Source organism: Bufo bufo, chromosome 4 (assembly GCF_905171765.1).
Source record: "Bufo bufo chromosome 4, aBufBuf1.1, whole genome shotgun sequence".
NCBI lineage: Eukaryota > Metazoa > Chordata > Amphibia > Anura > Bufonidae > Bufo > Bufo bufo.
The window spans coordinates 576,722,862-576,794,950 of NC_053392.1; the positions used below are offsets into that span (position 1 = coordinate 576,722,862).

The 72,089-nt window shown below is 43.2% G+C and overlaps 1 protein-coding gene across 2 annotated transcripts; it reads left to right on the top strand.

Moving 5' to 3' along the window:
• The first annotated feature begins 20,381 nt into the window (after positions 1-20,381).
• KCNG3 (potassium voltage-gated channel modifier subfamily G member 3) lies at positions 20,382-47,213 on the top strand. 2 transcript variants are annotated; one of them, XM_040427577.1, is made up of 2 exons: positions 20,382-21,423; positions 46,095-47,213. In XM_040427577.1, exons 1-2 carry the CDS (start codon positions 20,792-20,794, stop codon positions 46,738-46,740), a joined length of 1,278 nt encoding a protein of 425 aa, XP_040283511.1. In that variant the 5' UTR covers positions 20,382-20,791; the 3' UTR covers positions 46,741-47,213. The 2 variants fall into 2 exon arrangements, with proteins under 2 accessions (XP_040283511.1, XP_040283512.1); XM_040427578.1 differs by having other exon boundaries at positions 20,382-21,393.
• Positions 47,214-72,089: the final 24,876 nt, after the last annotated feature.

Here is a 72,089-nt window from a genome sequence, read left to right on the forward strand (position 1 = left end):
CCGCCATACTTTCACACAATTTCATTTGATTAAACAGAGATCTGTCCCTGGTAACAGGGACTCACAAGACGGATGAGAGGAGGTGGGGGCGTATCAGAGCTAGCTGAGTTCATGAGCTTGATAAAACAACTGCTTCCAACACTACTTCTGAATTCACAGGAGCTTCCTGTGTCTGTAAGTAGGATTTATCCCTCCTTGCTCCTTATCTGTTCTGTGAGCTCTGCAGCCAAAAACAAATATAGTGTGAAATAAGTGAAAGGATACAATGTGCTCCCAAAGAAAAATGTTCTACCATTATTGTCTTCATGGTTACAGACTACAAACAAATCCTGTGTAGTCAGCTCATGCAGTGACATCATACTCTGTTCTGTCTGTCATTTACATCTTGCTAACCTATTAAATGTATGTTACTAGTGTTGAGCCAAGCGAAGCATTTGAAGTGTAATTCGGTCCGAAGTTTAGGAAAATTTCGATTTGCAATGAATCCAAATTTTCTTCACGCTTTGCGGTAATTAATCAGTTGTTCCTAAAATGGCGGCTGCACGTGCTACAAAGTGAACGTTAGAAGCCTGGGAACATGAGATCACCCATAATGCTGTGCAGCCAGCCAATCCACAGGTAGCCATTCCGTGTTATGTCACAGTCCTATAAAACCCTCATCCTGCACAGCCTCCGCCATTGTCATGTGAGCTACAGGAACAGTGTTGCTGAAAATGATTAATAGAAGAATATTGGAGAGTGCAGGAAGAGTGCAGCAAGACTGCAGGGAGACTTATTCTGAGTTTTATTAATTAATTCCTACATTTACTTATTCCTACATTAGCCATAAATGTAATACAATACCAATAAGATGGAAGCCTTTATTATTTTGGTGCCAGCGTGCCAACCAATACCATCCTGTCTACACCCCTTAGGAGGGCCAGGTCTAAAAGATGACTATCCTCATTGTTTGCTGGCTTTACTTCTTCCAAATTATCCTTCAAAGTCTCCATGTCCTAGAAAAGCCAGCATTGATATTAGATGATGCGGAAAAGGAGGAAAATCAGATGGCAGAAGAAGGGCTCCCACCTGTAGGGCAGGAGAGCGCTGGGGTGTAATGACCAATGACCGGCGTCACGCTAAGGGAGGGAAATGGGAAGGCACTGTCCAAGGGAGAGGGAAAGGTGGTGACCCCTGACTCACCTTGCGGCTGGCACCTGACTGCCCTGACGTCCCTAGACTGGTTCCTCACCCGTACGCCGATCACTTGCCTAAACCCTGGCTTTCCCTAAGATGAGCCCTATGTAGTGAACGGGGCGGTGGGATCACTAGTCCGCACCACTGACACTAAGAGGAAAACACCAAGGAGAGGACAGACAATACAGACAAACATATAATCCCAGGTGGGCGACAACAGCAGACCACGAAGGCCCAACAGGGATCTGGAGGGTAACGTTCTGGAACAACAACCAGGGAACACAGCTACACAGCTCCAGTGGGTCAGTATAGAAGTCCAGGAGGAAGCTCTATATCTGGCAACCAGAGAAGTGAGAGATGGGAATATAAGGAGGTTGGGATTGCTGGACAAGAAACAGCTGAGGAGGAGAAGCTACAGATCCCTGAGTGAGCCAAAAAGGATTGCAAGGCAAACCCAGAAAGCTACCATTAATAAACAGCACTGTCTTTAGACATAGAGCGCGCAGCCACCCGCTGCGACTTCCTGACCCCGGGTATAACGGAGTCAGGCGTGGCTCTTGACACCCTCGTTACATGGGGTGGAGAAATGGGCATGTCAGAGCTGATTAATATTCTGTGTTTACTGTCAAATAACCTGCAGGAGATTGCAGGTAGAGATGGCCTTGCGGTTCGCCCGGCGGTCGTTTCGCGGCAAGTTTTGCTTGTTCGCCAAACATATTGCATATTTGCATAGCTCCGAACTTTGACCCATGACACATCCATCAGGTGGTACAGGACAGCCAATTGAGATGTTTCAGCACATGGACACACCCCCTACCCTATAAATAAACCCGATCTGGCAGCCATTTTACATTCAGTTTTTTTGCCAGTGTAGGGCGAGGTTGCTGTGTGGAGCAGGGACAGGCTGTTAGTGACACCAAACGCTAGCTAATAGGGCCACAAAAGTTCTTTCAAGGACTGGTATAGGTGTGCTATCGATAGGTGTGATATACCGAGGGGTGTGATATACTTATAATATACTTTCTAACATAGAAAGTATATTATAGTGCATTTGTATTGTGCAGCAGTTGTGTGCAGTTCTGCTGAGATACCACAGCAAAATAGAGGGACAAACTCTATTAGAGTAATTAATTGCAACTGGTGTGATATACCTATTGCCCCCAAAAAAACTGATTAAGGGGTGCAATATACCTGCTTCCACAAAATACAGAATGAGGGGTGTGATACACCGTCCACCAAATATAGATTGAGGCCTGCGATACACCAGCTTCCACCAAATATTGATTAAGGGGTTTGCTATACCAGCTTCCAGCAAATACTCATTATTGGGTTCTATATACCTGTTTCCACAAAATATTGATACAGGGTATTGATACACTGACTTCCACCAAATATTGATTGAGGCCTGTGATACACCGGCTTCCACCAAATATTGATTATGGGGTTTTATTTATCAGCTTCCAGCAAATACTCATTATTGGGTTCTATATACCTGTTTCCACAAAATACTGATAGAAGGTATTGATATACCGGCTTCCACCCAATATTGATTGAGGCCTGCGATACACCAGCTTCCCACAAATATTGATTAAGGGGTTTGATTTACCAGCTTCCAGCAAATACTCATTATTGAGTTCTATGCTCTTTGATCAAACTGTATACCAATGCCTCCTTTTAATGTATAGCATAAGGTTATATTTATTAAATAATTGTGCTGAGAAGCCATGTTTTATTATGCTGAAAAACAGTTGTCATATCAAAAGCATAGCATTGAGGATGTGCGATCTAGATTCACTCTCACATGTTGAAAGCTATTGGAATAACTAATTGCAACTGGTGCGATATACCTGTTGCCCCCCCCCCCCAAAAAAAAAAAAAACTGATTGAGGGGTGTGATATACCTATAATATACATTCTAACATAGAAAGTATATTATAGTGCATTTGTATTGTGCAGCAGTTGTGTGCAGTTTTGCTGAGATACTGCAGCTAGATAGAGGGACAAACGCTATTCGAATAACTAATTGCAACTGGTGTGATATACCTAATGCCCCCCAAAAAACTGATTAAGGGGTGCGATATACCTGCTTCCACAAAATACTAAATGAGGGGTGTGATACACCAGCTTCCACAAAATATTGATTGAGGGGTGTGATACACCGGCTTCCACCAAATATAGATTGAGGCCTGCGATACACCAGCCTCCACCAAATATTGATTTAGGAATTTGATATACCAGCTTCCAGCAAATACTCATTATTGGGTTCTATATACCTGTTTTCACAAAATATTGATACAGGGTATTGATATATTGGTTTCCACCAAATATTGATTGAGGCCTGCGATACACCGGCTTCCACCAAATATTGATTGAGGCCTGCGATACACCGGCTTCCACCAAATATTGATTAATTGGTTTGATATAACAGCTTCCAGCAAATACTCATTATTGGGTTCTATATACCTGTTTCCACAAAATACTGATAGAGGGGAATGATATACCGGATTCCACAAAATATTGATTGAGGCCTGCAAAATACCTGCTTCCACAAATACTGCTCTTCTATAGGGACTTTGTCACAGGGTCATTTTGAAAATGACAGGCAGAGGAAGAGGCAGGCCATTCCGCAGGGGTGGTTGAGGTCGGGCAGGTGCACCAGGCCGGAGCCTAAGTGGGAAGTTGGAGAAGGTGCGTGCGATTACGTCAAAGGAAGCACCAGAGTTGGTTGAGTGGCTCACTCATCCTTCTCGTTCTGCACCCTCCTCATCCTTTGAATCAGCACCCTCTTCACCACCACCACCACCACCACCACCACCATAGCCCCTCCACTCGAGTCAAAGGGATTATTTTCCCATCCATTCCCAGACCTTACCGATGCGCAGCCATTCTTGGCATCGGAAGAGGAGGTAGCAATGGCCGCTCCCCAACGGTCTGACAACAGTACCCAGATCAGCCCAAGGAGGGTCGTCCCCGCTGTTGCTGCCTACTCCGAGATCTCTAATGTCAGTGGTGGTGAAGGTGACGATGGACGTCATGTGGGTACCCACAAGAGAGGAAGAGGAGGGGAGTTCAGCGGGAGAGACGGAAGAAGGAGGAGAAGCAGGCAGAACTGGCAGTGCACAGGAGGCAAAAAGCAGACTGCAAATGTATCTGGAGCGAGCCATCCACCATGCACGGTCACATCTGGCGCTCCCAGGACGCCGGCACATGACTCCGCAGTGTGGGCTTTTTTTAACGTGTCAGCTGCTGATAATAGTGTTGCCATCTGCAGCCTGTGCTGTCAACGTATAAGTCGCGGTAAGCCCTACACTCACCTAGGGACGACAGCCTTAAGAAGGCACCTGGCCTCCCGTCACCGAGCCCAGTGGGAGCAACACCATCAGAACCCACAAAGCCAAACTCCCGGTGCTCCACATCCTGCCTCTTCTCCTTCTCCTCTCTCCTACCATTTGTCCTCCACTCCACCTTCCACTGTGCCATCGTCGCGTTCATCTGGCAAAAGGCAGGCTTCTGTAGCCCAAATGTTCGAACGTAAAAAGTTGATGACGTCGGATAACATTCTTGCCCAACAGCTGACCGCCGGCTTGTCGGAACTTCTAGCCCACCAACTACTGCCATATAAAATGGTGGACTCAGAGGCCTTTACAAAATTTGTGACCATTGGCACACCGCAATGGAAGGTCCCCGGAAGGAAATATTTCTCCCAGAATGGCATCCCAGAGCTATATTGCCATGTTCAGCGGCAAGTGTATGTATCTCTGGCACACAGTGTCGGTGCCAAGATACATCTAATCACAGACACATGGTCTAGCAAACACGGGCAGGGAAGGTACATAACTTTTACTGCCCACTGGGTGAACCTTCTGACAGCTGTCAAGCAGGCAACCCATGGCACCCGTGTGGATTTGGTGTTACCGCCACGGATTGCATGCAGGCCTGCCTCTTCTTATCCTCCTTCTCCATCCTCTGTCTCCTCCTCGGCTGACTCTTCCTTTTCCACTGCTACCGCCTCTTCCGCTGCACCACCCCATCTTTCCAGAACCTATTAGACGTGCCAGGTGAGACGTTGCCATGCTGTGCTGCATCTGTTGTGCCAGGAAGCCAAGAGCCACACCGGTCCTGCACTCCTTTCAGCTCTGCGTTCACAGGCTGATCAGTGGCTAACCCTGCTCAATTTGACAGTTGGTAAAGTGGTGTGCAACAAAGGTGCCAATCTGCTGAGCGTGCTAAAACAGGGCAAAATGACACATGTCCTGAACTTAGTCGTGCAGCGATTCGTTGCCAAATACCTCGGGGTCCACGACGTCTTGCAGCAGGCTACGAAAATCTCTGGCCACTTTAGAAGATCTTACACGGCCATGGCTCGCCTTGCTGATGTTCAGCGGCGACACCACTTGCCCGTCAGATGTCTGATTTGTGACTGTACGATGCACTGAAATTCCACCTTGTATATGCTTGATAGGCTGCTCCAGCAGAAACATGCCATTAACAACTACCTGTACGAACTCTGCGGCAGGATAGGTTCTTGGGAGCTTGGTTTTTTTTCACCGCGCCAGTGGCTGCTCATACGTCACGTATGCAGACTTCTGCGGCCATTTGATGACATCACCAAACTGGTCAGACGCAGCCAGGACGCCATCAGTGACTTCGTACCGTACACCTTCTTTCTGGAGCGCGCATTGCATCGTGTCATTGATCAAGCTGTCGAGGAGCAGGAGCAGAAAGATGAGGAAGTAGCAATGCTGAATGAATTCCCAGGGGGGGCTACTCCATCTGAGACAAGTCAGCAGGAGTCTGAAGAGGAGTCAGAGGAGGATAGTGCTGAGGAGGAGCAAGAAGAGCAGACTTTAAACTTTTCCGGGATCCCTGGTGTTGTCCATGGATGGGGGAGGAGACCGAGGACGACATTCTCCTGGGCAATGAGCCGGAGCCAGGGCACTCCACCGCTTCCAATTGGGGGCCTTTATGCTCCAGTGTTTGAAGAGAGATCCCCATATAAAAATCATAAAGGGCAAGGACCAGTACTGGGTGGCAACAAACTTAGACCCCCGGTACAAACACAAAATGGTGGACATGTTACCAGCATCACAGAGAGTTGTCAGAATGCAGAATTTCCAGGCCTTGTTTCAAGAGATGCTGCATTCTGCTGTTGCGGGCGCTGGCAGAGGAATTTCCCCCCACAGAGAAACAGTTGCGGGTACCAATTCTACAACGCATGCAAGAAGAGGGCGGTTTGAAGATGTGTTGGTCACTTTGGATATGGGATCATTCTTGCAGCCAACCCATCGACAGCCGCCCTCCGGATCCAGCCTCAGGGAACGCCTAGACCGACAGGTGTTTGACTACATCGGGTTAATGGCCGATGTGGACTCTCTGAGAAGCGAGGAACCCCTGGACTACTGAGTGTTCAGGCTTGACCTGTGGCCAGAGCTTGCAAAATTTGCCATGGAACTTTTGGCTTGCCCCTCGTCGAGTGTCCTGTCCGAAAGGATGTTCAGCGCAGAAGGGGGGATCATGACTGATAAGCTCGCCTAGTTCACGACAGTGTGGACTACCTCACCATTTCTAAAAATGAATGAGGCATGGATTTCGGAGTAATTCAACACCTGCGACGACCACGTTTAATTGAATTTCCTCATGCCAGCTCTCACATATCCGCCACCACTCAGAACAAATAATGGTCCCTGTCTTATGTAAATGCAGCGGCATAAAAGGCCTTTTCTGTCCGTTCAATGCCTAATGTTTGGGGCCACGGAGGAATTCAACACCTGTGACGACCACGTGTTATCGAGTTTCAACTATTATCATTAGTTGTTTTTTTTCAAGAGGGGGATTTCGTTAGCCATGTTTTTAATCCAATTTTATATTTTTAGTTCTTTTAAATATGTGTATTTGACATGTATTTGTACTGGCATGCAGTAAAATTGATATCCAATGATCGTCTAATATACCACCAGCCACATAATCACTTGTTCTTTTCTGTACGTTGAATGAATAATTTTTGGGGCCTGTACTGCACTGGCCTGCATTAAAATTGTTATCCAATAACCGTCTAATATAGCTCCAGCCACATAATCACTTGATGTTTTATGTATGGTGAATGCATAATTTTTGGGGCCTGTAATCTAACTGGCCAACAGTAAAATTTTTATACGGTGACCGCCTAATGTACCTCCAGCTACATTATCACTTGATCTTTTCTGTTCGGTGAATTAATAATTTTTGGGGCCCCTAGTCCACTGGCCTGCAGTAAAATTGATATCCACTGAGGAAGGGGAAAGGAGATCCCCGAAACGTGTTTGATGCTTTTCAAAGACATTCCCAACAAGAGACCCCCACTGGAAGTTCGTCTATTAATATCCGGATACATATAAAAGAATCGGAGCGCTCCAAAGATAAAGATCCGAAATTTCAGCTACTCAAACTGGTCAGTACAAGTATAAGTTTGCCTCTCGCGATATTACACCCTGATCGTATGACCAGATCCGAGATTTGTGGATAACGATCGTGAGAGACCAGTGACGAACGAACCAGGTGGGACGCTAAACATCGATAACCACTGGAATATGAATAAATACCGTGAGTAATAATCAAAAGGATCGAATATTGGGACTGCAGGATAATCGACATTCACCTGTGAGTAAAAACTTTGTGTCCGATCGGATACTTTATCGAATATTTATATCAGACAATTCCGAATATTTAAAAAAGTGCCTTGCATGGATTCTCATGTTATATTGCATATAAGAAAGAAATGCCAATACTATTATAAGGAATAGACTGACACTTTTGGCTTGCGATATTTTGCACATTCAGGACGCATGGTCCCCTTCTTTTTGGACTTTTTTTGAGTTTTATTGAAGATTTTAGGTACTTTTAGGGATTGATATTGTCATTGTATGTCCGCTGCAGCGACCATTTAGTATTTTAACATTGTATTGTAATGTTGTATTTTAATATATTGTGCCAATTAAATATTGTGTAACAACACCACCATTATTGCTCTATTTCCATGCGAGTGAGTGCCAGTCTCATAATATATATTTATCCATTACGCTTTTGTTGATTTGAGTGAATCAATTTGAGACTAGAGCACCCAATCCAGAATTGTAAGGGGAGTGAGCGGTTTGTCTATACTACTTTTTAAAATTGATATCCAATGACCGTCTAATATACCTCCAGCCACATAATTACTTGATGTTTTCTGTCAGGTGAATGCATAATGTTTGGGGCCTGTACTCCACTGGCCTGCAGTAAAATTAATATCCATTGACCGTCTAATGTACCTCCAGCCACAATATCAATTGTTCTTTTCTGTACGGTGAATGAATAATTTTTGAGACCTGTAGTCCACTGGCCTGCAGTAAAATTGATATCTCTTGACCGTCTAATATACCTCCAGCCACATAATCACTTGATTTTTTCTGTCCGGTGAATGCCTAATGTTTGGGGCCTGTACTCCAGTGGTCTAAAATAAATTTTTTCTAGGCTCCAGCAGGGCACATTTTTGACAGTTTCCCTTTAAGACTCTTCCCTGCCTCTGATTAAAATACATATTTTTTGTGGGAATTTTTGCCATTGATCCCCCTCTGGTATGTCACTGTCCATGTTGTGGGATGATTTGTGCACTTCTAGCAAATATTTGGTGGCTGCAAATATTACCTGAAGGTTTTTCAGGTTCGCCTGCCATTAAAGTGAATAGGACCCACCGCGAACTTGCGGTTCGCGAACATTTGATCGCATTCGCGCTATCGTGTTCGCGAATCGTCCCGGACGATGTTCGTCCATCACCAATTGCAGGCCAGAACAGCAATAATATGCATATTGTCCCCCCACCTAACCAGCCAAACCCCATACCAGCAACAGCCCCTGTTTAAAGTTGCCGCACAGACATTAACAATGAAGAAGGACTATACAGTGCGGTCTTCATTATTAAATGAAAAACAGCTGCAGGCTAATTGGCCATGCATTTCTTCACCGCAACATGGCTGCAACCTGCCCGTAGCACGGCCACTACAAGGCAGAGTTGTCTGGTTATATCTGTTTATAGCGTTTTGTGATTAATTAATTTGTCAGGAATCAAATTTTTGGGGTAACTTTGGCGAAGTTGTTGAATCAAATTTTTCTAAATGTTGCTCATCTTTATATGTTACTAATAAACAGAGGACGGATGGAAGGGACTAAGATGTCACAGCTGAGTCAGACTACACAGGGTTTCTTTGTAGTCTGTAACCATGGATACATATAGGTCTGCACAAAAACTGTAACCACAAAATAGTAAAAGATATTTAACCCATACTATTTGCAAAGTTGTTTCATTTTATAATTTTGGATTTCTTAGAGCAACAACATATAGGGGGTCATTTATTAAGACCGACGTTTTAGACACCGATCTTAACAAACCCCTGCAGTGGCAGTGGATCCGCTGGAGTATTGAAGAGGTGCCAGCCTCTTCATGGCTTTGGCGGATCCACCGTCACTTCTAACTGTAAGACAGCTTCTGAGCCATCTTATATTTAGACCTTTTTCTACGCCTAAAACAAGCGTAAAAACAGGCCTGCCGACCTGTCCCCCTTCCCGCCCATGCCATGCCCATTTTTTTTATACCTGCCGTGAACGGGGAAAAGTCCTAGATTGCAGCACAACTAACCGTTGCACCGCAATCTGCACCTGAAATATTTCAGCGTATTTCAGCTTCATAAATGACCCCCATACTGCATATACCAAGTATATAAAATTTTAATTAGGAATGTTCAATTAGAGTTTTAAACTTATTCCCGAGTCACAGGAGAGGAGAGTGGAAAGGTGGAAGTCCGACCCTTGGGACACCCTGCATGAATGGAGTGATGGTCGATCATGCAAGCCGCTGCTCCATTCTTCTCTATGGATTGTAAAAAAAATGTTTTGCAATTTCTGGCTTTTCCATAGAGCTGAATGAAGTCGTGGCACACATGCTAAACCTGCATTCATACGGGGAGATACAGGACAACCATTCTAGTGACTAGTGGGGGTCCAACCACAGGGTTCTGTGGATAAGGATACATTTTAGCACAACCCATTTATAATGTAAGAGTAGCTCAGTAATAACTTGCAGGCATAACCTATGTTGCAGACCATAATCTGTTGTATACCATGCCCTTGAGAAAAGTGTTCTGATAATAGAGGGTCATGGGAAATGTAAAATGTCATGTATTTGCCACCCTGTGGTTAAATTACCAGTTTGACTTGTGTTACATTTCCTTTTGGGCAGACAACTATGTTATTCACCAAGTTCTGCATGAACAGATATAGGATAGGCTACATAGGGTAGGTGTCAACAGTGGCCAGTGATAGGTATAGGTCTGCAAATATGATAACTGTAGGGGGGGATGTATGGCTTTGAGCAATAATTAGCAGTCTTTGAAGAGAAACAGATGTTCCTCTGCATAGTGACTGATATATGTAATATATCAGTCACTATTCACAATGCAGATATTTCTGTGAGCAGACGAGATTTCTAATATTTTATTAGTAATTATAATTTAGAATATGTCTGATCATGAAAAACCATTTTCTAGCTTACTGGATGTCAGTTTTTTGCGGGTAGGATGATGGTGGTCATATTCATAGGTATAGTGCACTCCCATGTTGCTGAATACATTAGTGCTTTGCTTGACTAAAGAATATACGCAAGAAGGTTCTTAACAGGTTTTTGATTCGTTTCGGTACTAAACCTAATCTATTTTCTGTACCAGGCGTATTCAGAAAATCTCTAATTAAAATCAATAGTTGGAGACTTCTACAGAATGCGCTTACCAGAATTGGTAGTCTGCAGTAGAAGAAATAAGGCTGTGATTTCCATTTGACTTTGGTCTTTCAGACACTTTTATGGTTTTATGTCATCTTCTAATATCTGGCGTCTTCATTGCTGCTAGGCTGGCAGCAAAATAAATAAAATATCACTTAAAATAAATGCATGAGCAAAAACCAGAGCGAAATCCTGTAACTTGTATCTCTGAACTTAAAAGATAGCTCATCAGGTTCCTTCTTGATTAGAAAAGACGGTGGGGGAGTGTCACGGCCATGCCAATGACCGTGACTCCTTTACCGTATCCAGTTGCCTGCGGTTTAGTATGGGTGTTCAACCACGGGTGAGGGCCGCTTGTCTGTGGCCTCACTTGTGGTTGCCGCGGGCAACCAGTGTTGTATTTTGCAGCAGAGCAGCCTGAGCGTCGCTAGGCAGCTTGCTGCCCTGGCATGCGGTCACACCTAGCAATCTTTATGTTAGGTGTGTGTATGTTATGCACGTTGTATGTATTGTGTGCACTTCCCATTTATGTGTCTTTCCCTTCTGTGGTACTGGAAGGGTTAACTTCCTTCCCAGTGTGTGTGTGATGTCACTGGGTGTGTCCAACCCTTGGGTGTGGCCACTTGGGCCTATATAGACCCTCTCTCTAGCAGGGCTCAGTAGGTTGCTTCAGTCTTGCTAGCTGAAGCAGCCGCCTGTGTTTTCCATCCGCCTGTGAGAGCCACCACTGTGGTCATAGGTTTAATGTCTCATTAAGTTTATGTTTAGCTAAGTCTGTGTTATGTTTTCCTGTATGACTCTGTGCTGCCATGTATCTGGGTTCCGGTGTGTGGATGAGTGTATGCTGACGTCTGTCTGCTATTTGTGGACTTCAGCTTTCCTGCACACGGATCCAGTCAGCAGGGCTGTGGCAGGTGGCTGGAACTAGTGCAGCACCTGCCATATACATAGGCTGTTTATGTTTCCCCTTTTCCAGCAGCTTGGCCGTTGAGACTCCTGCTCCTCCGTGCTTTGGAGGAGTGGGTTGTCTTACTCAGCTCCTAGCTTAGGGCCATCTTGAGGGCTAGCAGGGACTTCTAGGTTCCGGGGCATGAGCCCTCCTACCATCAAGGTTGGCTCATGTAGCTAGGAGCCAGGGTCAGGTTAGGGATGCTTTTAGGAGGTGACCTGCTCCCTAATCCTGTCTTCTTGGTCAAGCAGCCGTAACATCTCCTGGCTTCACACGGCTGAGGATTTCCCCCATCCTCAGTCGTGACAGGGAGATTTTCTACTCAATAAAAAAAAGCAAAAAAGTCCTACTTGCCTTGAAGCTCGTTTATTGTTTTAGACATTTGCTGTCCCTCTGTTGGCAAGAGGCGTGGTCTAGTGGGAAAGAGGAGGGGCTTAGCAAGAAAGGGGCTAGGCTTAAGATGTGACAATGTGCACCAAAATTGACACAAAAGTTATTGCATAGCTAGACAAAACTGTCTACCCATGAACCAAATTTATCATCCACCATTGTCACCCAGCAATTCTTGGGCCACATACAGTTTAAGCATGAGTCCACTTACAGGGGGGAAAAAACTGCTGCAAATATGCATCAAAATCGGTCTTACATGGAAATTTTGCAGTAGATTTTGATAAGGATTCACTGTGGATTTTAGCCATACTACACTGAAAGGGGTGGATGGTGAAAATTTACAACAGAAATTGACATGTTGCAGATCTTAAAGGCTATGGACACCTTTGGGTACAGTTTTTAATTTTTTTTAATCATTGCATTCTACTAATTTGGGGCTAAAATAATTTTTTCAATTGGGCTTTATTAACATTTTTCGACAGTTTTTCCTGTACAGCTTTAAGTCTGCACAATGCTACTTCCTCCTTCTCAGTGAATCTGTCAGACAGCTGCACTGATGGCTCAACGTATACAGTGGGGAAAATAAGTATTTGATACACTGGCGATTTTGCAAGTTTTCCCACCAAGTATGCCACACAAACAAGGGTCAAAAATAAATAACATAAGAAGGCACTAACATATACAGCAATGGGTGTAAGTGAATAATCAAACTATATGGTTCACCCTCCTGACATGAGAACATTCCTTTTTCATATTACATTACAGACCCAGTTGATGGCACCTCCAGAAAACCCCGACATGTGTTTCACGTTCACCTCCTTGATTATTCACTTACACCCATTCCTGTATATATTATTGCCTTCTTATGTTATTTATATTTGACCCTTGTTTGTGTGGCATACTCGTGTTTTTCATTGCCAACTTACTCTTGTATTTGTTGTGTTGTTGTATTTTATCAACTTTAATAAAGATATATTTTGGCATACCTATGTGCAGAATTTTGCATACATAGTGCTTGGGTTCTCCCGTATAGGTGTCATTGTATGTTAGCACCTGTGATTTATTTTTTCATAATTGTGGACCCTCATTTAGGTCCTGACTTTTTTCTCATTGGTATTTAAGTTTTCCCACCTACAAAGAATGGAGAGGTCTGTAATGTTTATCGTAGGTACACTTCAACTGTGAGAGACAGAATCTAAAAAAACAATCCAGAAAATCACATTGTATGATTTGTTAATAATTAATTTGCATTTTATTGCATGAAATAAGTTTCTGAGCTGTTAGAAAAGTACAGATAAGGGCTACATATCAAGCCATCACAGCAGCTCTCTGACAGATTCACCGAGATGGGGGAAGTAACATTCTGCTGATGTAGTGAAAGTGAAAGCTGTAAAGCAAAAACAGTTGAAAAGTTTTTAACAAAGACCAATTGCAAAAAATTATTTTTAGCCCAAAATTTTCAGAATACAATAATATTAAATTGACCTCAAAGTTAACCTTAGCCATGTAAATCCACACCACATGTTAATCTCCATGTGCAAAAAGCATTGTCCGCCATTAATTTTACCTAAAATTTGCAGCAATAGTCTTATAACATTATAAACTGTGGTTTGCTATTCAATGCTTGCAATGTTATGTCATGGTTGCACTGTACACTAGCAGATGGGATATGGCTGGCAATGGTTAGTATTTGGAATGGGACTTACCATACCATTATCCCATTCCTCCCCTTTTGGCAGGAATGGGCTGGCCTTCTTCTTACCAGGAGAGGAAGTCGTAGCTAGGACTGTGAAGAGTGAGCAAGCATGTCCTATTTCTCCAGCTCCTAGGATTTAGGGACCATAGGACTAGCTCATCGATGAGACCACTAACCCGGAGAGAATAAAGTATTTAAAAACTACCGATATCTTCAAAACGACAGTGTTTTTAGTCCGCAGAGGGGCCATCAACCATAGAGATCCAAACCCTGCTGCTGTTGAGGGACTACAGCTCAGACACCCAGCATCGAGGCCAGACCAACTTAAAGATTGCATTACAGAGTGGAAACCCATAGCCACAAGTGCCTGCTTACAGTTGCTAGCCAAAAGTCCAAGAAAGAGTCATCAGCAAGAGAGCACATCAGGGGTGCCATTAACTACTACTTTGCCAGCCACCATACCTCATCATCTGAGGAGAGAAACTGCACTTTGTCCAAACCACTGCTGGATGTACTACAAGAAAACCACTTTTCTACTGCACCAATTCCCAGGGAGCAACAGCCTGAGGGAGTACACGTGACACAACATTTCATCAGGGCCACTACCACTACCATCCTCTGCATCAGCTCCTCAGAGACTCGCTGCATTTGCATGAGGCTTTGTATTTTGGATACAATTATTTTGTTATATTCCTACATTTCAGAGATTGGAGATTGTTAGTGTCTCATGCTATATGGAAGTGCATGTGTAAATTCTATCGATTGCATTAAGACTAAACACAAAATGGCATGCTGATAACACTGAACTAAATATGGACTCAATTAGGAAATAATACCCTTGTGCATGACCCATAGACTGCATAGAAGAGGACATGAAAGAAAATTCTCTGTAAATGTTACAGATGATGAGAAACATCCTGACAGATCAGGTGAAGGAAGTTATCAGTCAGGTCAAGTACTTGTCTGAAGACGTCTGTCTGACAGACCAAGCTATCACAGCCTATATAATCATCAACAAGATGAAGATAAATGTGTGACAAAATACATAATATCACCAAAAACCAAGGACACACATGTAATACAATGACATATTTTATTGAATTACATCAATTATAAACAACATATAAATAAATAAATAAATAAGTATGTAGCAGCAATGCAGTCAGCGCTGCGAAAAGCAGCTCCCCAGCAGGTACACAAGGATAATAGATCCCCCCTGGGAGTAACTTATATGTCCATCAATATAATACATAGAAGAGCATAAAAAAAAACAATACAGGAATACACTACAAATTACAAGTAAGGTACAAAAGCTACAATTACATTAACCCAATAGGCAAGATAAGTGACAACAAGGAAATAACACTTACCTAATAATCTAACCTAAGTGAAGCATAATGGCAACAAATACCTGGTGTAGTAATGTAGAATAGGGAGATCAAACCCGGACCTGCAGGGAGCGCACCCCGATGCGCGCTTCGCTCCGCTTTCTCAAGGGTAGATTCAATCCTTAAAGGGACACTTCCATCAAATTTTCTTTAATCACATAACAAAAATCTATATGTGAATACTATACGTATTGTTTAATGGGTGAATAGTCTTCTGGATATCATTTTTTAAAATCACTCCTCGTATTTAGGTTCCCATCTAATTTCTTGGCTTGACTATTAGTATGTAGTGTTGAGCGAGCACCAAAGTGCTTGTGTGCTCGGGCCAAACACATTGGTATGTTTGTGTGTTCTACCGAGCACCCGAGCACAATGGAAGTCAATGGGAGACAACCAGGCACCCCCTGCTCAGAAGAGAAGAGAGTGTCTGGTTCATAATAAAAGGTTAGAAATTGGTGTCCGCCTGGCGATGTGGAGTCAAACGGATCCGTCCTGACTTACAATGTAAGTCAATGGGGACGGATCCGTTTTCACTGACACAATATGTTGCCGTTGAAAACGGATCCGTCCCCCATTCACTTTCAATGTGCAGATACCAGACGGATCCGCACCTAACGCAGGTGTGAAAGTAGCCTTAGTCAGCATACATATTCACTGAGTTATTACCCAACTTTCCCAATGTCAGATTTTATCACTGAGTTATTACCCAGCTTTCCCAGTGTCAGATTTTATCACTGAGTTATTACCCAGCTTTCCTAGTGTCAGATATCTTCCTAGTGTAGATCGTGAATATTATATTCGCAAATTTTTATTGCGAATTTTCCATGCAAAAGGCTACACTAATAAGCTTGTCATAAGACTCATAGTCTAATATTCTTGTCAGAAGACTATAAAACCAATAGATGGCGATATTGAGCTATGAACAGCGCCATTTATTGGTTTCATAGTCTTCTGACAAAACTATTAGTCTGTTGTCATAAGACTGTGAAACCAATAGATGGCGCTGTTCATAACTCAATAGGACTCTATTGGTTTTCATAGTCTTATGACAGCTGAAAAACAAGGCAGATTCTGCTCATTTGCATGTCTTTCCCATAAGCCCATGTTTATGCAAATACGTTTACATGACAAAACTGTATAGAAAGGTTAATGAATTGTTGCCCTAATGATATTGATCTAGGTGTTCAGGTCCACCCAAGCCATCCAACAGATGCAAAATAACTTTGAGGTTTACTGGTTCTCAGTCAGATGAGAGCTGGTTTGGAATACCTCATAGTGCACAAGGCTGCCATTGTAAGGTATGCTGGCTGTTATCTGTCTCATGGATAGATTGACGGCTTGCACATACCTGTCCTTTGGCATTTAGCCTTTGTGTGGTTGTCTATTGTATGTCGTAGATAATAGGAGCCCAAGACGCATCCAGGCATCCTCTTTAATGCTGTTTCCAAACCATTTTGATGGGGTTTCCATCAATTTCTAACCATTTTTTTGTGAACCCTACACCCTCTCTTCTTCAGAGCAGGGGGTGCCTGGTTTGATGCTCTGGTCTCCCATTGACTTTCATTGTGTTAAATTGTACTCGAGCACCCGAAGTATTTGGCCGAGCACTCGGATCTGCCGAGCATAGCAATGCTCGAGCCGAACAGCAGTTTAGCCGAGCATGCTCACTCATCACTATTAGTATGATAAACAGTCTCACTTAAAGGGGTTGTCCGGATTCAGAGCTGAACCCGGACATACCATAATTTCACCCAGGCAGCCCCCCTGATGTTATCATCGGAGCATCTCATGCTCCGATGCACTCCCTTGCCCTGCACTAGATCGCGCAGTGCAAGGGCTCTTTTGTTTACAATAACACACAGCTGGGCGGAAGCTTCCGCCCGGCAGTGTGTTCGGTGACATCACCGGCTCTGATGGGCGGGCTTTAGCGATGCCCTAGGTGTCACACTCTGCAGAGACGAGGCGGCTGAGAGAAGTTGTCCAGACCGAGTGGAGAAGATGATGAGAGAGAAGATTTACAGAGAAGATGATGACAGAGAGGAGACGTCACCTGGAGGCCTTGGATGTGACAGGTAAGTGCTGCTGTATAGCAAGTGCGGGGGGGGGGGACATATTTATTGGGGCTTGTGCCCCGGACTTTTTGAGACCCTAGCAACGCCCCTGCTGCATAGTACCAAATATTAGGCATGTGGTTATAATGTTATGACTAATTTGTGCATGTGGGCTCTTTAAATAAGAATTTTGTTAAACATAATGTAGTGATAGAATGTGGACTGGAGTTAAAATTGTCCAAATACCAAACAGGGGATGACCCTAATTTATTTTTTCCCCTAGACCCAATTTCCAATAAAATTTGGCACTGTGATAGATAGATAGATAGATAGATAGATAGATAGATAGATAGATAGATAGATAGATATGCAGCAAGCCCCGGAGGAGCCAGTGCAGAGGATGGAACTGGTAGCGGCCCTGATAAAGTGCTGTGTCACAGTGTACTTAATAAGGCCTTTGCTCCCTCGGGATCGGTGCTGTGGAAATGTAGTATTGAAGAATATGGCCACACAAAGTCTTTTTTTTACTAAGTGCAAAGAATTTCAAATACATTCAATAGCAGCAGAATTTGAGCACAATCTTCTCTGGTACCAGTACTGGTTATGGAAGCAGGCTGGATGGCTGCAATTTAGCATTTAGGTGGTACTGGCCTAGTAATGTTCTGGGTGATGGGTTTCTTAGCCGTAGTCCCTCATCTCACAGCAGTGTCTTTAAATGTTCGATTTATCTGTTCACTCTACTGTATGTTTTCTAAAGGATTCACTTGAGGCTTAAGATAAGGTTGATTTCTCTAGAGAATCTGGAGCAGGATCCGGAACCCAGACGTGTGCTTTCTCTCCAGTCTGTAGCTACAGATGAGCTCCCCCCACTGGCAGGAAGCAGGACCAGCCCATTATTACCAAAAGGGGAGGAAAAGGGTGATTAGCCCTATTCGTAGAAACCTTTGCCTGCCACCCATAACCTTACTGGTAGTTGCGACCAAATCAAGTACATACAATACAAAATACAATACTTAAAGGGGTTGTCCCACGAAGAATATTCGTGGGACAGCTTAAACCAGCACCTGGATCTGAATACTTTTGTAATTGCATGTAATAAGAAATTTAGCATAGGATCTGTGTAGCGCCACCTGCTGATAGTTTTTTCTTATTTCTTTGACCTGCACACTGAGAAGGCTGCACATGCTCAGTTTCATCCTTCAACTGCCTCTTGAGCTGTGATAGGGAGAGCTGAGACACGCCCCCCTTTACTGCAGCAGAAAAGACACTCCCCTAAATCTAGCAGATTAATAAATAGGGAGATCTCTGGATCCATGTGAGGTACAGGGCTGGTTCTAGCTTTGTTAGAAAGGTCATGTACTATATATTGTCTGGTTTTTATTTTTTACATTCGTCATGGGATAACCCCTTTAACAAAATAAAAACAAAAACTATATACAGGGAAACAGCAAATAAATAGATCTACCTAATATCTATCTACTGTATCTAGAAAAAAAAAATTAAGCAGCACTGTAATGTCCAAGTATATGTGGTGCACCAGCAGCTGCAAACGTCTCCACCGTCCAGAAAATGTAAAAAATACTGCAGCACTTCCAAAAAGTTCAATGATAATGTCCTTTATTCACCCATGTGACATTTCATGTCTCTATCTATCTATCTATCTATCTATTATCTATCTATCTATCTATCTATCTATCTATCTATCTATCTATCTATCTATCTATTATCTATCTATCTATCTATCTATCTATTATCTATTGATCTATCTATCTATCTATCTATTTATCTATCTATCTATCTATCTATCTATCTATCTATCTATCTAATCAATCTATTTATAGTACCCCAGACCTGGGGGTACTACGAATGTATATAGTTATGTTTTATATTGTTATACATTTTATATTATGTTTGGCCGTTACTACAACTTTAAGGAATGCATCGCAAAAGGTAGGCAAATAACAGGGCTAACCACCCTGTTTCTCCCCTCTTGGTAGGAGTGGGCTGGTCCGGCTTCTTGCCAAAAGGGGGAGTTCCTGTAATCTACAGAGTTTGGAGGCAACAACCTTCAGAGCTCCTGCTCCTATGAAGGATTCTCCTGAGTAAACAACTATTATCCTAAAGTAAATCCTTGAGAAGGCAGACAACAGTGACCAGCTGAAACCAGCATTAAAAGACACTACTGTGAGGTGAGGGACTACAACTATGACACCCATCACTTAGAATACTAGTTGGCCAGTACAATCCAAGTGCTAAATTGCAACCATCCAACATGTCTTCATAATCCTTTCTGGTACCAGAAAATTGCACTTAGAATCTGCTGCTATTGAATGTACCTGAAGTTACACTTTGCATTTAGTAAAAAGAGACTGTCTACATTTACTTCTGGCCTTATCTTTCAAAACTACATTTCCACTGCACCGACCCCCAGGGTGCAAAGGCCTGAGGGAGTACACTGTAACACAACAGTTAACCAGCGCCACTACCACTCCCATCCTCTGCATCAGCTTTTACTGGGCTTACTGCATATCTACCTCATATCTCTTTGGAGTGGTGTCATATACTGTTTTTCTGGATAGATATTTTATATTTATCTAGTCTGATATGGAAAAAAAAGAAAGAAAGATAATAGATTCTGTAGACATGAATATTAGTGTCAGGGACGAGTCTCTGTACCTGGGTTGCTGATAGCGGTGTTATAAGTGGCAGGGACATTCCCTTTGCTCTCAGCTCCTTTGCAATGTATTGTGTAGTCCTCAGTGCAGATCAGCAGGCGGATCATTGTACAGTATACATACATTACATTCACTAAGCTTTCTGTAGACACAAGACTGCTCCCCCCCCCCCCCCCCCCCCCCTCCTCCTCCTCCTCCTCCTGGTCCTCCTCCCTCTGAGTGCTTCTCACATTGAGTAAAGTTCAATAGACACTGGAGATCAGGAGGCAGCAGAGCTGGTGGCTCTCAGCACTTCTCCCTCCCTTCCTCTTATATTTCCTATTCTTCAGTCACTGAGGAGTTACTTCTTGATACAACTGTGAGTGGAAGATCTTATGTTGTGTATATGTGAAGAACAAGAAGACTTCGAGAATGTGGCTAATTCACAGGACCCTTTGGGTCAAGAATTGCTTATGAACTTTTTCCTTGGTGCCTTGAGATATTCTACTCCTCTTGTGAAACATGTTGTGTAGTGTATCAATGATCTGTTTGGATCCTCCAGGGGAGACAGGCTGGAAGCAATCAGGAGGTGCAAGCAGAGCTAAAACTTTAAGGTGAGGACTAGCACAACTCCAGGCTTGTCCTTCACCTGCTCCTGGGTGGTACTGAAGGAGAGCGCCCAAACAGTGTCGCCTCAGCAATGAACTTTTCAAGGGATCCCTTTATCCTTAATGTCGGGGGTGCCAGGTATTCTTTTTCCCAGGATGTGATTAAGGATTTTCCACTGAGGAGGGTGAGCAGGCTGCACGGCTGTTCCTCTGAGAAGGATGTCTTAGAGGTTTGTGATGATTATGACCAGGAGAGAAATGAGTATTTCTTTGACAGGCATTCCGAGGCATTTGGGTTTATCATGATGTATGTCAAGTACGGCAAACTAAGGTTTGTACCCCAAATGTGTGAGCTTTCCTTCTACAATGAGATGATCTACTGGGGGCTGGAATGTTCTCAACTGGAATATTGTTGTCAAAGAAGGCTGGATGACCGTATGTCCGACACCTACACCTACATGTCTGATGAGGCCAATCCTGATGAGAAAACAGACAACGAGGACATCCAGGCTCCAGGGGAAAAGAAGTGGTTGGAGCGCATGAGGAGGACTTTTGAGGAACCCACCTCATCCTTGGCAGCCCAAATCTTGGCTGTGATATCTATTCTTTTTGTCATTGTCTCCATGGTGGTCTTATGTGCTAGCACCTTACCTGACTGGAAGACAGCAGAGAATAGGAGCATGGAAGAGCACAGGTATACAGCAAGTCTATGGGAACCTTCGGGGTACGAGAAGTCATTATCACTACTATCAGTGTCCGTCTGTCTTTGGGGGGGATCTTATTGTACTGTCATGTTACCCTTGGTAACCACTAACAATATAGTTCCCAACCTGTTGCTGTCTAGCTGTTCCGAAGCTATGACTCTCAGCATGTTGGTCTGCAACACCCGAGTCCTTTAATTGCATGCTAGGAGTTGTAGTTTTGCAACAGTCGGAGAGCCACTGGTTGAAGACATTACCCTAAAAGTGAGGGCGCAATGTGTAGATTTGCTACAGAGATAATCAATTCCATTTATCTGAATGCTAGCTACTTTTGCAGCAACCACATGGATTTCTGCAAGCTTCATTCACATGAATGGGACAGTGGCAGGAATTTACCTTAAGGGTATGGTCTGACATAGCAGCTGGGTGGTGGGTAAAAAATCATGGGAACCTGTAAGTCTGGATGGTTTTCAAATTGACCATTATTAATTGATTATTGATAGCGGGCGATCGGTTTTGCCATTTTGGGGTGTCCGTATCTGGTGTGGCAGGGGCACGGTAACCACCAGATTAGCGCTAATTTCCGGTCTGCACCTGTACTTGCTGTGGTGCAGCTTGGGAATTGGCGCTAATGTGCACGTGGATACAGCTGATCAGATTTGCAGGTCCGCGTGTTTTTTTCCGGCCACACCATGGCCCCGTCCCGGACAGCTATGTTGCACCATACCCTAGCACAAAAAAAACATTATCCAGATAGGAATCACCCGCTACGCAAGAAGTTACCGAGGGATTAGAACATATATAAACACTTGTAGACTAATCCTGATAGACCTCATTATCTGAGCGCTTCCTCCAAACCTGTGAGCACTGGGAGGGAGACCCAGCCGATTAACCCTTAGTCTGCATACTGCTGCAAACACAATAGACACAGGGCAACAGTTACAGAAGTGCATGATGCCTAGATACATTAACCAATTATATACCAGTACCTCTCCTTACTGACGTGTGCCCTATTTTTAGGGTCATAAAGTGTCATGTGAGTACGGCGACTCATCGTATGCAGCGCCTTACAATGTGAAATTGTACAGTATGTATTGAGTCCGTCCCTATTTTACATGCAGATTCTGTACATTTAGGGTCCCTAAACACATAAATTTGCATTGGCATTTTTTGGGCTGTAAAACACCAGAATATGCTTATTTCCCCCCCCCCCCCCCCCCCCCACACACCTTTTGGGACATTTTTTAGCAAGCAGTAGGACACATCTACGAAGACTAGTTTTGTGCGCCGGTCTTAGTCTCCCCCTTGCGCTGCCATAAGATTTGTCTAATTTATGATGGGGCGCATGCCGCGTCATAAATTAGGCACTTCTATGGCAGTCCTTGGGCCTGGCGAAAAAAATTAATAAATACTCCAGTCCCTGGATGGAGCTGTTTTTCATCAACATTTATGCCTGGAAATGAATGTTGGTAAATTTGCTGGGGCTGGAGTCCCTGCCCCAGCCTGGCCCCCGGCACGCCCCCCGCTCCACCTCTATCTCGTCCAACTGCCGAACACGGCCTGAAACTGGCCGTGCAACTAAATATTGTTGCACGGCCGGTTAAAAAAAGGGACTTGTGACTTAGTCCAAAAAATAGTCGCAAGTCCCGTAGTAAATGGCCTCCAGCGTATTTTCCCGTTAGCATTTTCTTCATGGTGTTCTTCCCCTATAGATGAGATGGAGTAAGAAACAACACAAAAAGAGCGAATAAAGAAAAATGTCAGGAGCAAAAAATAAATGCTTGTGTGCGCTGGGTTTTATATTTTCCATAAACCTTTAGCTGACATGTGGAATTGCCACTATTACAGCAAAAGATGCACCAAAATTCTCCAGTGCAAAAAACGACATTAAAAATGCAAAGGTGCAGAAAAGCGCCAACAAGAACCCACCCTTAGCATGCATTCACTAGTAGTGTGCCACGTTACCAATCACAATAGGGTTTTGCACGGTTTTCCAATGACGTTTATTGCTCCAATGGCTTCAGTAGTTGAAACATAGGCACTTGCTGCAGCATGGTTTTACCTGCTGTGATGGGTCACGTGGCACATGACGATGCACCCCTAGGCCACCTGTACATGGGTGCGGGTTACCCAACAGAATTTCCAAGCGGATTTTCATTTAGAATTCTCTGTGTTCACGCATCAATTCCGCGTATGTTACTTGCACATTTTGATGCGGATTTGCCCCAGTCACACCTTTGCATTGCTAAAGATGAAATCAAGACCAAAAAAACTAAAAACCCACAGAAACAAATGACACGCTGTGGATTTCCACGTGGTCAATTTCCGCGTGGAAAATATAGGCAAAGTGTGACTGAAAGAACGATCATACAGTATTTTATAAGACCGATGGTTCCTTTATTAATCCAAGAATAAAATATACAGCAGTACAGAAGGACTAGCCGACATCAGGAAGACCTACGCGTTTCGAACACTACATGCGTTCTTAGTCATGGAAAATGCAAAGTGTACATGAGATTTAGCAAGTCCGATTCACTTTGCTGCCTTTGTATTAGGGGGCATTCACATGGCCATAAGTGTTTTGTGGTCCCCAAACTGTAGGTCAACAAAGCACAGATACCTGCCGCATGCCTGCTGCATCACGCACGGAACTATTGACTTCAATGGGTCTGTGGTCCGCATGTTGCGGCCAAGTATAGGACATATGCTTCCGTCCACACAGACATGTCGCAAAAGATAGCACATGTCCGTGGATCACGGACACATTAAAGTCATTGGGTCTGCCTCGTGGTACGGTGTGTGCCGGTATCTGTGTTTTGCGGATCCATGAACCATGAACCGCAAAACACGGCAATGTGAATGCACTCTTATATCATAGTTTTTTTCTCCACGAAAATCCTTGTGGAAAAAAACGCATGTAATCTGCAATGTGTGCAGGTAGTCTTAGACATGCAAATTTAATTACAGGGGTTATCCTATGACTAATGTAAAAAATGTAAATCAGACATCATATAGGACATGATAATCTCTTTCTAACAAAGCTAGAACCAGCCCTGTACCTCACATGGGTCCAGAGATCTCCCCATTCATTGCTCTGCTAGATTTATATCAAGCTGACATGCAATTACAAAAGAATTCAGGTCCAGGTACTGGTTTGAAAACTGTAAAAAAAATTCGTGGGACAACCCCTTTAAATTAAAACTGCAATATATCTAATCACATCTTATATAGCATCCAATGCACCTATAATAGAATCCTATGGGGAAATAACTGCACGCAATTACTGTACAGTGCCGTTGGCGATACACATGGTCATTTCGTCACTGCATTGCCCTGGCCTCGATAGCTCATTTCCAATGAAGAAAATGAAAAATCTCACTCCCGTCCGTCTGTTCCTAGAAAATAGTGTAACTAATTAAAAATTATCATGTCTAACATCAGCACCAATTTTTCCGGCACATTTACATTACATTTTTTATTAATAACTTGTTCATCTATCTGCATCGTGCCATTCCTTTACCTTTCTTGACACTTAAAGGGTAACTGTCATGTTTTCATCAAAAAAATCAATTTTAGCATATGTTACTGCTGCAGCGGCATTATGCATAAAGCAATCTTTAGTTTCTTCACTTACCACTGTTTTCCTTGAGTTTTTCCCTTAGCTACGGCTGTTTAAACATTTACAATATGAGGCCGTTCTCAAGATGGCTCCTCTGCCAGTTCTCTGAGGCCAAATCTGCTTTCCCTCACTTCACATACACACTTGCTGTAGCCAGCAGCTCCCTGCCAGCCAATCAGATTGGATTACTGAGAGACACGCCTCCTCACTCTGAAGCCTAATGCAGGCATGCAGTGTGAAGGACCGCCCCTCTGTCTTCTGTTTACACTAAAGGTAAGACAGACAAGCCATAGCAACAGTCTTTTAAGGGAGCAGTGGAAAGGGACAAAGAACAATAATGAAAGCTGTTATTATAAGGTAATTACAGATCTTTTGACAATCATTGACAGACTAACTCAGGTATACATGCCTAGCTCTAATAAACTAGCAAATAAAATAAATATATGACAGTTACACTTTAAACCTCCTGCATGCTTTAACATCCGCCTGTTGGGAGTTGTACTTCGACAAGGTCTGAAGAGTCATAGGATCCATACACAGATATGGAGAAAATGGAAGATGTAGCAGTGCTGTATTTGTATATTTGAACACAGTACATCCGTACAGCACATACAGGCGGATTCAGTAAGCTAAAGAGTTAAATTCAGCTGTCTGAGGAATCCCTGCTGTCTGCTGAGGCTACCCACCCCCTGAGGAGGCTCTAAAGCCATTCATGATGCCAGAGGGATGGAATGGGGGGATACAGGCATGTATTGAACAACGAGATTATTGCTGGTGATGAATGGACGGCTATCTTCTTGTGGCAATATGTGTGTGGTATGGGTGCCTGCAGGTGGTGGTGGGGGTGTCCGAAAGGGGGCTACAGTCCTTGTCAGTCATTAACTTTAATTCTATCACAATTACCGACCACTGGAGTAATTACTGACTGTAGAGAAGACATCGGCACAGCGATTATGCTGGAAGTAATGATGCTCAGGTTATGCAGAATTTTCTTTTTATTTTGTAACTAGTTACAGGTGCTATTTACAGCAGCCTGTGCTCATTTGACGGCGGATCGGCGACACATTGACATGGGGTGGGGACCCTATTGCAGAGTCCGCTACTGATTTCTAGAAATTGGGGTCTCAAGCATTATGATTCCTCTTCACCCAGCGATCAATGTTTGAATGGAGTGGTCACGTGCCCTGCCGCATCCGAGCGTTGTAGTGACACCCAGCCATCATACATTTATTAACTGTCCTGTTATAAATATTTTTTCATGGGATAACCCTTTAAGATAGATGTAAAAATTTATATTACAGTAAAAATCCTTAAAGGGAATGTGTCATCAGAAAATTATCTATTGCTTAGATCATTTTTTTTTTAAATAATTTTTGGTGATGTTATTTTAATTTTTAATCTATATTTGAAAAAATAATAATAATAAAATGCTACAGTTTTCTCATAGGCCACTAAGCTTAATAATAGACGCCACCTCTTGTTCTGTACAGATCACTTTACTGCAGTTACCTGCTTATCTGTTATTCTAATCCTGCCTGTAATGATATCACCTCTGTGTATAGATAAGACATGATCCACCATTCACAATAGGTGATTGTCAAAGCTTATCTATTCTTTCCTTGTATGATGACCTCCGCACATGTCACAGAGCATGCCTAGAAAACTCTCCCATAGAGGTCACTGAGGTCCTCTCCTGACCATTGTGTCTATGGACCATGGGGCTGCCGTAAAGTATTCTCTTAATGCTTTCAAAATGCTGTTAAGAACAGCTCAGGCAAGATGGCCGATCCCATAATCATATTCAGAAAATAGAATAAAAGGAGATGTGTTGCTATCTGATTTTAACTGGCAGATAAAAATTTTGGTGGCACATTTCCTTTAAATCAGGTATCTGTGTGACTTCATAGGTGCTGGTTGGATATTAAAGGGAGACTGTCAGCAGTTCTGACGATGCAAAACTGCTGACAGCACTAGGTAGGTGTAGGGAGAGCAGGACAACCTTTGGTGGCGCTTTCACTGTCAGGAGTAGTGAGAATTAATACAAGTAAACAGGAGGCCGGGGCTTCACTGCATTGAGCGGCTTCCCGGCCCCTCCACCTGCCCTGAGAGACAGCTGTAGTGGTCTTCCGGTTGGATGATACAGCCGTAACTCACATCAGAGGGGGAGGAGCGTGAATTGGATTGCCCCTGAAGCGTAAATTCTGTGTGGTGTGATGCCCGCAAATTCTGGACGCCATAAACAGTGTCATAACTATAACTATCCCCATAGACAAATGCAGAGAAGTTAAACATAACAGTGCCCGATACACAGTGCCCCAGATGGTTCTGGTGCACCACATAGTAAAAACACCATGCCATGGCGGAGATTTATCAAAACTGGTGTAAAGGAAAACCGGCTTAGTTGCCCATAGCAACCAATCAGATTCCTCCTTTTATTTTTCACAGCTCCTTTGGAAAATGAAAGGTGGATTCTGATTGGTTGCTATGGGCAACTAAGCCAGTTTTCCTTCACAACAGTTTTGATAAATATCCCCTCACAGAGTAAGGGCTCATGCCCACGGCACGACATTGCTGTAATTGCCCACGGCATTGCTGTAATTGCAATGCACGGGCACGACTGTGGGGCAGCCACATGCGGATTGCGGACCCATTCACTTGAATGGGGTCTGCCATCCGCATCCGATGGTCCGCACCACAAAAAAGTAGTGCATGCACGGGCAGAAACACCACCACGCCTCCGTAGTGCTTCCGTGGGGTTCCGATCCGTGCCTCTGTTCCGCATCTCTCTAATTGCGGACCTATTGAAGTGAATGGGTCCGTGGTGCGGGGTGCACACGGCCGATGCCTGTGTATTGCGGACCCCCTGTATGCGGGCCGCAATACGGCCACGGCGGGGCAACCTAACAGTGATTATTACTCACTATTAATGGAACTTTTGTGCCTCCACAAGGTAAAAATGCCCCCTTAAAAGTAACAATGCATGCTGAGTGCCCCCTTAAAAATCTTTTATTCTCTAAATTCCTTCTTAAATGGTAAACATGTTCCTTTTAGAGGTTGTTCCCCTTTTTAGTGATTTTCAACAGACCCCACAACATGGACGGCGACCAGTCACCTATGTGGCGCATTACTGGGTCTTGTGCTGCATGGGTGACACCTGACCGCTGGAGCGCTCACATGCTCTGCGCCAAAACGGATGTTAACGCGAGGAGACCTGGGACCTGCAGAGTCGGCGGTGCAGCGATGGAGCTGCAACATAGTTGCAGGGTTCAGGTAAGAATGATTACAACCGCAGGTCTGGGGTCTGTAGAAAAGCGCTAAAAACTGAACAACCCCTTTAATGTCCCTTAAAGTATCCCTTTAAAAACTAAGAATGCCCTAAAGTCCCCCCTTAAAAAGATACAATGCCCCTAAGTTCATATACAGTATAACAATTCCCCCACACTCAGTTGCAGCCTTTATGCCCCAGAAAAAAATAAAAAACAAATGGGGTCATTTATCAAACTGGTGTAAAGTAGAACTGGCTTAGTTGCCCATAGCAACCAATCAGATTCCCTCTTTCATTTTCCAAAGGAGCTGTCAAAATGAAAGGTGGAATCTGATTGGTTGCTATGGGCTTAGTTGCCAGTTTTACTTTACACCAATTTGATAAATTACCCCCAAATTTATTTTACTCACCTCACTGGGACACTTACCTTCCTGCTTGGCCCTGGTGTACCACAGGCCACAAGCTTCAAGTTGCCTGCACCATAAAAGATGGAAAATGATAGGGCAGGTAAGCTAATGGTTCTCCCACAGAGTTCAACAGTATCAGCATCCTGCAGGCGAAGAGTGGCGCTAACCTGGGGATCGCCATGCCTCTCCTGGTTGGTGGGCCCAATGCCGTCACTCCCTCCGCACCCCCGCTAGCCATGCTGATTTGCCGAAGGTCTTGTATTGGTGGTCCTAGACTCCCTACCACTAAACTGCAGATGTTCTTCATGCCGGGCAGTTTCTAGGGGTCTGGTATTTTCAATAATCTGCCTCCTTAGTGGTCGAAACTATGCTGGATCAGACTTTTTACAGTATAAGGGCTCATGCACACGAACCTATGTATTTTGCGGTCCACAAGAAACAGATCCGCCAAAAATACGGATGACGTCTGTGTGCATTCTGTATTTTGCGGAACGGAACAGTTGGGCAATAATAGGACAGTCCTATCCTTGTCCATAATGTGGACAATAATAGGACATGGTCTACATCTTTGCGGAACGGACATATACGGAAACGGAGTGCACAGGGAGTCATTTACGTTTTTTTTGCGGATCCATTGAAATGAATTGGACACGGAAACAAAATACGTTCGTGTGCATGAGCCCAAACACGTATAATAATGATACAATAATAAAAACAAGATGGAAAACGGCACAGAATACATAATAACACAGAGAGGTTCAAAATCGCAAAAAAAAACACTGAGGATACGAGAATGAAGGAACAGGAAAGTGGTCCTGCACCCCTCCCCCACCCATAAACAGTGATTCTCGTAAATGTAATTACCCGGCACTTCTCACCAGACAGATTTAGGACATGAGTCTAAAGTTTGCGGTGCATGCCTCTCGCTCTCTACCGTACATCGTGTACCGCGCTTTACAGTCAAGGATAATTATTGCTCCAGCAACAAGACGAACTGCGACTCAGGGACATTGTCACATTTTTTTTTTTTTTTTTTTTTTTATAGAGACCCAAATAATCTTCCAGTGGCCCCTCTCTGCCGATGTGTCAGTCAGCACAGAGTTACTGTATGGCGGCGCACACAGTCAGGGTCTTGTCGTAACATTATACACCCTGGGCAGACCAGCCGTATTGATTTTCCTATAAGAGATCTGTGTTAACTATCAGGACACTGAGCGATATCGATCCGAGCAGTATGGCCTACAACAACGTAAATGTGTCAGAAAAATAGAAAGCTGCAAGTACTCAGAGTATATAACAGCATGTATGGAGGAAAATAGCCGCCAGTCTTAATGAACCCCCTCTTCCTAACTTCGGCGGATCAACTGCCGCTTCTAAATGTAAGACAGCTTCTGAGATGTCTTACATTTAGACCTTTTTCTACTCCTGAAACAGGTGTAGAAAATGGTAAATGAGATGGGCCTCTGGATAGGTCATCAGTATGAGATCCGTTAGGGTCCAAAACCCAGAACCCTCACCGATCAGCTGTTTGAGAAGGTACTGGTGCTCGCAGTAGCGCCTCTCTAGCTTTTCCTAGGCCATTCATCAGTCACATGGCCTAGGCACAGCGGTATTCTTCCAGACGATTCTCGTCATATTTGCCAGGTTGTGGCCTGATCTCCACTGGTCCCTGTTACAGTTACCCTGGGTTCAGACCTGAGCGTTCTGAAAGGAGCGCTCTGTATGCGCGATTGTACGGGCGTTCACAATCGCTCATACAGAGATAAGCGAACGCCCATTGTCGCGCGTTCCCGAAAGTCTATGTACGGGAACGCGCGACAAAACGCCCCAAAGAAGCTCAAGAACTTGTTTGAGCATCGGGCGTTTTACAGCGCGATCGTATGCGCTGTAAAACGCCCAGGTGAGAACCATTCCCATAGGGAAGCATTGGTTTCTCCTTGTTGAGCGTTTTACAGCGCGTAGGAACGCGCTGTAAAACGCTCAGGTGTGAACTTAGGGTCAATGGGGCCGAATAGAGACTTTTAAGCTTCCGGCAATGCTGTAATGCAGTGAGATCCGGCAGTCTGCTCCCTGACGGAACAGCCTGAAGTATTCCTAGCGCTAACAGGCCCTGAGAATATGGCGCAAGCGCAGAGGCTTCCTCTTCGGGAGAGGCGACTGTTCATGCTCTGCTACCCTCGTTGCTGCTCGTACTTCTACCTACGAAATTCACCAGGTTTCCGGGATGGACAGTGGACAGATGTCACTTCTGCTGTGGACAGGAGCGGAACTATTACCTCTCCTTAGTGCAAGCGTAAAACTCTTGACTACACCTCAGCTGCACATGGGCAGGGAGATTACAATTAGGTATATTACAAACTTTCTTCTACAGGAGAGTTAGGGTACTTTCACACTAGCGGCAAGGAACTCCGGCAGGCTGTTCCGGCGGATGAACAGCCTGTCGGATCCGTGCTGCCGCTAGTGCATGCGTGCCCCCGGACTACCGCTCCGGCCCCATTGACTATAATGGAGGTGGGCCGGAGTTCCGGCAAACATGTCGAGAGGCGGCCGGAATAAAAATACGACATGTAGAGAGAGTGGCCGGCAGGCCTGTCTCATTCACCATTTTCTACACCTGGTTTAGGTGTAGAAAAAGGTCTAAATGTAAGATGGCTCGGAAGCACGAAACAGCAGGTTAAAAAAATGTGTACCTGTGACGGATACCTCTGATGGATGTGGCCTCCTCACCATATACCAAGCACAGCGCCGTACATTGTATAGTATAGGTATTGCAGGCGCAATCACTTGATTGGGACTGAGCTGCAAATAAGCCATGTGACCAATGAAGGTGATGTCACTGGCTGATTCTTCTTGTCCGCACCAAAAAACGCACCAAAAAACATGATAAATAGTGTCGATTTATGTGCTTTTTTTGTGCGGATTTCATATGGATTTTCTGCACATAAATCTGTACCATGTGCACCCACCCTAAAGCTTTTTGTGGCATACTGCAAATTGACAATTACCTCGGACAAACCCTTTTAGGATGAGTACATCGGTATACTGTGAATTCAAAGAAACTATAAGGCCCCTTTCACACGAGCGAGTTTTCAGCGTGGATGCGATGCGTGAGTTGAACGCATTGCACCCGCACTGAATCCTGACCCATTCATTTCTATGGGGCTGTTCACATGAGCGGTGATTTTCACGCATCACTTGTGCGTTGCGTGAAAATCGCAGCATGCTCCTCTTTGTGCGCTTTTCACGTAACGCAGGCCCCATAGAAATGAATGGGGTTGCGTGAAAATCGCAAGCATCCGCAAGCAAGTGCGGATGCGGTGCGATTTTCACGCACGGTTGCTAGGTTGCAATTGGGATGGGGACCCGATCATTATTATTTCCCCTTATTACATGGTTATAAGAGAAAATAATAGCATTCTGAATACAGAATGCTAAGTAAAATAGGGCTGGAGGGGTTAAAAAAAAATTAAAAATAATTTAACTCACCTTAATCCACTTGCTCGCGCAGGCGGCATCTCTTCTGTCTTTATCTGTGAGCAATAGGACCTTTGATGACGTCACTACGCTCATCACATGATCCATCACCATGGTGATGGATCATGTGATGGACCATGTGATGAACGCAGTGACGTCATCAAAGGTCCTATTGCTCACAGATGAAGACAGAAGAGAAGCCGGCTGCGCGAACAAGTGGATTAAGGTGAGTTAAATTATTTTTTTTTAAATTTTAACCCCTCCAGCCCTATTTTGCTATGCATTCTGTATTCAGAATGCTATTATTTTCCCTTATAACCATGTTATAAGGGAAAATAATTACATCTACACAACCTTGAACCCAAACCTGAACTTCTGTAAAGAAGTTCGGGTCTGGGTACCACAGTCGGTTTTTTATCACGCGCGCGCAAAACACATTGCACCCGCGCGATAAAAACGGAACATCGGAACGCAATCGCAGTCAAAACTGACTGCAATTGCGTTCCTACTCGCGCGGGTTTGCCGCAATGCACCGGGACGCATCCGGACCTAATCCGGACACGCCCGTGTGAAAGAGGCCTAAGGCCTCTTGCACACGACCGTATGTATTTTGCGGTCCGCAAAAAACGGATCCGCAAAAAAAACGGATGACGTCTGTGTGCATTCCGTATTTTGTGGAACAGGACAGCTGGCCCCTAATAAAAAAGTACTATCCTTGTCCGTAATTTGGACAATAATAGGACATGTTCTATTTTTTTGCGGAACGGAAATACGGACATACGGAAACAGAATGCACACAGATAAACTTCCATTTTTTTTGCGGACCCATTGAAATGAATGGTTCCATATACGGTTTGAAAAATAAACAGAATGGACACGGAAAGAAAATTTGTTCTTGTGTAAGAGGCCTAACTCTGCACTTTAGCTTCTGTCTTCCAGACACCTCTGACTGTGCCTTCTCAGTGTTTGTAGGACTTAGGCCTTATGCACACGACCGTATGTATTTTGTGGCCCGCAAAAAAAGGATACGCAAAAAATACGGATGACGTGTGCATTCTGTATTTTGCGGAACGGAACAGCTGGCCCCTAATAGAACAGTGCTATCCTTGTCCGTAATGTGGACAATAATAGGACAAGTTCTATTTTTTTTTTGCGGAACGGAAATACGGACATACGGAAACGGAATGCACACGGAGTAACTTTCGTTTTTTTGCGGACCCATTAAAATGAATGGTTCCGTATACAGTCCGCAAAAAAAACGGAACGGACACGGAAAGAAAATACGTTCGTGTGCATGAGACCTTACACTGGAGAATGCTTGCTTTGTATTCATTGTAGAGGACGATTTGATTCCTCGAAGCTTTACATACCAGCCATGCTTGTTGAGCACCTAAAGGGAGACTTCTCCACCCCACAGAGCACTTCTAAAAAGAAGATCCATCACCTCCATGCATACTACAGCACAGCAGCAGGTCCTAGAGCGGGAGGTGGTGATGTCACTAGCTGAAGTAACAGGCTGCGCTGTCATGAGTAGTGACAGGCTGGGAGCGCGGGGCCTGGAAGACTCCTAGTGAAAACAAAAAGCGTCACTTCAAAATTTATTAGCAGCACCTGACTGTCGTCGTCCTCTTGTCTACCACTTTTAAAACAGTTTGTATAACGGAGGTTCTGGCTGTGCAGGCTCTTGTAATGTGAACGATTCAGACCCGCAGCACATTGCACTGCTGCTTGGCTTTACAAAGCTTGGCAAATGTATGGGCAGTGATCTGTAATTGCCACCAAGTTATCAGATAATGTCGGTTTTAATTTTCAAGAACAATGCCACTCTTTTCCACAGGTTGTGTCTGGTATTGCAGCTAATCCACGTTCAAGTGAATGAGACTGAGATGCAATACCAAATTCAACCCAAAGGTGGTGATGGTTGCAGAAAAGCAGTCATTTGTTTCTAATTTATGACAACCCCTTTAAAAGGGTTCTTTAGGATTAGAAAAACGTGGCTGCTGTTTTCCAAAAACAGCCCCACCTCTGTCCCCATGGGTTGTGCCTGGTACTACAGCTCAGCTAAATTGAAGTGAATGGGGCTGAGCTGTAATACCACACACAACCTGTGGACAAGTGTGGTGCTGTTTTTGGAAGAAAGTAGCCATTTTATTTCTAGTCCTGGACAACCCCTTTAACTGTTTTGCATATAACAGCTCTATACATATTCTGCAGGGCTTGGGGAATATTGAAAAAAAATCTAATTCTTCTCAAGGGTTTGAGGAGAGGGCACCATTAGGTACACAATATTCATTTCGCCCAATGGGCCTGCAGCGAGTAGAGGGTAGGAGTGGTAGTGGCCCTAATGAGGTGTTGTGTCACAGTGTACTCCCTCAGGCTGTTGCTCCCTGGGGATCGGTGCAGTGGAAAGGTGATTTAAAAAGTCAGACCAGAAGTAAAAGTATAATAGTCTCTCTTTACGTGCAAAATATATCTTGTGGTACATCCAGCTATAGAAGGTACAAAGTGCAGTTTCGGTCACCAGGTGATGAAATATGGTGGCAGGTTAGGTGGCAATTGAATGGCACTAGCGTATAGGTGTCCATGGTATGACACAGGCCTGGTGTTTCACTGGCCTGGAAAGGTCCAAGTGATGGCTGTCTGAACCGTAGTCCCTCACCTGGCGCAGGGTCTGTAAAGCTGTGATTTTGCTGATCGCTCTGCTGTATAGGCGCACTGAAGCTTTTTTGGAAGCAGTGTTCTTGATTCTGATACTTCTGTAGGTCTCATAGGAGAACTGGTTACAGTCCCATGCAGTAGTAGCTTTGGCATGTGCTTCCTATCTCATCTCTGTCTAGATGCAAACTCCACCTCCTGGCAGGAAGTAAGACCAGCCCACTCCTACCAAGAGGGGAGGAACAGGGTGGTTTTTAGCCTATAGACAAGGCGATCTGAAAAAGCGTGAAAAATCATCAAGAGCTCCAGCATGCTGCATTTTTGAAAAGAAGCAGGAAAGACAAAAATGTCGCCTAAGGAATGTAAACATCAGTAGTAAAAAAAAAAAAAAAAAAAAACATTTGTGTGTCTTGCATTTCATATTTCCCATAGATCTTCATCTAACATCTGGAAATGGCTGCAAAAAAAATATTCTGTGTATACGTGGTCTAAATCAGTGCTCCTCATCCTTATTACCATGGGGAACCCCGGCAGAAATATTTCCAATAATAAGGAACACTACCAGGGAATTCTGGTTGGAAATTATTACTCTAACGTTTCATAGGTAGGTTTACAGGCGGTCCATTTACCATCATAGCAATACTATTAATATTGTATTAAATGGAAAACCCAGCACTGCTACATCTGCATAACATAGATACCAATTGGTCAACGGCAGGGCTCACACTATACACAATGGATGTTGGAGGGTGCACTATTTGTTTGGGAACCCAAACCCAAACATTCAAAGTTGAAATAATATAAATAAATAAATAAATAAGATAGGCACTCCTCCTTCTGGTATGTAAGCAAGATTATACAAATTTATTCAAACAAATGAGAAATAAAAAACAAAAAAAGTTAAAAAGGTTAAAAAATATAATTAATCTTTAGATAATTCATTTTTAGATAATCAACCCCACAATTAAATACTAGGGATGAGTGAATCGACTTTGGATGAAACATCCAAAGTCGATTCGCATAATACTTCGTTTGAATACTGTATGGAGCGTATTAGAATGTATTGGCTCCGATGAGCCGAAGTTATTACTCTGCAAAGTCTCAAAGTCATAAATCAATTTCTACTGTAAAAAACAATTTCCCAAACTCGGGTTCGGTTCCAACGTACCACTTGGAACCGAACCCCAGTTCGGGAAATGTTTTTTTTACAGTAGAAATTGATTTATGAAGTTATTACACGAAGCCTCGTGAGACTTTGTGAAGTAATAACTTCGGCTCATCGGAGCCAATACATTCTAATACTGTACGGAGCTCCTGCTCCGTACAGGATTAGAACAAAGTTTTATGCAAATTCCTATTAAATACAATACATTACGGTACTTTGTTTCTCGCAATATGCCGCTTAGCATGTGTAGCCCAAAAAAGAAATAAATCACAGTAGTATAGACATGACCAGTATCGCTGTAGTTAATAATCAAACTCCATGATTATCTGTTCCGCAATCTATATATAGAGATAAATAAATGTTTTGGGAAAAGCACTCAGTGTCTTGAGACTGAAGCGATATAAGAAAGTTGATAAATATTGAGCTCCATTATCTCAGTTCATCATTGATAGACAACAGAGTGACGAGCGATGTTAATAAATTGTAGAGAAATCAGTACCGCTTGCTTTATCAACCTATTATACGAGGCTTACAGGGCTGTGCACTTACCCCTGTGTCACGGTGCGCTCGAGGCGGAGGCGGCCGGGGCGCGCTCGCATCATCAGCGCGCCCAGCGTCGACCGTTCCCATGGTAACCGCAATGGGGCTGAGTGCCGAGCTGCTCACTCGGCGCTCGGCTGTATTAGAACTCAGGAGTCGTGTGACGCTGGCCACAGATTGCCTGTTATTGAGGTCCTTCCTGCGATTACTTTACTGGTTTACTGTTCTCCTGGTCGTGTTTGACTTCCGTCCGTCTTATCCCTTGGTCTTGGCGTTCCCTCCTGGTTCTGACTTCGGCTTCCTCCTGACGATCCTCTGCTTGCTCCTCTGGTACCTTGCTGCTCTCCAGGTTTTGACTCGGCTCGTTTGACAGCTTTTTGTGTGTTTTGTCCGTCTTCCCTGCACTTCTCCACTCCTAGTTGAGGGTTTGTCGACCAGTTGTTCCTTGTCACTAGGACTTGCGAGGCAAGTAGGCAGGGACAGGGGTGCAGGTTGAACTCAGTGGTCACTTCCCCGCCCCCTGTGTGTGTGACACCCTGCCTTTGTATATCGTCTTTGAATGTGGTTGCAAGCGACATCGATGGCACTCCATATTCGGCCCTCAGCGTTCTGCTGTGTGAGCACGTGTCAAACCACGTGTTTCTTTCTCCTGCTGCTCGTCAAATAGATACTCAGTTTCAAAAGTCAATAGTGCGGCGCTTCACAAGCCAATTAGGCTACTTTCACATTAGCGTTTTTTGCGGATCCTTCATGGATCTGCAAAAACGCTTCCATTACCATAATACAACCGCATGCATCCGTCATGAACGGATGCGGTTGTATTATGTCTTCTATAGCCATGACCGTCATGAACTCCATCGAAAGTCAATTGGGGACGGATCCGTTTTCTATTGTGTCAGAGAAAACGGATCCGTCCCCATTGGCTTATATTGTGTGCTCCGCACCACATGGCGGACAGAAAAACGCTGCAGGCAGCGTTTTGGTGTCCGCCTCCAGAGCGGAATGGTGACTATATGGAGGCAAACTGATGCATTCTGAGCGGATCCTTTCCATTCAGAATGTATTAGGGCAAAACTGATCTGTTTTGGACCGCTTGTGAGATCCCTGAACGGATCTCTCAAACGGAAAGCCAAAACGCCAGTGTGAAAGTAGCCTTACTTGAAAGGAAAAAATGACTTTCTGTAGATGAATGTCGATAGTCCAACAACTTTTGTATTCATGTGACATATAATGGCAAACGCGTTTTGAAACTCCGGCTCCTTCTTCAATGGCTGTATGTCACATCAAACACTTATTTATACAGTTTTTTCATTTATAAAATCAGGACTGGAATCTGCATAACATGCACTGAATATGCAAGGAGGATAAGCAACTCATTAGATATGTATGATCGCACGGGTCTCATGGACTGTGGTCGTAACTGCAATATAGTTATAAGTGATAGGCTTCCCTATGTGATTAAAACTATGAATGTAAGGCTTAGTTCACATGCACCTAAATTCCAACATTTTGTTCCATCAAATCCCATTGAATATAATGAGGTCTGTTGGGTTTCCGGCATGAATAGCGGAATTCTCTGGAAAAAATACTGCTGCGTGGAACAGATTTCACAGATGTCCCAGAATCTGTGGTGGAGGCTCCTACCAGAACCTTCACCACCGATATGAACCTAGCCTTAGGGATTAGGCTGTACGCATATCTGTGTTGGAGGTTCTGTTAGGGACCTCTTTCACAGATCTTGTGAAAAATATCAGACAAAATGACGGACATCATGACGAAAACCAGACAGACCTGATAAAAGTCAGTTAGGTCTGTTGGGTGTCTTTGGTCTTCATCATGTGATGGATCGTTTTTTGGCTTGCATGTTGTTTTTAAGTTCCTATAATGGTGGAAAGAAGGCTGTACATGTGACGACCTTACACTGGGTGATGCCCTGTGTGCTACCTTTTGTTGGTGCCCCCCCCCTTATGATTTACCGTCATACAGTGAACAAATAGTTATAACATACATTGCCTAATCATCAGCCTCAAGGGCCATAGAGTGGCCTAAATAACAATTCTATACTGCAAAAACAACAGTGTCCAATGGCAGGCTACTAGATGAGCCAATCGATTTGTATGAATTGATTCATTCATCGCAATGAGTTCTCTGAGGGTCTGTCCCCGATGCTGATGAAACACCCCCACCTGGTGCTTGCTTGACGTCTCACCCAACCCTGACAATCTCGCACCTGCACCGCTGCTCTGGGTAGTGAAGCAAATGCAAAGGCTCAGTGACTGTGCATGCGCCTATAAACTTCTGGGCAGTGGCGCATGAACAGTCACTGCTCCGGAAGCAGAAGCAGAGCCTCTGCTCTTGGTGCTTGGAACAGGTGGAAGATTGTCGGAGGTTGGGCGAGATGTCTGGCTCCTGTCCATCAAGCAGTAGTGGAGGCTTCATTAGCAACAGGGACAGCTCCTCGAAGGTGAAGAACTCATTATGATAAATGATTCTGTGAGACAACACCTTTAAAGGGGTTATCCCATGAATAATGTAAAAAATGAAAATCAGACATCATATAGTCCATGACAACTAGGAATGAGCCTTAATTCGTACTGTAAAAACCCATTTCCCGAACTCGGATTTGGTTCCAAGGTACTACTTGGAACTGAACCCGAGTTCTGGAAATGTTTTTTTACAGTACAAATTAATGTATGAAGTTATTATTATTATGAAGCAATAACTTCAATACATTCGAATACTGTACGGAGCTCCTGCTACGTACAGTATTGGAGCAAAGTTTTATGAGAATCGACTTTAGATGTTTCATCCGAAGTCGATTCGCTCATCCCTAATGACAACCTCTTTCTAACAAAGCTAGAACCAGTCCTGTACCTCACATGGATCCAAAGATCTCCCCATTCATTACTCCAATTGTTCTGCTAGAGCTATATCAAGCTGACAGCTTAAGGGGCGTGTTCTTTCTCAGGGGGTGTGTCTTTCTTCTGTAGCGCTCTCCCTATCACAGCTCCGAAGGAAGTTGAAGGATGAAACTGAGCATGTGCGGCCATCCTAGTTAGTAGGACAGAGAATAAAAACAAACAGCAGGTGGCGCTATACAGATACATTTTATTGAGTAACTTTGTACCTGTACTAAATGTTTAATTACATGCCATTATACAAATAATCAGATCCAAATGCTGGTTTGAAAAATGTAGATTTTTTTATTTTTTTTTGGGACAACCTCTTTAAGTATCAATCTAAGGAACATGATGCTGTTTGCTTAGCAAACTGTCCTAATTCACTTTTAGAATGGTGCACTATGAAAATTGCGTAGGCGCAATACTTGAATAGAGTAGCCTGCTACATCTGTACTTTGCTAAGTAGGAGTGTACAAAAAAAGAATTGTCCTGCGTTATGGGGATCCGAAAATAGGGGTTTTATTCAAACATAAATCCACAACCATACAAGTAGCCAAAAGACAGTCCAGACAATGCTTACGCTTTTCAGACGCACACGTGTCCTTATTCATAGCTTACTTTTTGTATAATGTAGTTCATTCAGAAGCAAAGTCCGAGCAGAAAGATCCTTGAAGCATGTGGATGAGGTGGCTATGAGCAATATTCGCTAAGTAGTAGGGCCACACATTGCTCCAGTAAATACCGCCATACGATTGTCAAATAATATGGACATACAGTGACCAAATCAAAGCTCCCAATATAGAGTAATCTAATAGTAATAGTGCTATACAATCACTAAATAATACTGCTATACAATTCGTCTTGTGGTTATTGCAGCACAGGTCGCGCACCCCAAAAGCCGACACTCGCTGTCCATGTGTTGTAATTAGAGATGAGCGAACTTCTTAAAACTTCGATTCGGCTTCTTCGACGAATTTCCCAAAGAAATTTACTTTGTGATGAATTAATTCGTCACAAAGCACATTCCATTGTGGGTAGTGGGCGCAATGAGGGGGAATGTCGATTGCGCTGCTCCCCGTCATTGAACCCCTGAGATGCCGTGTTCATCACTGAGATGACTATCGAGGACTGTCAGGGGTTAATCTGTTAAAAAAATAATAATACTCACCTTATCTATTTGACCGCGAAGAACCTGCTGTGGCCGTCTTGCTTAAAGATCCAGCTTGAAATCTCACGCAGTGCGTGATAAAGTCATCATACTGGCCGGTGTGGTGACATCATACGTCACTGTGCACGAGATTTTAAGCGGGATCTTTAATTGATAAGGCCAAGGAGGACTCTTCGCGTGCAAATGGATGAGGTGAGTATGAATTTTTACCATGAAGCATGTGCAAATTCGGCTTCGCGGCAAATCGAATTTTCCCTGAAATTCAGTCAACACTAGTTGTAATGATGACAGGGTCTATTTCAGGAATTTTCAGCAAAATGTATTCCTTTGGCTCCTGCCAGACAGAACACAATGCAGGAATACTATGACGAGCACATGCTATCTGCAGTATTTCAAGACATTACTGTTTCTGCCGTCCCTATAAATAGACCTGCCGTGCCTGATGCTGCTCAGTCCAGCCTAGGTTTTAAATACAATTCTATAGGGACATGAGCTTATATCAGGGATCTCCGCAGAGCACTGGTAATTGGAATGGCATCAACTATTACAGTTCCCAGTATGAGTGCACCATAAACTATGTAAGACCTGCAGCTCAGATAGTGGACAACCAGAGCTGCTGGATTAGTACTCAGGGACCATTACTAGGATTAGTTGCAATTTACACAATTTATACTAGTTACATTATTGTACATAGGAGCAGAATTATAGTAGTTATATTCTTGTACATACAAGCAGTATTATAGTAGTTAGATTCTTGTACATAAGAGACAGTATTAGAGTGGTTATATTTTTGTATAGGGGCAGTATTATAGTAGGCATATGCATGTAAATAGGAGGCAGTATTATAGTAGTTATAATCTTGTACACAGAGGACAGTATTATAGTAGTTGTATTCTTGTACATAGGGGACAGTATTGTAGTAACATAGAAACATGTGTCGGCAGATAAGAACCATTTGGCCCATCTAGTCTGCCCAATATACTGAATACTATGGATAGCCCCTGGCCCTATCTTATATGAAGGATAGCCTTATGCCTATCCCATGCATGCTTAAACTCCTCCACTGTATTTGCAGCTACCACTTCTGCAGGAAGGCTATTCCATGCATCCACTACTCTCTCAGTAAAGTAATACTTCCTGATATTGCTTTTAAACCTTTGCCCCTCTAATTTAAAACTATGTCCTCTTGTAGCTTCTTCTTTTGAATATTCTCTCCTCTTTTACCTTGTTGATTCCCTTTATGTATTTAGCAGTTTCTATCATATCCCCTCTGTCTCGTCTTTCTTCCAAGCTTTACATGTTAAGGTCCTTTAACCTTTCCTGGTAAGTTTTATCCTGCAATCCATGTACCAGTAGTTCTATTCTTGTACATAGGAGCAGTATTATAGTAGTTATAATCTTGTATATAGGAGCATTATTACAGTAGTTCTATTCTTGTACATAGGAGCAGTATTATAGTAGTTATATCCTTGTAAATAAAAGGCAATATTACAGTAGTTATATTCTTGTACATAGGGACAGTATTATAGTAGTTATATACTTGTACATAAGGGACAGTACTACAGTGGTTATATTTTTGTATAGGGGCAGTATTATAGTAGTTATATTCTTGTCCATAGAGGAGAAGTCATAGTAGTTGTATTCCGAGTATAATCTTGATCATAGAGACCAGCAGTGTAGTGCATTGTAAAGATAATAAACTTCACTTATCTGACAAACAGTAGAATGGTTTTGGAAACTTACAACCACTGAGACAGAAATATGCTGTTGTTATTGTTCTTCCTCAATGATTGTTGAAGCTCATAAAAAGTGAATCGACCAGCAGGTGGTAAAAAGTGGATGCTCAGTTGGTCCAAAATCTAAACTGTTAATGATTAAAGATTTGCCAGATATCCAAGTAAAGATGAAAGTCCAGTAGAAAATGATTTTCCTATAATGTAAAATATAAAACTTTTTAAACTAAGATAAACATGTTGGTAAATCTGTTAAGTTTTTTTTTTTATCATAATGGAGGTTTCTCTTTAGCTGACCTAAATATAAAAACTGAATAGATGAAATAGAACTTGGATATATTAGTGGGAAATATAGCAACAACTATAGTAGCAGCCTAGTAATTAGCGACAGGCAGCTGCCGCCAAGGCAAATTAAAGTGCATGGTGCATTGAAAGTGGAGTAGTTGTATATTATGAGAATATATTCTTGTCTCTATAGAAACCATACATGGAGTATTGCAGGCCTGGAAAAATCTTAGTTGTATAGATCACTCCACATTAGATGCAATTTAAAGGGAACCTGTCATGTTCACCATGGTGTTTGAGCTGAAGGCAGCGTGTTATAGAGCAGGAGGAGCTGAGCAAATGGATATGTAGTTTTGTGGGAAAAGATTCAGTATAACTTGTAATTTATCTATTTAAATATATGCCCATTCTATGCTTTGAAGTCCAGGAGGCGGTCCTATCAGTGATTGACAGCTTTCCCTCTATGACTATGCATACAGAGACAGCTGTCAATCACTGATAGCTCCGCCTCCTGGACTTTAAAGCCCAGAATGAGCAGGAATTTAACTGTATAAACACAAGTTTTACTGAATATTTTCCCACAAGACTAAATATTATTCTGCTCATCTCCTCCTGCTCTAGAACATGCTGCCTTCAGCTCAAACACCATGTTCAACATGACAGGTTTCCTTTAAGGCACAGGAGAGGCTGTGTACTGTGCCCTATGCAGCTGCATGCATGTCACAGGTACTTAGCCCATATCAGCCAACTACAGGGCAACAGCCTTACGCCTTTTACAGAAAGAAGAATACACAAGTTTACCGCTTGGATTGTTATTAAGATCTATGCACGTTCTTCTTCCTAATATTTTATTATTCAGAAACTTACAAAGCAAACCTCATATATACCAGTGACATGTCACCAGTTTTACCCTTTCAGCCTTCTATACACTGGAAAACATGAGCTGGTGAAGGTACTTAATTCTTGGAATAAAATTGTTCTAAATGACCCATACGTGCAGTCAGCCAACAAAAGATATAACCTGAGGGAACATCATCTATTATTGTCATTACATGCTAGGTTCTGCCTGACTTCTGGCTTATGATGACCTCACAATTCTTTCGACCTAATTTATTCGCACACTGTGGTAGTTCTAACGGTCATATGTGCCTACGGAAAAGGTCTGAAATTTCTAATAGTTGGATAGTGGAAAGAAAAGGAAGAAAGCTCTCATAAAATATATAAAATGTCATAGTTCAGTCTTCACTTCAACTTCACAAGAAATAAACCGCCATTAGAAATAACAGACAGCTACCGCACAACAGCCCAGAGCTTCAGCCCAGTCTACGGGAAGGCCAGAGAACCTTGTCTAACAATCTCCGTATTAACCAAAGCTTATGTGTTTATATAAATGACATCCCTCGACCTATGATGAAAAACCTAGCGGTGGAAGAACTGGCAGAATGTCTTTGCCCTTTTCTAAAAGACTTCAGTAAGACTTTACCTTGAAGGCCTTTAACCTTTTCATAGCTTTTCAGCAGAAAGATATAAACATTCAACCTTTCCCGGTACTTAGCATTATTCTAGAAAATATCAAATTGTGGATGACATGTCTTGTATACTATAGTAAAAGGGATAAATCTATTTATTAAATCGTATTGTTAACTTGAAACTTTTTTTTTTTTTTTTTTTACATATTTAGCATTGAAACTTGGTGGTAGATTTTATTTTAGCTATTTACCACATGATATGGATTATAACTGAAAGCATTGGCCTGCAATGCATTACATAGTACCCTGTTCATTTGAAAGGCCGGCCTGTAATGATGCAGAGAATATTTATGGCCAGCTGCATAATAGACGATTGTTTTAGGGAGGGTTTTCAGAAACTGAAGTCAAAGCCATCGGTTGATTGCTAGGCCAGATCTGTAGTAAAAACAGTTTGTCTGGGTGAGAAACCCCATTAAAAAGGTTTTCCGGGACTTAGATGTTGATGACCTACCGTATTCTCAGGATAGGTCTTTAATATTAGATCACGGGGGCTCGCGAGACTTCGGGAATAACTGACTTCACTTTGTCGGAGGCTGAACATTTTAATGCTGTACGGAGGACAAATGGCACGTTTAAAATTCACCAAACTATTTTGGCACTAACAGATAGAAATTGTGCTTCAATGATAAAAAATCTAGAGCGCTGTATTCTTGCAGCACAAAATAGTGCCTGCATTATATATATTTAGTTCTTTATTTCTTTATTTGGCATTAATGACAGCTAAGCTTATCCCAGAGGTGTCCACCCAGCTTCCACTGTCCCCGACTCAGAAGACTGTTCTGCTCTCGGCGGTCGGCAGTTAGAGCGGGTTAATGGGGGAGAGGACTTCCGTCATCACATCACATCTCGCGGCATTACCAGCATATAGCTGGCAGACTGCCGGGTAGGAGCAACACTACAGAAGCCATCACATCACAGCTAGGAGCAGCGCTAGGAGCAGCGCTTCTACAAACATTGCGAGAAGTGATGTGATGACAGAAGTCATCAAATCTCGTGGTATTATTAGTGTAGAGCGGGCAATCGGCAAATGCTCTGGCAGTGGGGCAGGGAGCCTGGGGCCATATGAAATGATCCCTCGGGCCATATGTGGCCCGCGGGCCGGAGGTTCCCCACCCCTGCCATAAAGCATTAATCCGAATATTTGAGGGAAGTGACTTCAGATTTAGGATCCGAAGCTCGCTTTGCTAATCCCTCGTGGGAACCCCTAGTGGTGGCACCACGAGTGATCAGACACTTATACCTTATCCTTTAATTGTTAATTCTGTGAAAACCCCTTTAATGCCCATATAAAAATCCAGTGATGTCAGGGTAACAAATATCTCTGAGTCGTATATTTCTACTTAGTCTTAAAGGGGTTGTGTCGCAAACCATATTCTAAAAACCAGAACCTGGATCTGAATACTTTAGCATTTACATGTAATAAAAAAATTTTGTATAGCCAGTAAGCCATTCAATAAAATGCATCTATATAGCGCCACCTGCTGTTTGTTGTTTTTCTTATTTTTTTGGTGTCCATTTCACTAAGCTGGTCGCACATGCTCAGTTTAAATTTTCAGTTCTTCACTTCTTCTGTTAGAAGCTGTGGCAGTTACAGGGAGCAGGAAGCACACACCCCCTGAGCTGCCAGGCTGAAGATAATCTAGCAGAGCAATTGGAGCAGTGAATTTGGAGATATCTGGTCCCATGTGCGGTACAGGGCTGGTTCTAGTTTTGTTAGAAAGATATTGTCATGTGTTTGATTTTCATTTTTTACATCAATCATGGCACAACCCCTTTAATTTAGTCTCTTAAATTAAAAAAGTCTAATGTAATGCATGTGTTCCTATATTTACATCATTTCAGTTCTGCGTACGTAAATTGTGGAGTTAAAAGCGGACCATTTTTATTACAGCAAAGGACGCCCTTTTAAATATCATTATGAAAATAAATTATTCAACATGTTTTCTTTCCGCAGGATAATTGAAGCTGTCTGCATTGGCTGGTTCACGGCAGAGTGCATCGTCAGGTTCATTGTCTCCAAGAATAAGTGTGAGTTTGTGAAAAGGCCCTTAAATATCATTGACCTGCTGGCTATCAGTCCTTATTACATCTCAGTTCTGATGACCCTTTTCACGGGGGAAAACCCTCAGTTGCAGAGAGCTGGGGTGACACTTAGGGTCTTGAGGATGATGAGAATTTTTTGGGTAATAAAACTTGCGAGACACTTTATCGGCCTCCAGACTCTTGGCCTCACTTTAAAACGCTGCTACCGGGAGATGGTCATGTTGCTGGTGTTTATCTGCGTTGCGATGGCAATTTTTGGAGCACTTTCTCAGCTGCTAGAGCATGGCTTGGACCTTGAAATAAAAAACGAGGACTACTCAAGCATACCGGCAGCCTGCTGGTGGGTGATTATTTCCATGACCACCGTAGGCTACGGAGACATGTATCCTATAACTGTTCCTGGCAGAATACTTGGAGGAGTTTGCGTGGTCAGCGGCATTGTCCTCCTTGCATTGCCGATAACATTCATATATCACAGTTTTGTACAGTGTTATCATGAACTCAAGTATAAGTCTGCCAGGTATGGCAGAACCTTATCTAACGAGTACATAAATTAATACATGCCAGAGCTTTGTTATATAGATATTTATTTTGTTATTTAATATTATCCAGGGCTACATGAACTTGTGTTAAGATATAATGCAGTAATCCCTGCCTCTGTGCTGCCTAACGCCTAGACAACATGGCACCTGTCCTGTCTATTATATATCATTCATTTTTGTTTTTGCTTTTTCATATGGAAAAGAGTGTAAAGATGTATTAACAGGGGGGCTGACCCTTTCATTAGTATTTTTCTTGGGTTTTCACCAGTTTTGATCCAAGAATCACCACATTCTCCTTTTGATATATTCAGGTTTGGTCCAAGAAGCACAACGTTAGTGGTTTTTCATTTAAATCTAAGTCAAGACCTCTTAGGCTACTTTCAGACTAGCATTTTTGCTGGTTCCATCATGGATCAGCAAAAATGCTTCCGTTCTGATAATACAACCATCTGCATCCGTTATCAACAGATCCGGTTGTATTATCTTTAACATAGCCAAGACGGATCTGTCATGAACTCCATTGAAGGTCAATGGAGGATGGATCCGTTATCTTTTGTGTCAGAGAAAATGGATCCATCCCCATTGACTTGCATTGTGTGTCAGGACGTCTTGCTCCACACAACATCGCGGACAGAAAAACGCTGCTTGCAGCGTTATTCTGTCCACGATGGGAGTGCAACCAAATGGAACGAAATACATTCTGGTGCACTCCGTTTCGTTCAGTTCAGTTTTGTCCACATTGACAATAAATGGGGACAAAACGTAAGCATTTTCCCCCGCTATTGAGATCCTATGATGGATCTCAATAGCGGAACTGGAAAGTGCAAGTGTGAAAGTAGCCTTACGGTTTTGTACCAAGCATCAGGACTGCTATTTGGAATATAAGGACCCCATAATATGAAATGGTCAAAGCCCCTTAAACCTTCTCACTCTCCTCTCATCCTATATTTTGTACTACACTGTGTATAATTTGAGGCACTCTTAGAGATTGGAGGGGATTTTTATAACCTGTGGAGTAGACCTAAACTGAGAAGAAGTAAGAAGCATTCTATAGTTGGCAGTGACTGGCAGTTAAGAAAAGAATGTGGACTTTTTTAGACTCATTTTCCTGGTCCTCCAAAGTACCACCTGTAGCACCCTGATACAGGCCCTGACAAACACTAAAAGCCCTTATATATGCCTAGTAATCCCAAATTAAGTGTACACTAACAATGCCTATGGCAATTTATAGTAGACTTATTGACATTGATGAGTTGTGAAGGTCAAGTCACTTAAAGGGGTTGGCTTGTAAACAACATTTACCATAAACCTATGAACCCTGAAGGTCTGACCATCAGGACCCCCAACTGTTTACAAAAATGGTGCAAATTTATCAGTAGTACGCATGTGACCATCACTCAGTTCACTGTCCAGTCTTCAGATATCTTTGGCAGTCCCGTAGAAGCACTGGTCATCAAGTGCACTATGGTCCATTAATACAGGAGACTCAGGGACCCCCTTTCTCATGATCATGGAGTACAAGCGATCAGACCATCAGGGATCATACATTTATTGTCTATGCTTTGGATAGGTCACAGATGATGTTTGTGGGCCATCTCCTTTAATGGAAGATAGCAAGCCAACTGGCTCACTGCCCAGAGCTGCCAATGGAGAGAAAAGCAACCCTCTCTATTGATACCATACAGCAAGAGTCCAATTCCAGACCTCCTTGTTTGTGTGGGGTTCCAGGGCTTCTGGTACTCCTTGATTGCTCAGCCATTGCTGACCTGAATTGAAAAAAAAAATCAAATTTCGAGTCCCACAAAATATGGATCTGGAGAAATCCTTATAATTTACTCTTAAAATAATACATTTTAAAGTCAAACTCTGACTTGAATTTGAATGTCAAATGTTCCAGGTGGATCTCTAATATGGACCCAACTGAGTTTCTGAGAATCTGTTGTCTGTTCCTATAATAATGTATCTTTTTATGTAAATTCCTTCCATTTTGTTATCCCAAATTCCTGCTCGCTAAGACAGCTGCCTCAGTGTGCCTCATTACAGGTTCTACATTGTCCACAGGGTCACTGTAGGAAAGCAGTTTATTTCAGGAGCTCTTTTAAGTGGTCTGTCATCACAACATAAAACCACATTCTGACTCACTGCTCTTTTCTCTGTTCAGGGGTCTTCATATGATGTTAGAAATCTACTGATTATGTGCATATTCTGCAGTGAATGTCTGGTAATAAAGGTTGCGGTTCTCTGAATATTGACTATTGAGATGTTCTCCAATGTATGTCTTATAAGATGTATACTTTAATGTGTTGATAGTAATTATTGTTAAGCTTTTGGGCTGCTATGTGCAATTATATACCATAATAACCACCATTGGTTTAAAGGGAACCTATCACTGGGATTCCTTGGATTAGCATTGATAAAACCAAAGCCAAATTTGTGAGTGAAATGGTACTCACCACAAAAGTGCCACCACTTTACAGGTATTCTTTGCAGCAGGGAATGTCAGACTAACCGTAAAGGTGTTGTCCACTTTCTGGTTAATTGTGACCAATGTGTATGTAAGATGACTATATGGCACTTATTAATATATCCTTTGTTAATATTCTGTGCTGTTGACTATATTTCATAAACCATGCCCCCTTGTTGGGCAAATCTTCTTTGCTGTCCACATAGAGATCCTATCCATAAGATGGCCTCTCATGAAGGGTCATGTGACTAGACACATTACGCAGGCTTCTCCATTAAAACACATTGCACCTGCACTAACGTCCAACAATGCAAGTGCAGATGAAGTGTATTTGAATGGAGAATACATCACATGGAGGCGATTTGCCTGATCACATGACCCTTCATCAGGAGCCATTTTATGGACAAGACTTCTGTGTGGACAGCACAAAATACTTGGCAAACAAGGCGGCATACCTTATGAAATATAGAAAATGGCAGTGGATTTCAACTAAGGCTATATGAGTAAGTGCCATATAGTCATCTTACAAACACATAGGTCAACAGTAACCAGAAAGTGGCCAACCCCTTTAAATATTTTAATTCTAAGTACCTTAAATAGACATTATGGGAACTTGATCATAGTTGAATTAACATGTATCTGGATTATCAAATGGTCCTAAAAAAATTTACAACTAAAGCTGACCATGCATGCTAGAACTCTTGATTATATATTCCTTCCGACCCCTATATACATGCATTCATGGTTCAGCCAAGCATGAATCTCTAGACACCTCCATCGGCAGCTTATGTCTCCTGAGACAAATGCTTGAAATCCAACAGCCTGATCCTCCTTTCCAGAACATCTGCCACTCAAGGAAAGTTGAGATACTACTATACATATTAGATGGTCTGCCAGTCCCACCAAATCGTCAGGTTCAGCCGACATTAATGTATATGGACACCTTTACTTTTGAGGTTATAGAACCTCCAGAAATGCTATATTATTTTTAATCAAAAAGATTTCACATTTTCTCTAGTTCTGGACTAGAATCAAAATGAGATGCTGGATTAGTCATGTAGGTTATTTTAGGTTGTGTCAGAGAAGTTTAAAAAGATTGGGTGATTGAGGCTTGCAATCCTCTCTTCTGGCTCCTCACAATTCTCATTGTGTCTTGTCAACAGATAGGAAGAAATTTGGCTCATCAACTAGCATCAAGGCTTCTGCCAAGACTTCTAATGGACTTTAATGGTGTACTGGGTAGAATAGCACACCACACTGCGATATTGTGTATAGAGAATAAGTGATAAGAAGCAATACTATTAACAGAGTCAAGGATGTACCATAGAGGCAGCTTATACAGATTTACAGGGTCCATGGCCAGTGAGAGCGTCCAATTTCAAGTTTGTCTTTTTATCATGCAAGGTGGGAACCTGCAAAGGAAGGTGACCAGTGGCATAACTAGAACTGACTGGGCCCCACAGCAAATTTTTGAAATGGGGCCCCCAGAGAAGTCCCATCCTCCCGTGCAACCCTCACTTCTGTGGCTAGTCAAGATAGCTCTCTCAGACCAGGCCAGTCGGCACCTCCGTCCTCTTCCTACATGTATTTACTGTATGTCATGTCACTGTATATAATTTCATTGCATAATACTGTTGAGGGGGCCCATCCTGGGTGGGACCCTTCTGAGTTTGAACCCCGTAGAAACAGCTTCCCCTGCTTCCACTATAGCTACAACCCTAGAGGTGCTACAGTGTTGGCAGGCAAGGAGGTGGGAAATGCACATGAGGATTGGAGCGTAACCTCCACTTACAGTTGGTTAAGAGTTTGGTGGTGCCAAGCATGACCTGAAATGAGTCACTGAAAAGAACCCTAGATGTGAAATTCCAGATAACCAGATAGAATTGTGTATGTGTTTTGGTTTGTTTATATTTTTCAATGACATTTTTCCAGAAACTGACTTACCTAAATGGCCAAGCTGTTTCTTACCTAATGTCAAAACGTCCATGACAGTTATGAAAGGATCTTGTAGTGGACCCAACCCTAAGTAGGTCATGCATGTCACCCACACCAAATCCTATTTCATATGTGGTCAGGCTCATAAAATTAATACTATGTTGTCACAGATCTATCAACAAACATTAATATCACTATATGATAATACAAAGTGTCAGAGTGGGGTTCTGTGGACCCACCAGAGGACTTAGTTCTGAGGGCCCACCCTCTAGTTATACAGAACATGTGCATGTCCACTTTGAATTGCATCATAATCTTTGTAATTATAATCATACGCAAAGAATGTATCATCAATAAGGTCAAACAAGTCATTTATGATGGCAGGCGATTGGATCTAGAGTCACCTCCGAATGAGGTTGCCTTCTGAAGGCACACTCAGGCCCATTATTGTGTCAGAGACTCAGAGCCTTGGCCCTCCAGAAGTTTCATCTGGTGGTCTAGCAGAAAAGTCCAACCCTGGTAAACATACGTGTAACTGAACATTGAACATACTGTATGTCTGATTCTGGAGATATTGTGCTCTTTACAAAGAAAGTAGTGATGACATTCGATTTACACTTTCAATTTGATTGGCCTTTAAATGTTCTTGACCATGAGAACTAAAGTGAGCAGACGTGCCTCATTTATCAAAACTGTCTAATGGTAAGACTGTCTCTGTTGTACATAGTAACCAATTAGAGCTTAGCTTTCATTTCGTAAACTGCTCTGGAAAAATGAAAGCTGAATTCTGAATGGTTGCTATGGGCTGTTGCTTACAGTTTTACTGTTAGACAGTTTTGACTCAAGCACATCATGAAATAATGTCAATGGTGGAGATTTATCTGAACTGGTGCTAAAGAAAACTGACTTAGGTGTACATAGCAGACAATCAGATTCCACCTTTCATTTTTCAGAGCTTCTTTGAAAAATGAAAGGAACAATCTGATTGGTTGCTATGGGCAACTAAGTCAATTTTCCTTAGCACCAGTTTTGATATCTCTCCTCCAAAGATTTACAGATTCGGATTTTTTTTTATGTATTTCATTTGATTATACAGTTTAATACAATTCAATGACATAAATGAACACAAGTTTACAGAAATTATATGAACAACGGATTGCACTATAGATGATATGCTGTACGCAGAGCTTATTTTTTCATGCCGTGATTTATTAACAGTACAAACAAGATAAAAATTCCTTTAATCTGGCATCAATAGTGCCAGATCGGTTCTAGATTATGATATTTGCTAAATTTGGCTAGTTTCACAATAGCGGTAAACTGTTCCGGCAGGCTATTCTGGATACTACCTTTCCCCTTCGGCGCCCATTGACTATAATGGGACCCGGAGGAGATCTAGTCTGTTCCCGGCATTATTGCCAGGATCTGACTGTACAAAAACTGCTACTTCCAGCAGTATTTGTCTGGCTGAATCTTGGCACTAATGCCGAAACAGCCTAGATCCCTGCTTAGTTCTATTATGGTCAGTGGGGCCTGGCAATGCTCTGGCAGTTTCCGGCTATGCCAAATGCGATAAACTTAGGCAGGCTGTTCCTCTACCGCAGGGGTGGCCAACCCGCGGCTCTCGAGCTCCATGCAGCTTTTTGCCGCTTCAAGTGCGGCTCTAGCGGTGGAACTGGAAAGCAGCTGCGCAGCCTAATAGAGAACATGGCACGCGCCACTCTCAGCGTGCACCATGTTCTCTTCACTAGCACAGTGGAGACATGGCTGCTGCTGCCACCAATAACAGGGCATGCGATCCGCCGAAATGCAGAAATTAACCCCTTAGGTGCCGCACCTGAGGGGTTAATTGCCTCGGTTCGGCGGATTGCATGCCCTGTTATTGAGGTCGGGTATGTGATACCGCCGCCGGCATCCGCTGCCTCCTATACTTGAATTAATGTGTTAATTACATTCATTGGTGGCGCAGTGCGCCCCCCAGTATTGTAGATTCAAAACATTGGTGGTGCAGTGCCCCCCCCAAGTATTAGTATCATTGGTGGCAGTGGCCACAGGGTCCCCTCTCCCCTTCTCCTTATTGGTGGCAGTGGCAGCTTCTGATCGGAGCCCCAGCAGTGTAATCCTGGGGCTCCGATCTGTTACCATGGCAGCCAGGTACTACTACTACTGAAGCCCTGGCTGCCATTGTAAGCTCTCTGCTGCTGTGTATACTATGCACAGGGCAGCAGGGACAGTGTGAAGTCCTATTCACCCTAATAGAGCTCTATTAGGGTGAATAGGACAAGGGTTCTAGCCCCTAAGGGGTCTAATAGTAAATCAAAAGTAAAAAAAAGTTCAATCGCTCCCTTTCCTAATTTTACATATAATAAAAATAAACATATTACATATCGCCATGCCCGAAAAAGTGTGAACTATTAAAATATTTAAAAATATTTCCTATGCGGTGAACGCTGTAACAGAAAAAAATCACAACCGCGCGATTCGGCATTTTTAGTCATCTTGTCCACCAAAAAAATAGGATAGGACTGCTCTATTATGTGCCGGACATTTCATTAAATATGAAATGCACACGGCATTTTTGGTGTTTAATTTTTTTTGCATGGTATCGAAATTGAATCAAAATTTTGGTATCGTGAAAACCCTAGTAGGTGGGGATGCACAGTATGACCTGACACTGTGCGCATCAGGTCTCAGTGGAGACCGTGTCAGACCTGCAGAGTAGCAGGTGCCTGATCAGGAGCACCGTGCCCGATCAGGAAAGGTAGGTGATTTCTTTAAATTATAGTACTGAGCATGGGGGTCTGATCAGAGCATGGAGGGTCCTGATCTAAGCATGGGGGGGATCTTATCTGAGCAATGGGGGTCTGATCTGACCATTCGGAGTCTGATCTGAGCATGGGAGTCTAGTCTGAGCATGGGGGGGGTCTAATCTGAGTATGGGGGGTTATATTTGAGCACAGGGGTGTCTGATCTGAGCACGGGGTGTCTGATCTGAGCACGGGGTGTCTGATCTGAGCACAGGGGGGTCTGATCTGAATATGGGGGGGTCTGATCTGAGCACGGGGGGTCTGACACTGGGAGTCTGATTTGTGTTGTCTGATCTGAGCATTGGGGGTCTTATTTTGGGTGTCTGATTTAGAGTTCTGATGAGGATTGGGGATCTTATCTTAGGTCAGATGAGCATTGGGGGTCTGATGAAAAAAATTAATTATTTTATTTTCTGCTAATGAAAAATAAAGAAAAAAAACTCAGATCAGATGAAAAATATATATTTTTTTCTTATTTTTCACCGCTAAAACCTAGGTGCATCTTATAGGGCGTAAAATATGGTGACTTGTGTGTAAATTTATAGCTTGTGGCTCCTGGTAGTCATACATTTATTTATTTTTTCTGGCTCTTTGTGTCTGTAAGGTTGGCCACCCCTGCTCTACTGGAACAGCCTGCCAGAACAGTTTAGCAATAGTGTGAAACAAGCCATTGGATGGGTAGAGAAACCATAAAGACACTAAAAATTAAAATCTTGGCTGAAAACTAGCATTGTCTGTCTAGTGTTAGAAGACAGATTATCGTAATTTCTGGACTTCTGAATGTCAGATTAAAGTAATATTACAGTGTATTAGCATATCAAATGTAATGTTCTTGAAAATAAAGATCTCTGACTATTTCTATACATAGATTTTTTTTCTAAATAAACATTTTCCTAAAAGGTTGTACTAATGTATATAGATTTATAGATCAGTGTAGCTTAAATTATTGAAGAATTACCGGTTTTGATAAGATTTGTAGATCAGTTTCATGTATAAGAAAGGTTTTAATATGTGATATGAGTAGTATTCATGGTATATATTTACTGGTAATTCCTAAATTAGTGCCTAGTAACATTAAAATAACTGTGTGGCACAATTAGCCAATAAATGAGGACAGCTCTCAATTAGCCAAAGCTAAGATCACAATCCAGCTCTCGGCATCAGGGTCCTTATTGAAGACAATGGATGAGATGGATGATCCAATGACTTTATAATGGTTTTCACCACAAAAATGAGGGCTTCCAACTTTGGAAGCTTCTGCTATCAGCTAGTTTGAGGGAAAGAAACAACCTGAGAATGGGTTATCCGATGGCAGGAAGGGCAGGAATGTTTTTAAATGTACAATCATGTGAGTATTTTTTATGAATTGCCATAAAAATGCAAACCCAATGGAACTATGAGTCAATGGGATCCATCAGGAATCATTACAATCTATTTGAAAATGAACTTACCTTCTTTAAATATGAAAGCCATGGCACTGATGTCAAGGTGCCCAATGTGTTCATTGGTTTCTCATCAGAAGATCACCATTTTTTTTTAAACAATTCTACTCTTATATTTTTGAAATGCTGCTTTATAACTTCTGCATTGACCAGTGTTAGGTCCTTTTTTTGTGTGGCCCAATATGCAGGGAAATAATTAGAAATGAAACACGATCGTTACTGCAATTGTGCAACCCCATGCAAATTCATTGTCAGAAGGACTTTCCTGTGTACACAGGGGGTAGTGATGCTGACAAACGATTTTATGTATTGCCTAAACAATGGGTCACCTGACAAATAAGCACTTTGCTCATTTGTCCGCTGATCTGCGGCACGTTTGCACAGTCTAATTATTGGGCTGAGAGTTCATACTAACGTTTATTTACAATAATTTTCCTGTTAGTCTGCCCATGTAAATGGTCCACTAAATATACAGTAATTGTACCATAGACAAGAAAGGGAGAGCCCTATAGTAAGGGTTAAGATGCCTACTAGTCACAATCCATGCTTCACACTCAATTGTACTGGGATAGGAGGCTACCCATTTTAAGTTTTATTGCCTGAAAAGAGGAAGAACTTTCTAAACCCTAATGTTGCCCATTGGGTCAACCTATATTATTCACTTCAACAATCCCAAACTGGATCTAGTCTCTGCATCCTGGACTCAGGTGGACACATGAAATGGCAGGAGATGCCTGCTCAGCCAATCGCTGGCCATGGTGGAGACCTGTCTCATCCAGTCTTTGGCTGTACAGGCATCTCAGTGCATTTCCTGTGTATTGAGCTCGACCAGGAAGTGGAGACCAGCAGAGACGTCATCAGATTTTATTTATTTTTTTCTTTACAAAAAGCTATTTTTGCCGTTGATTAACCCCTTGGAGCAAAGTAGATGGAAAGAAATCAAAGTCCATATTTTTTTTTACTGGAGTACTGATGGTCTTGCTACGTTCAATCCCACCTATTGTGCACAAGATCAATTGCCAGATCATGGACCCCATCATGGTCATCACATGATAAATTGGCAAGGAGTTGCAATGCTGAGTCCCTCAGCATGAAATATATGCTGTCTGTCATTTTATCATTCTAACTGCGCACAAATTAGACACTCACAATGGTCCTTGTTTCAGAGCTGTTCCAGGACAGTAAGATCACTCCAATTACGTACAAACCATTGGCAAAAAACCAACACGTACAATGGAATCCCCTGAAAACTCATGACCCTAGTGACTAGTCCAAACCATGAACCCAGCAGATCCAATATAACTTTTATTTATCTTAGATGAATGTAAGAATGCGTGCTGTGTAATTTGCTCTATGATAAAGTGCTCTATGATAAATTCCCATCTCACTGATCATAGTGTAAGCTTTTACTTAGGTGACATGGGTCATTTTTGTAATGATGTTGTTTTATCTAATTCCCACCCTTTTTGACAAAATTCCTTCCCTCCTACGCCATTGTTGTATGAAGGTAACCATTAGATACGGCCACCGCTTCTCTCCCGAATCCAGGAGCTGCGCTTGCGCAGAAGACACTTTATTTTCACCCAGCCGGCCGCTCATTGCAGTCCTGAACGCGCACGCTGCCGCACATGCGCAAAGCTTATTTCTTCAGTGTCGCATCTCATACAGAGCCGCGCATGCCATGTATGCAGCACGGCGATAGAAGCGGCGGAGATAGAACTTGGAGGATGTGCCCTGCATCTGAGGACCAGGAGAACAAAAAGCCTATGTGAGTGGCAGGTGTACTAATTCATTCATCCCCAAATCCACCAACGATTTAATATTTTATGACAATCAAGGGGGTTATCGGATGCTGATGCAGGGCACTATGCAGTGAAAAGAGGCTGGGGGAGGACGCTATGGAGTTCATGGACACTGGGGGAGGACACTATGGAGTGGGAATACTATGCACATGAACTAGCACGCAAGGGCTGAGTTTTCAGTGTGATGTCATAAGGAGGCGTGGCCGGCCTTCACTCAAACTGCCTAAGCCTGCCCAGCCTTAGAAGCAGGAAACCAGGAAGTGAACAGCAGAGCTGGCTGCAGGTGAGGAGGAAATAGCAAGATGGGAATACCCCTTTAAAGGGCTTCTGTCACTCCACTAAACTCATTTTTTTTTTTGTCTCCTTAAAATCCTTATGCTGCGATTTCTCAATATATAGGGCTATTACTCAGTTTGGTTCAGTAGTTATATAAAAAAAACTGACTTTTATAATATGCAAATTACCTCTCTAGCAGCAGGTAGGGCGGCTACCTGCTGCTAGCAGCCGCATCCTCCATTCATAATGACACCCCCTCCTCATGTTGATTGACAGGGCCAGCGGACGCGCTCGTTCTCTGCTGGCCCTGTCTGCATTCAAAATCTGACGCCGGCGCCGTACCTGTCTTGAGTCAGCGCAGGCGCACTGAGGGGAGGACGCTCGCTCGGCCGCTCCATCTTCAGTGCGCCTGCGCCGATGACGTCACATGTACACCCGGCGCAGGCGCACTGAGGATGGAGCGGCCGAGCGAGCGTCCTCCACTCAGTGCGCCTGCGCCAACTGAAGACCGGCGCGAGATTTAAAACGCAGACAAGGCCAGCAGCGAACGAGCTCATCCGCTGGCCCTGTCAATCAACATGAGGAGGGGGCGTCATTATGAATGGAGGATGCGGCTACTAGCAGCAGGTAGCCGCCCTACCTGCTGCTAGAGAGGTAATTTGCATATTATAAAAGTCAGTTTTTTTATATAACTACTGAATCAAACTGAGTAATAGCCCTATATATTGAGAAATCGCAGCATAAGGATTTTAAGGAGACAAAAAAATATATGAGTTTAGTGGAGTGACAGAAGCCCTTTAATTAATAGTTTGTGTAATGGATTTGCCATAGGACGAACTATAGACATGTTAGCACTAACATTGTTGATAACGCTCAGGTTGAACAAGTCACATTGTACATGTATAATTCACAGTAGTTTCAGGGTTTTTTTTTCTATGGAAATTATTGAAAAATAATCTTTTAAAAGCAAAAATAATACATGATAGATGAACGTCACCCAATAGAGTTTAGAAAATTTGCATAAAAATTTTAAACTCTTCCCAATAGAAATATTCCACTCAATAAATCAATTACCACTGATGACTAAAACTGGCTACACAGTTCAGCTAAGAATTATTTCTCATAACCCCATGCTCAGCCCAGCTGAGTGTACAGTAGCAAGCTCCGTGCCACAGCGTGCTATACTGTTTACGTGGCACACCTTTCTAACACACTTACATTTATAGAAGCACAGGACAGAAGAAGGTACCGTGATACTGCTTAGTAGAGTGGCACTGAAAGATTGTTTCAAAAGGTTTATTGAGACAAAAACAACACATTTCAGGGTCGAACGGACCTCTTCGTCAGGTTCAAAAACATCCAACCCATAAAAGGTAATACTTAGCACCCATTTGGTAGTCCTACCCACTGCGCTTCTTCTAATTCCTCTATTGCATTTAGAGTAGCATGCCGTTCATACAGATGGAGCCTGCTACAGCCATACATGTATTCTGGACAGGTAGAGTGGAGCAATCTGCTGAGAGACACCTTATCTAGGGGAAAGTTGAGACACCCCACCCCCAAACAATAGACGGATCAGCTATATGGGCTTTATAAGTATCCCACACTGAACATATTTGCCCTTTTACCACCAGCAGACAGATTTAGCCTTTGTGTCCATCTTAATCCTTTTCAGAGGTGGACTGGCCATAGAGCCTACAGGGAAACTTTCAGGTGAGCCGATGCCCAGTGGGCTATTCAAACCGTCCTCACGGCTGTTGGTCAGGTACATAATGATCTGATGCTCTCATCATTAATTAATGCTAGGAGCAGCAGGTACCCTCCTTGATTCAACTGAATCACCATCCTCTGTATGGTGATAGTATTTTATGCTGCATTGGTTTAGTTTTGCTGGGCCGGTATTTTGTGCTACACTACGGTATTGCTGGTCCCGCCTACTTCTGTTGTCCCTGCTTACTTTCGGCTTGTGTTGCCCCACCTTCTGTCAATGTGGATTCACCTACAACTTGGGGCCACTTTTAGGTTTTTTTTCCAGGGCCCCTTTAAGTTCCCAGTCTGCCCCTGAACCTTTTAGGAATAAAACATCTAATTCCAACAGTCATTATCCATTGCTCTCATCACAGCTCTGAATACGTGTTTGAAAAAATGAAGACGTTGAAATTGCTTTATCAAAAAAGTAGAAAACAGCTCCCATATTTTTCTGCACCTAATGGCAGGGCCGCCACTATTATGACGGTGCCCATTGGGGTTTGTTTCCATTGATATATATTTTTTCTATATATATTTTGCATGTAACACTCTGATCCATCTGAAAATTAATAAATGCAAACAAAAAAAGACAAATGGTGCCATTCCCTTTATGGGTATAGTGGCATAGGAGAGGATGAGATAATGAGAACACAGGCTAAGGCTAAGCCTAGGTTTTAGATCATCCAGACAACAAAGATTTATCCAATCCCCCTACCAATATTTCATTTGAATAAAAAAACTGTGCAGAACCAGCATACAGTCATCAGAATTCCTAGTAGATTTTTTTACTTTAATATATTTTTAAAACTTTATTCTATTTCATTACTTTGTTTGCATTTACATTCAGGTTGTCTTGGCAATAACTACTTTATCGTTAAAAGTCATATCCATCTTTGAAAAGTGCAAATAAATGAAAATCTAAATATTCAAAAAACTCTTCCCGCTGTCAGTATGTACTCCACGCAGAACAGATATCATCTGAGGGATTCAGCTTTGATTTTTATGTGATACCAGATGAGAGATGAAATAATTTGATTCTTTGGAATTGAACGTGTTGATGTTGACTAATTTTAATAAAATAATTTATTTCTACGGTATTTGGGTTCATTATTAATGTTTCCTGGTTGTCATAATTTTTCTCAACCCCAAAAAAAAGACACTAAAATAGAAATGCTTCCTAAGAAAACATAACTGGGTCATTGTGCATAGGTGTTTCCAAGCTGCGTCAAGAGGTTTCAACCTTGTAAGAAATATACATTACCATAGGAATTTCATTCTTATGACATTACAAGGTTTCTAAGAGTAACTGCAGCTTAGACCCACCTAGACATCATCTTATATAGTTTACAAGTTTTACATATACATCCTCAAAAATTGAAAGCACAAATTCTACCAGTGATTGAGACCTCAGGATCTCAGACCTTTAAAGGGAGCCTGTAAGCACCAAATTCACTTTCACTTAGGGCCTCCTGCAGTTTAGCTGCCAGAACCAATCTTGCAATTTTGAGAAAATCATCTTTTAATTTATATGCAAATAACTCTCAAGTGTCCTGAGTGTTACGCTGTCGATCCGTGTCCGCTGCTGCTCCACTAATCTGGGTGGGTGCGGGAGTTACTCCACTCACCCTGTGTGTATCGGGGCTTTTATTCAGTGATCAGTGAAACGTCTATGTAGTACTGCAGAGGTTTACCTTCCCTCTTCCGTTCCGTTCAGCTGCTGACTAAGGTGCTGATCAACCCTCCTGTTTATTCTGGCTCTTTGTGCCCCCCCCCCCCCTTGCCTGAGCAAAAAGTTTACAGTTGTCTAATATACCTGCGAAGGTGCGCTTTTTCTGTCCATCTATTGTGTACCAAACTTTGGTTCCCTGGCGCCTACCCTAACCCCAGATTAGCCTCTCAGATACGCTCAAACTTATTCTGCCCTGACCTCAGACTTGTCTCTTGGATACGCATGAACTCACCATGTCCAGACCTTGGCCTGTTTTCTGACTATGAGTATTGCCTGATCTCTTGGTGGTAGCGACCTGGTTGGTTTCCTGCAGCAAAGTCTAGATCCCTGTACAAGGGTTAAAGAGTGAATACTAGGGAGACGCCAGGACAACGCCCTTAGGTGTAGCCCAAAGCCGAACCTGTTAGTTGACACAGTTGTTCAACACCCACTGTCTGTTCCACTGACTGTGGGCCTGATCCACTTGTTGCACCATAGCTTTAGCCCTTTAGCCCTTTCCACCCCCATCACTTCTCTCTCTTGCTTGATTGACAGGGCCATGGGCAATGATTCTGGGGAAGCCTGGCTCAGATGATCAAGCAAGAGATGGAGGGCCTGGGCCCACCCTCGGTGCACTTGAGAACTTATCTGCATATGGATTAAAGGACAATTTTCTTGCAAGATTGGTCCTGTAAACTAAAATCTGGATATATTATAAAAAAGCATACCTACCAAGCATTGGTGGTGGCTGTACCCCGGGAAACCCGGTGTCCTCCAGCCACTACTCCCTCAGCTCCATTCTCGGTGTAGGTGCGGGTCCAAGAGGTGAGAGCCGTACCTATCAAACAATGGGGGCATATCCTAGTGATATCCCCCCCATTGTCTGTGATGGGAATACCCCTTTAAATCAGGGAAGTGTTCATATTATTAAAGCCTCTTGTTTGTGGTCATATTATTTAAGGACCTAAAGCGTGAAACATGAAAGCGGTCTTCAAAATGATCTCTTATATTGTAGGCGTAGATAACTATATTAGATAGATTGTTCTAAAAGGGCATTTTTCAGTATCATCCCCGCCAAGAGGAAACGAGCCCGCCTACTGACCTTTATATAACAGCGCTGGTGTGTATTGTGTAATATCATACATGTTACGTTCCGGTGCAATTTAAGGCATTATAATCTCATTAAGGCAATTTAAGCAGTCAACACAACAAATCACAGATGATGCAGTAATAGTGTATTCACAAGGCACAGCCTGGCATCAAATTAATAACACATCCCAGTATTGCGCTGTGCAATTACTAGCACAGAACTGTCCGTTATTTTTGCCTGGAGGGCAAAAAGCAAAAAGTGTTGTATTTATCACATTTCCCAGGAATCAATTCTGCGTATTCCTCATTTCAGGAGGTAAATTGAGATGAACAACGCCATTTGTCATGTGCCTGTAATAGGGTTGGAGATCAGCTTTTACAGTATCACATCCTTTACAGTATCTTTTGGTATGGGGTTTTGTTTAAACCTGTTTCCAATAGTTGAACTGTAATGTGACTGTTGCTAGAATATACCAGCATTGCTATTATGTTATATTTATGCATGCTATTATATCTCCCAGCACCTAAAGGGGTTCTCCTGCATTATGAAAAATACAAGCATTCCTTGGACCTGTTGAAGAAAGATCATTTTTGTCAATACTGACCCGTCCACTGCACCACTGATGCCACTGTCCTAGCTGCACTCGTACAGACTGCAGGCTCTTCCGTTCTGATTCCGACCAGATGTGTATACTTCTTATGCAGCTGAACAAGAAAAGAAGTATACACATCTGGTCGGGACCCCAGCGGAACGGCTCCCATCCTGTACGAATGCAGTGGACAGGTAAGTATTAACAAAGTGATCTTTCTTCAGCAGGTCCAAGGAGTGCTTGTATTTTTTTTTATAATGCAGGAGAACCCCTTTAAGTGTGCCATATAATTTGCACCCATGATGATATGTGTTTTACCATGTACTGTGCTTTTATATCGCTGTGAAATACCAGTAAATAGTAGTAATAGTAAAATGTACAGTATGTGCACTATTGTGAGATGCCCTATAAAGTATTGAGACCTAGATGAAATGTATAGTGATGATGTCATAGGCAGACCATTACAGCGTACTGACAGTCTAGGGGAGTCATATACCTTGGGTAAGATGTGATGGGCATTGCAAAGATTGCAAAGATGGCACTAAAAAACAGTAGAAAACCCCCAGTGTGGACAGATAGATAGATAGATAGATAAATAGATAGCATTGCTCTGCAGACCTCATGGTTAGTAGCAGGATATGACAGGATATGGAAGACAGGAGATATGCCGCTGACAGATCCAGCATTTATTCCTATGAGAACTTGATAAGAGGCGGCGATTGCTATTGCAAATCAGGGTATAACACCTCAGGGATTAGCTAGGGCAACTGAGACCGAATACCGCAAAGGAGTTGAGGTCAAAACTGAAGGGTAGAGAGAAATTGCCTAGTCTGTGTGCAGAGAGCCCCAGAGGAGCTGATGCAGATGATAGGTGTGGTGGTGACCCTAATTTGATGTTGGGTGGTGTCACTGTGTTCTCCCTCAGGCCGTCGCTCCCTGGGGTTTGTTGAAGTGAATAGGTGATGTGAAGAAACCAGACAGAGATTATAGAACAAACAACATTTTTCTTTATTAAGTGCAAAAACAAATAACAGCACATCCTGCAGTAGTTTCTACAAAGTGCAATTTCTCCTCTCAGATAATGGGGTATGGTGGATGTCAATGTGGAAGAAAATGACACTCAAAAGGTTGCTAGCTGACAATGTCTCTCTCCTGATTCCCTTCCCTACCGCTGTACTGTGGCACCTGTGGCTATAGGTGTCCACTGTATGATGCAAACTTCTAGGTATGCCTGTCCTGAACTTCGGTGGTGGTGTCTTAATGTGTTTCCCCTCACCTTGGAGCAAAGTCTGGATAGCTTGATTCCTTCATCACGCTGCTAAAAAAAGAAATGACTCCGTAGTTTACAGATTTTACTTAGCTTGGGGCCTTGCAGGCTGTCTAAGGTAGTGGTCCTCCTAGATGAGCTGACTTAGTGGTTCTCATGGCCGGGAGGAGCAAAGGCTGCATCACAGGCTCCCTCACTCCTCACTCTATTCTTTCTCACTCACTAACTAGCTCTGCCCCTTTCTTTGGCAAGAAATCAAACCAGTCAACTCCTACCAAGAGGGGAGAAATGGGATGGTAAGTCCCATTCCTGATGTCAAACACTGCCAACAATACCCTATCTGCTGGTGAACAAACTGTATAGCATGACATTACGTTATATTGCTTTCTACTATAAACCATTTACAATAGTAGTACCCCCAAGTCTATGGTACCACATGTGCATCATGGAAGCAGCCAAGACCTGTAAAAGAGGCAGACCTATAACTAAGACCAATCACTCTGGACCCTGTAGGCAATAATGTATTAGGGGCTGTGTTTAATATTGTGTTGAGTGGAAGACATACCGAGACGGATAAGAGTGTGCACAGGGGAGGTAAACTGAGACATACCGCAACCTAGGAGCGCCTGTTAAAGACTGTGCAGACTGTGTGATACTGCACCACATGTAAAGAGAGCAATGGCAATACCTGCAGACACAGCCATCTTCATTGCTGCCACTCGGAGGAGACCAGAGCCAGAGAGTTATTGCAACACAACCCAGAGGGTGAGTGACCTGTCACTTCTTAAAGGGATGGTTTTAGAGTTGTCTGTTACCATTTAAAGAGACAGTCTACCCAATTATCCTATTGCTTCTAAGTCTGTGCTATAATTGAGAGACTGTAAGTAGTCTCCTGTCAAAGACTGTTGTAATTGTAAGCTTGTTGGCCCTTGTGAGTCAGTCTTAGAGTGGGGAGCCATGCTTACCACTCAGGGGCAAAAAGACCCGTTCTCTAAGATCTGACCCCGCTCATGAGTCTATACTTATGAGAAGTTGGCCTTGGGTAAACCTAAATCCTCTAAATCATGAGAAATTCAGATGTGTAATAGAAATGTTATTGTGCATTTTTGCATTGTATTGTATTGTACTTCATTGTAAAATAGAAATGTTATTTGTCATTTAAAATAAAATAAATGTTAGTGTACATCATTTAGACTTTATAGGATTTATAGGCTGTTTTAGTAATTTATTAGACTGATCTGTAAGCATTGTTATGCCTGACATGAAGTTTGGAGATCAGTGCCTTTTGTAGGAACACATCCTGTCAGTCCAGAGAGGAAGGGGCTGGCAGAGGAAGCAGGAGGAGCAAGCACAGAGTAACCTTATATCTCACTTCACCCCTGTTAAAAGGGATATTAATTATTGATATTTATGCAAATCTCAATAATTAATATTCATAAATAGGAGTGAGTCGTCTAGTGATGACTCCGCCCATTTATGCCTAAATAAACAACAAACACTACTGATTATCTTACTCTACACTGAACTACCTACGGCTATTGCTGCGGCGCCTTACTACTACAAAAGACTACTGTAACGGATCTCCTAGCACCTCGACCGGGTACCTCCGTCGATAGGTGCTCCTAGTGCTTCCCGAGGTCTCCAAACACTCCACTTGACACCGTAAGCACTGCAGACCCCACGAACCGCCGAAGCTTGGTTGAGGTCTCGCCGTCTCCTACCCACCCTGGACCTACGACAAGGCTCCAGTCTCCAGTGGGTCAACCTCTCCTAAGTCCAGAGAGCAGGAGCAGCTCTTACAAGAGCTAGTAGTTATAGCCAGGGGAGTATAGCAAATCTTCAGCGTATAGCAATCCCCAGCGTCGATCAGTTACCCAAACATCATCCTCAACATGATAAAGGGTAAAACAGGAACTCTTTATTGAGGGCTACCCGCCCATATTTATGCAGGTCCCCATCTGGTGGACACTCCCCTAGGGGACCAGATGGAAGACTGTGACACAGGACAGATATGCAGCAATTCAGGATACACAGACACAATACATCCCCACAATGCATCATGGTTTCCTCCTCTCTGCCCTGGAGACACCCGAGGAGTAATTCAATTATCTCTCAGGACAAAGGGAAATCTCCAATACACATGTGGGGACAACAGGACAGAAATCACCATTTAAACATACAATGTCACAATGTCACGGCCACGGTTTTGGCCGTGACTCCTTGGGAGCCGCATACAGTTGCCCGCGGTTTGGGTTGTTGTTTCAACCGCAGCTTGAGGCTTGATGTTGTTTGCCTCAAGTGCGGTTGCCGCGGACAACAGGTATGTGTGCGGTCCCTTTGGAGTTTGTGTGCGTGTATGTATGCACTGTTGTTAGTCTGTGTGCACTCTGTGTATTGTGTGGTGTGCACTGACACCTTTCCTGCACTGTGGTTGCCCGTGGCAACGTTTGGTGTTGTGTACATGTGGTGGCAGTGTCCCGGCCTTTGGGCTGACTCCCAGGACACGGTTGCCACCCATGTCGTTGCCTGTGGCAACAACCACAGTGTGTTTGTTGTGTTGGACACTGTTCCTTTAAGTTGGTGTTTTCCCTTTCCTGTGGTGATGGAAGATGTCCAGTCGCTACTCGCCAGGAACACAGAATTAGGGAGCAGGTCACCTCCTGTTGCGTCCCTAACGCTGACCCTGTCTCCTACCTGCATGGGCCGACCTTGATGGTAGGAGGACCCATGCGCAGGAACCTCGGAGCCCTGACTTACCCTCTGTCCGGTCCCTGGGCTAAGGAGCAGGGTAAGACAACCCACTCCTCCTAGACACGGAGGAGCAGGAGTCTCACAGGCCAAGCAGCATAAAGAAGGGGGTACATAAACAGGACTATGGATAAGACAGGTGAACCAAACAGTTCCACACAAACCTGTCTCAGCCTTGCTGACTGGAACCCGTGCTAAGGAAAGGCTGTCCACACAGACAAAGGTAAACAGCACACACATGAAGACACACAGGGACCAGGACATCCATAGCTGCACAAAAACCAAAGACACAAGACATCAACAACACATCACGGAATTATAACTTATGACCGGAAGGGTGGCCCTTACAAAAAGATGGTAAATCACAGGAGGCTGCTACAGCAAAGCATGACTGAAGCAACCTACTGAGCCATGCCAAAGTGAGAGGCTTTATAGGCCTAAGAGGCCACACCCAACGGTCAGACACATCCAGTGACATCACACACACTGGGAAGGGAGTTAACCCTTCCATCACCACAGGAAAGGGAAAACACCAACTTAAAGGAACAGTGTCCAACACAACAAACACACTGTGGTTGTTGCCACAGGCAACGACATGGGTGGCAACCGTGTCCTGGGAGTCAGCCCAAAGGCCGGGACACTGCCACCACATGTACACAACACCAAACATTGCCACGGGCAACCACAGTGCAGGAAAGGTGTCAGTGCACACCACACAATACACAGAGTGCACACAGACTAACAACAGTGCATACATACACGCACACAAACTCCAAAGGGACCGCACACATACCTGTTGTCCGTGGCAATCGCACTTGAGGCAAACAACATCAAGCCTCAAGCTGTGGTTGAAACAACAACCCAAACCGCGGGCAACTGTATGCGGCTCCCAAGGAGTCACGGCCAAAACCGTGGCCGTGACACACAACCCTTACAGTAAACACAGACATTTAACATATCCCCAGATAGCTCAAGTCTGGGTGCATATTATTAGGTGAATGGCACTCAGACTACACGAATATAATAAAATTAGCTATCTGGGTACCCTCACATAACATACACTACAATTCCAAAGACAGATGGTTCTGTCACACACCTCAAAACCCCACATATCCCCATAATGTATACATCCATGGATAGCTCTGATCTGGGTGAACAACATATCCAAAAATCACCCAGATCCGAGTAGGGGTTCCCGAATTCCATGGAAGTCACATTTGGCCGACCGCAAGCATGGCTTTTCTGCCCAAAACAGTTCCACAGATTTAAGCTGTGCGGCCGGTCTGTCTTCTCCTTCAAAGTTAGTATGGGCCATAATCCTGGGGCAAGAGGCTGGCAACCAGGCCCCTCCAAAACCCAGTGGCGAGGTTGTTTTCGCCACAACTACACACTGTGCTTAAATAAAAGGTATTTATTAACACACTACACGTTACAGTCTAATATTTGCTCATAAATATATATATCTATATCAATGGAATAGACATATATAGTTATAGCAGCACACAGCAATATAAGTAAACACACTATGACAACACCCTAATACCGTTCTAACTACACTAACACAGTCCCAAGTCCTACCCAGGATCTAACTACAATTACAATAATACAAGTCTAAATATACGCTATATCTATATATAATTTATAGATCAATGGTTATAAATATATATACATATAGACGCACACACCACAATACAAACCTAACTACACTAGACAATTCCCAATTCCACCCCACACTCTAGCTATACAATACACTTACATACATTCCTTAGCAGCCCACCCAACCTGGCTCTAAGCTATCCCTATGGGAGGCAAAGGGTTAACACACACTTAGCTGCTGCTGGGGTAAGCAGGCATCAGTGAAGGGGTAGGATTCCAGGGCAGCTACAGGGGTAACTGGGGCTGCCTCAAGGGTACAGGCTCGTCAGGGATTAATGCTGAGGCAGGGCAAGGGGTAACCCAGGAAAGGGTTAACACCTGGTATGGCAGGGGTTAATGGTCAGGGCTCTGCAGGGACAGGGTAATGCAGAGGTAATGCTCTGCAGGGACTTGCAGGGCAGACTGCAGGGTTGTCAGGGCAGAGCAGGGGAACAGGGCTGAGGTTAATGCTGTAGGAGTTCAGCAGCCGGGGTTAGGGGATGGTCGGTGGAATAGGGGTAAATCAGGGCAGGAGTATTAGGGGTCTGGAGGGAAAGGGTTACTCAGCCATCTCCAGGGGCATGTGGCCTCTCTTCCTTCAGGGAGCTGTTCCCATGTGTCTCTGATTGTAGTCCGGTTCCAAGAGGCCGCACCTTTGTCCTGCTTGGACTAATATAGCCCAAAAGCAGCCCCCTCCTCCTTCAACAGGAGGGTGATGACATCATCATGAGCGTGTGATGGAATGCTTGAACTGAATCAGTTGGCCCCCCCTGAGGCTAGCTCAGGAATCAAAAGACTTCCTGCCCAAGGTGTAAATGAGAGCATCCCCCCAGATGCCACAATCACACGCCTACGTCATAACAGAACTAGGCTGACCAATATATACACATATACATACATATACATATGTATATACATATACTACACAACCCGGGGATCATATCAGTATATACATATATACCCACCCAACCTGGGGGCACTTAGGTATACATGTATATACATACACACAACCTGGACAGATCCATATGCTGGGCCCACATTTAGGTATATACATCCATATAGATGTTTGGGGCACATCTACATGCATGTACATATACACAATATCATAAATGGGTAGTAATAAGCCCACCTGCATATGGATATATTATACATAGAGATGCATGCTGACAAGGGGGCATACATACATCTCCATGTATACACCCATACCACCTGGACCGGCCCATGCAAAAGGGCCAATATATATGCATATATGTAAGGGCATATATACATATATATTTAAATCCAACACTTCCCTCAACAACCCCGCATGACTCTGTTCTCGCCATAACAGAATATATCTAATTTGTCTAGAGCAGATAGATTGGGAAAACTTTACAATGTCAATCGCTTCCTCTATCACTGTTAATAATACACCAGCCTGTCTACGGCTGCTCGAAGACATGAAGTCAATTCTTCAGAGGGAAGCCGGGACTCCTGTACTGTTACTGGAAAAATAAAACATCAATCACTGTGATTTTTCTGGCCTTGGAAAATATAACTTTGTTGTCTGAATTATACGGCTTTGTGATTCACTATGTATTTCATTTGTAATGGAGGATGTATGTTCTGCGCCTCTTACTGCACCCTAAAGAAATAGCAATACACACCAAGATTCATGGCTGGAACGGCCTTCTCTCAGCCACAAATTATGAGCTTGTTTGGAAAAGGGAACACGGTTTTTCATTCTGCAGAGCTGCACGGTAGTTAAAATCATTTCTAATGAGAAAGAAAACACATAGAAAATCACTTGGATAACCCATGTCCACTTATTCTGTAGTGTCCCACTACGTAAGGGTGGGCACTACTCAAGGGTCAATTGGGTCACGTTGTTCTCCACCTACTGTGGAACATGGTTATGGCATTTTACATTGCATTGTAATGTGTATTTTCATATTATCTCCTGTGTACCAGGCCTGTTAGGGGTGTAGTTCCTCCTCCTAGGCAGAAGAGGGAGCTAGGCAACCCCCTAGGATATATAGTCAGGTCCAGACCAGAGAGAGGGGGTGTAGAGTCAGAAGCCAGTGTGCACTTTAACCAGAGGTTAGCTGGGAAGCAGCTTCTGACATGCAGCTAGATAGCCCAGGCTCCTAGCTTGCTTCCAGGAGAAGAGGTTCCCTCCTGAAGATAACTAGCACCTTATCAAGTACAGAGCAGAGCCATTTTTATCCAGCCAAATAGAAAGCTGAAGGGCAGAAGGATATTTACAGCAAGAAGATATATACCTGAGGAAGTTTTCCCTACCCAATGATAAAGCCAGCAATAGGGCATATGGGCCTTGGTGAAAGACAGACAGGATCTGAGGAAAGTACAGCCTGATCTGTAAGTGTTATACCCTCTGAGTATCTTGCAAAGACTTTGCCTGCCATTTGTATGAAGCCTGCCTGTATTCAACATTATACCTATGGAACTAACTGAGGACTGTATATAGTTGAACTGTTCAGTAAAAAGAAGTTCTGGTTCACTGCAACTGTGTGTACCTCAATTCTTCCTACAATCAATCGGTATGCCACCGTTACCGGCACTGGCGTCGCAAACTATAAGGGATCTTGCCACAGGCACACTAAACCTACAACACCCAGGGCACCTCACCTACCACCTGGCCTGGTCCCTATACACAGAGAGTGCCCCAGAGGATTCATGTGCCAGCCACTCCATCACTGCTGTATGCCTGTGAGTACCAAGAGCAACCCTCGTTCTGCCTATTAACCGTGACCTCACATTCGCTCACCTTGCAGGACTGGCGTATTGCAATTCTATCATAGTTACATAGTTAATACCATTGAAAAAAGATGTAAGTCCATCAAGTTCAACCAAGGTATAGGTGGGGACGCGAATCCCAGAAAGAAGTGAGACTCAGATTTCTACACATTTTCATAAGCATTAATGTCATTTACTTTCAAGAATTCATCTAAATCCTTCTTATAACTTCCCACTGTTCCTGCTGTGACCACGTCCTGAGGACGTCTATTCCACAGATTCACAGCTCTTACAGTAAAGAAGCTTTGACGCTTCTGGAGACTGAACTTTTTCCCATTTATATACTTGTATAGGTTAATCATGTCCCCCCTTAGACGTCTCTTCTCAAGACTAAATAAATTCAATTTTTTAAATCTTTCTACAAAACTAAGACCCTCCATGCCCCTTATCAGTTTAGTCGCTCTCCTCTGTACTTTTTCCAGCTGCAGTGTGTCCTTTCTATGGACTGGTGCCCAGAACTGAACTGCATATTACAGATGAGGCCACACCAACACTTTGTAAAGTGGTAATATTATCCCTGCCGCGCGAGTCCATGCCTCTTTTAATGCATGACAATATCCTGGTGGCCTTAGAAGCAGCTGATTGACATTGTATGCTGCTGTAATTTAATCTACCATCCACAAGGACACCCAAATCCTTCTCTATAAGTGACTCCCCCAGTGTTACTTCCCCTAGGACATATGATGCACGGAGATTATTACTACCAAGATGCATAACTTTACATTTATTCACATTGAACCTCATTTGCCAAGTTGATGCCCAATCACTCAGAGCGTTCAAGTCAGCTTGTAGTGTGTAGACATCTTCCATAGACTGTACAGTACTACGTAGCTTAGTGTCATTTGCAAAAATAGAAATGATGCTATTAATTACTATATTATTACTATATTACGTATAAAATGAAGAAATAACGCAGACTTGCAAATTGTCTTGGTTAAAATAAAATTCTAAGACTGTTTTGGGAATACAGCTCCTATACAAAACTACACTATACGGGCAAAAGTCTTGGGTCACCTACAGAAGCTTTTATGACCTCCCATTCTAATTCTATAGACA

Bases quoted from the DNA above. Each gene is read 5' to 3' on its own strand.
- KCNG3 (XM_040427577.1), top strand. From the start codon at position 20,792: ATGAACTTTTCAAGGGATCCCTTTATCCTTAATGTCGGGGGTGCCAGG. The intron at 21,424-46,094 runs GTACGAGAAGTC...TTCTTTCCGCAG, and splicing joins AGTCTATGGGAACCTTCGGG to GATAATTGAAGCTGTCTGCA.